The 72,089-nt window shown below is 37.2% G+C and overlaps 2 protein-coding genes across 3 annotated transcripts; both read left to right on the forward strand.

Annotated features, from left to right (window-relative positions):
• The first annotated feature begins 23,816 nt into the window (after nt 1-23,816).
• Nucleotides 23,817-51,923, forward strand: LOC132119299 (AT-rich interactive domain-containing protein 3A-like). The gene is made up of 8 exons (XM_059529140.1): nt 23,817-24,299; nt 25,955-26,237; nt 45,245-45,317; nt 45,813-45,996; nt 47,724-47,971; nt 49,053-49,319; nt 51,403-51,492; nt 51,574-51,923. The coding sequence occupies exons 1-8, from the start codon at nt 23,995-23,997 to the stop codon at nt 51,699-51,701; spliced, it is 1,578 nt and encodes a 525-aa protein (XP_059385123.1). The 5' UTR covers nt 23,817-23,994; the 3' UTR covers nt 51,702-51,923.
• A 4,336-nt stretch (nt 51,924-56,259) lies between these two features.
• Nucleotides 56,260-68,935, forward strand: LOC132119294 (CTD small phosphatase-like protein 2). Of its 2 annotated transcripts, none has more exons than XM_059529133.1 (11): nt 56,260-56,471; nt 62,173-62,284; nt 62,363-62,476; nt 62,896-63,007; nt 63,097-63,214; nt 63,424-63,510; nt 64,340-64,402; nt 64,927-65,006; nt 65,455-65,581; nt 65,690-65,785; nt 68,495-68,935. In XM_059529133.1, the coding sequence occupies exons 1-11, from the start codon at nt 56,370-56,372 to the stop codon at nt 68,558-68,560; spliced, it is 1,077 nt and encodes a 358-aa protein (XP_059385116.1). In that variant the 5' UTR covers nt 56,260-56,369; the 3' UTR covers nt 68,561-68,935. The 2 variants fall into 2 exon arrangements, with proteins under 2 accessions (XP_059385116.1, XP_059385117.1); XM_059529134.1 differs by having other exon boundaries at nt 62,899-63,007.
• Nucleotides 68,936-72,089: the final 3,154 nt, after the last annotated feature.

Genomic DNA, 72,089 nt, shown 5'->3' on the forward strand with positions numbered 1-72,089 from the left:
TGGGGATTGACCCTTTTAGTGTCATGGATATATTGTACATTTTTGTGATCATGATATCTGTACATGGATGGTTGGCTCCCTCCAGCCAGTGCCGCCTTTCTTCAAGAGCCAGTTTGATTGCCAGTAACTCCTGGTTTCCAATGTTGTAGTTTTGCTCTGCTGGGGACAGTTTCCCGGAGTAGTACGTGCAAGGCTGGAGGTGTGGAGGCTCACTGAACAACTGAGAAAGCACGGCTCTGACTCCGGTGGTGGAGGCATCCACTTCCACCACAAAGGGAAGTTGGGATCTGGGTGACGCAGGATGGGAGCCATGCTAATGGCTTGCTTGAGTTCCTGGAAGGCTTTATGGGCACTGGAGCTCCAGGACAGGGACTTGGGCTTTCCTCTGAGCTGTTGGTCAAGGGAGCTGTATGCCAACTGAAATCCTTGATAAAATGTCAATAGAAATGGGCAAATCCTAAGAATCTCTGAAGCTCCTTTAAAGACCGGGGAATAAGCCACTCCTGGACAGCAGTTACCTTCCGCTGGTCCATTTGGATTCCCTCGTGGCTGATGACGTAGCTGAGGACATGTACTGTGGGGCAATGGGACTCTCACTTCTCCAGTTTGAGGTACAGCTAATGTTGTCGGAGCTTGCGGAGGACCTGCTTCACGAGAATATCGTCAATGTAAATGATCACAGACTTGTGGTGGAACTCCCAGAACACCTCATTCATGAACCCCTGGAAGACGGATGGGGAATTGGCAAGGCCATACGGCATACTGAGGTACTCGTAGTGGCCAGACGTGGGTTATGAAAGCCGTCTTCATCGCCTTACCGGATTCAGAAGAGGATGTATGCACTCCACAGATCCAACTTGGAGAAGATGCAGGCCCCACAGAGTTCCTTGAGAGTGTCAGGGATCAGGGAAGTGGATATGGGAGTTTAACTGTTTGGGAGTTCAATGCTCGGTAGTCAGTACATGGCTGCAAGCCCTGTCCTTCTTTCCCACAAGAAGAAACTTGAGGCTGCTGTTGAGCTGGATGGACAGATTAATCCTTATTTAAGAGCCTCCTGGATGTACTCCTCCAAAGCCTTGCGTTCTGGTATGGACAAGTATACACTAACCTTGGGTAGTTTAGCCTCAGGCAGCAGATAGATTGCACAGTCCCATGGCTGATGAGGTGGTAAATGGGTGGCTGCCTGCTTGCTGAAAACATCCTGGAACACCACATAATCAGATGGGATGGAGGGAGTTACACTAGGCTCAGGACTCTCGATGCACATGGAAGTGACCTGGCAGACTGGGGAGTGGTACCGTGGATGTGGAAGTGCAGTGAGACAGTGTTGATGGCAGAATTCGCTCCAGCGAATCACCTCACAGGAGTGTTGGATGAGCCAGGGGCATCGCAGGATAACATCCAGAGGTGGAAAGAGTACAAAAATATTCTACTCAAGTAAAAGTACCATTACATTAATGAAATTTTACTTAAGTACAAGTAAAAGTACCAGTCTAAAAATCTACTCAAGTAAAAGTAAAAAGTAGCTCATTTAAAATTTACTCAGAGTAAAAATTACTTAGTTACATTTTAACAGTGGGAGGGAGTCAAAAATGGGACAGGCCAAGGGTGTCAAACTCAGTTCCTGGAGGGCCACAGTCCTGCACAGTTTAGATTAAACCCTAATTAAACACACCTGATCCAGCTAATCTAATCATTTAGGTTTATTTGAAAACTACATGATATGTGTGCTGGAGCAGGGTTAGAACTAAACTCTGCAGGGCTACGGCCCTCCAGGAACTGAGTTTGACACCCCTGGGATAGGTCTATTAATCTCAAACTAGTTGTTTTTAATTAAAGGAATCAGTTATTTAGAATAATAAAACATTTGGGCTGTTACCAGGCAAATCAGTATCAACAAACTCATCTTTTAATGCAGAGGAAATGCAGAAGATTCATTGGAAGTGGCATTTAGATGTATTACAATGTTTAGTGCAGGACAAGAATGAATTTAACCTGCAGTTACAAATGCATGAATAATGTTTTGATATACAAAGCATAAAATGTTGAATACTCATTTGAAATGATAAGAAATTAATTATTTAAAAAAAACCAAAAGATACTTTAAATGTGAAATTAAAATGGCCAGTATGTGTCAGCAAGTCACTGTTAATAAGTGAGTCATTGCGATTGAACCGAATCATTTAAACGGTTGATTCATTCAGGAACGAAACACTGTCACGTTGCTCAGAGACGCAAAACTGTGGTGTCTAAAAATATGGTGTCTAAAACGTCTATAAAGTCTCTTAATTAACTTGTTTACTGAACTGTTATATATATGTATGTATATATTCATGATGATTTTTGGAGGAAAAGACGACCTTCTTTGTGTGATTTTGATTTAATATATGAAATTATATAAATATGTGAATTTTCTGCCCCTATATCTTCAATTTTGTGATCATTCTAAATGCATTTTAGGAGACTGAATCACAAAGTGAAAGAACGCACTATAAATGCGCGCGCACATCATTAAAACAAAAATTATGATATTATCGCAGACGATATATATAGCACATTCCTCACCATTGTCTTTTTGGCTAATTTGTGCAAAACCTCTTGCTAACATGTCAAAGCTTCATTTTAACCACCAATGCAACGATGCAATTATTTAGCTTACCACTACATTCTTGCGAATGGTTGATGTCTTGTGGAGATTTTATAAGCTGCTAGTTTGGTCTTCCTAGGCAAGTACAGCTTACACTGCATATTAGGGCATACATATGGCCAGGGGTTCACTTCATTTCCTTCGAGTTCAACTTCAGAATATGACGGGGTTTCGTTTTCAGCGGTGTCTGCACCACTAACGCCTGTTTTGTCCGTCTGCATCTTTCTTGTGATTTTAGCGCCAGTTTGCCCTCCTGCCCATTATTTACTGCCGTAGTTTCCAGGGAGCGATTTTTTTTTTTACTCAGTAATTAATGTGTTTTAAAATGTAGCGAAGTACAATACTTTAAACAAAATATACTTAAGTAAAAGTAAAATTACAGATTAAAAAAATTACTTTAAAAAGTATTAGTACACAAAAAAGCTACTCAATTACAGTAACGCGAGTAAATGTAATTCATTACTTTCCACCTCTGATAACATCCACTGTAGTTCCCTGCTGTACCAGAAACTTGATCTCCTTTTCATGAAAGTGCCCGATGGAGGAGCCCGAATCAAACAGGGCTGAGACTGCAACACAACAAGAGGGAGTAATTAGTTGGACTGAAATGGTTGAGAGTGAGGAAGCATAGGAAGCAGGCATAGCCATGTGAATGGCTGAGGCAGATTGAGGGTTGGGTGCTGGCATGAAGGAAATCCGAAATATGATGACCAGCTCCTGCAGTAAATCTGCAGGAACAGGAGACCAGGATACATAGAGGTGTCTTCTATTGGTCCAGTCTTCTGTCACAAATCAGGCAGAGAGAGAGTGGTGGTTACAGTGATCACAGAGTTTGTTGAAGGACTTGGATATGGATAGAATGGCAGGTGGGAATCACGATAACCGTATCAGTCCAATGACTTCGATAAGCGGTGGAGAATGGCACTAGTTGATGTAACTAGAGACAGGAACCAGGAGACAGGGAGGACGACAAGGGAGAAACACAGGAGGATCATCAAAGATTCTGGAGATAGAGCAAACACAGCTTAGAGAATGATTAAGTCAGGGTACTGTTAGGGTTACTGAACAGTAGACCGGACACCAAAGTACTGCAGTGAAGGTGGTTTTATACTGGGTAGGATTATTGAGTGCAGGTGATCAGTACTCCGACGACTGGAATCGGGTGTGATTGGAACCAGGTCACAGTGATGATGGCAGTGGATTTGAAGGTGATGATTCCCTGTCACTCAAGTAGTGAGTTACTAACTTTAGATCATACATAGCCTATATAATTACCTTATTAAATGTATCTATGTTGTTCTTTAAAGTTAAACTTAGCCTGTTACCTTAATCAATAACAATACTATATTCTGTTACCAATCTTTTATTTTCATCATCAACAAATGCCATCTCTATACTGCAAAGGTTTAAAGGGTTAGTTCACCCAGATAGCAAATGTATGTAATTAATAACTTACCCTGATGTCGTTCCAAACCTGTAAGACCTCTGTTTATCTTCGGGACACAGTTTAAGATATTTTAGATTTAGTCCGAGAGCTCTCAGTCCCTCCATTGAAGCTGTGTGTACGGTCTACTTTCCATGTCCAGAAAGGTAAGAAAAACATCATCAAAGTAGTCCATGTGACATCAGAGGGTCAGTTAGAATTTGTTGAAGCATCGAAAATACTGTAGGCAATAAAAATGTCTGTTGTGAGAGTTCAAAACAAAGCAGTCTGGATATCCGGTTCACGAACGAATCATTCAGTTCACCAAATCGAACTGAATCATTTTAAACGGTTCGCATCTCTAATACGCATTAATCCACAAATGACTTAAGCTGTTAACTTTTTTTTAATGTGGCTGACACTCCCTCTGAGTTAAAATAAACCAATATCCCGGAGTAATTCATGTACTCAAACAGTACACTGACTGAACTGCTGTGAAGAGAGAACTGAAGATGAACACAGAGCCGAGCCAGATAGCGAACAATAGACTGACTCGCTCACGAGTCAAGAATTGGTTGCATCGGTTTTTGGATCACTAGTAGTTTTCTTTCGGACAGTTCGATTCAATAAACCGGTTGAAGAAAACGGTTCACCGGTTCTTTTGCGCTCGATGTAATGGCGTCATTTGCGATGATTGCCCTTGATTCAAGCCTTCGGTTTACCCGCGCTCATAACACTAGCACAGAATCAGTTCAGAATCAATCACCAAAAGAATCAGTTCAGTTCAGGCGCTCTGTGTGTCAGTCTGCTTCACGCTGAATCACACATGCGCAGTATCATCAGCTCCTCGGTTCACGAATCGGACACGTCCGACAGAAACGGTTCTTGACTCGAGAACGAGTCAGTCTTTTGTTCGTTATCTGGCTCGGCTCGGTGTTCATCTTCAGTTCTGTCTTCACAGCAGTTCAGTCAGTGTACTGTTTGAGTAAATTAATTACTCCGGGATAATGGTTTGTTTGAACTCAGAGGGAGTGTCAGCCACATTAAACAAGTTAACAGCTTAAGTCATTTGTGGATTAATGCGTATTGGAGATGCGAACCGTTTAAAACGATTCAGTGATGATTCGTTCGCGAACCGGATATCCAGACTGCTTTGTTTTGAACTCTCTCACACAACAGACATGGAAGAGAAGACAATGATGAATAAAGTCGTAGTTTTTGCTATTTTTGGAACAAAATGTATTTTCGATGCTTCAAAAAATTCTAACTGACCCTCTGATGTCACATGGACTACTTTGATGATGTTTTTCTTACCTTTCTGGACATGGACAGTAGACCGTACACACAGCTTCAATGGAGGAACTGAGAGCTCTCGGACTAAATCTAAAATATCTTAAACTGTGTTCCAAAGATAAACAGAGGTCTTACGGGTTTGGAACAACATGAGGGTAAGTTATTAATTACATAATTTTGCTATCTGGGTGAACTAACCCTTTAATAGTAGAAGCATCTGACATTGTGCTTATGTTTATATACAGACTTTTCAGTGCAGTTAAGTTTCAATATCTTAAAATATATATGGATCTTGACCGGTAGCCAGAGGGGTGAGTATTGGTGTAATGTGCTCACATTTTCCAGTGCCAGTCAATAATCTGGCTGCCGAATTTTGCACCAATTGCAATCGATCCAAAGATGATTTAGGCAAACCCAGATAGAGTGAGTAGCAGTAATCCAGTCTTGCAGTTACAAATGCATTAATTACAGTTTGAAGTTCCTTTATGGAAAGCATCTTCTTGATTCTAGCAATTGGTCTTAATTCAAAGAAACTGCTTTTCACAACAGCACTGATCTGCTTAACAAAAGACAATGTGGGATTAAAAGCAACACTAAGGTTTCAAACACAGTCACGAACATTTGATGACCAAGATGCTTAACAATCCCAGAAGATGCAACTGTTGGACCAAAAACCATTATTCCAGTTTTATCATTATTTAACTGTAAAATATTTTATTTCATTCATGTCCTGAAGACATGAAAACAGATTAGAATTAAATTTTTGAATTAAACAGGAAAATAGAGCTGAGTGTCATCTGCATATAGATGATATGATAAATTATGTTTGTGAATAATATGACCGAGTAGAACCATAAGGAAAAAAAAAGAGGAGTCAGAATATAGCCCTGTAGAACACCATAGGAGATTTGAGTCTGAGATGAGAAACAATTCCCCAATTTCACGTGAAAAAGTTATGTCCTTAAGGTGGGATGCAAACCCCTTCAGCACATATCCCTGAAACCCAGCTACTTGATCAAGGCTTTTGAAGAAGGATGTCATGATCTATTGCAGGGATACTCAAATCTGGCTCACGAGATCCACTTTCCAGCAGAGTTTGGTTCTAACCCTAATCAAACACACCCGAGCATGCTAATCAATGCCTTCAGGATCATTAGAAAATCACAGATAGGGCAAGTTTGATCAGGGTTGGAGCTAAACTCTGCAGGAAAGTGGATCTCGCAAGCCAGATTTGAGTATCCCTGATCTATTGTATCAGATGCTGCATAAATCAAGCATGATTAAGATACAGATACAGGACAACCCCAGACAGAAAGTCCCCAAATATTTAGCTTGAAAATATTGAATTATGTTTTGTTTTACATCTCTCTGTTTTAATATATTGATTAATTTCTTAATGTAGATATATTAAGTAAACAAGCACCATATTTTGGCATATATACACACACACACAAATCTCCCGTAATTTTTGTCTAATTTTGCTCCACCAACAAAAAATAGTAACAACTGTCATGCCATTCCAACATAGGCCTACACAAAATGATGTACTCCAGCTGCAAAAAAAAAAAGACAAAATTATATATAAAAAAAAAAAAATACATTTCAAAAACAAAGTTGTTAAAAATTATCCTATATTTGATGACAGCTAAGTGACAATTTGACATCTTTTTAAAACAATCAAATGCGCTCCGGGTTAAAAGGTGCATTTAATTTGATTTGCCTTGAAACCACTAGATGAAAAAAATTAATAATTAAATAAATAAATAAATAAATCCTAATCCACAGCACCTTCCAAAACAAATTTTCGCAAAGCCTACATAAATGGAAAATTCTTGAATTTCTTGAAGAAATTAATGATTTCTTTATTATTGTTGTTATTATTATTATTATTAATAAACAATTATTTAGACACTTGACAATGTATGCATGTCATTGCATTATATACGTTATGTCAAACCATAGCATCTGACAAAAGAAAAGAGCTTTCTCTGAACTAACTTCTGTTTTTGCAATGAATTTTAATTAGTTTGCCTCATAGTGTATAGTGATGTATTGTCTTCATTTTGAACAGTATCCATTGTTTCCTTCTCTCTCTCTCTCTCTCTTTCTAAATGCGTGTGTGTGTGTGCGTGTATGCACTTGTACAGCTTTGTAAATGGCACTTTGAATTTTGGACCATCGGAGTGGGGACAAACCTGTAGAATGAGGACATTTTGGCCGGTCCTCACTTTCTGAGACCCCTTTAAATGCTTGTTTGCGGGTCAAGACTTGGTTTTAGGTGTCAGGTTATAATTGGTTAAAGGGTAGGTTTAGGGTAAGAGTTTGGACAAGGCACTTAGTTCTGATGTTTAGGTTTAGGCTGGTAAGGAGCTAGAGATTGTGTAACCCCTCTCTCCCAGGTCCTCGTAGACACACCTCGCACTAGCTCCGAGTGGGCCTTTGAGTTGTGTGTGTATAATGTTTTACTTGTATTTGTTTTAATGAAAAGTGTGCTTCTCACGGTTTGATATTTTAATTTATAAAAAATGTTGTCCAGGTTGATGAAGTGCAAATATAAACTTAAAAGAATCATATTAATACCTTCCTGAAAGTGTTCCGCCCCAGTGACAGCTTTTGTACCTTAGGTTATTAATATTATATGTCCACAAAAATACAGTACTCGCTCTGTCCAGTAGGTGGAGACTCAATACTCTGCAAAAGTTTCTGCACTTTAAACTGAGACGTGCATATTACGCGTTCTCGGAACCGGCCTCTACTTAATACATACAACATTTATATCATACTTAATCGGATGATAAAACCATAATCTATCTCTTAAAATGTACATGTGAATGATGCATATCGAAACTTTTGTGCGCTTTAGGTTGGCCATTACACATAATAAGCATGAAGGTTAATTCAAATGTAATGCTTTTAAAATATACTTACTTTTAGCTTACTATACTTACTATACGTTATATGTTTTATTATACGTTATATGTCTTACTATTTGTTTTTATTTCAACCTAAATTAGAATAGTATTAATATATATGTTATTATTATTATTGGCAAACAACACAGGTTGTTTATTAATGATAATCGAATAGCTCTATGTGTTTGCATGGGAACTCCACCCGCAGCTAGACATTAGTGGTGCCTGTGATAAAAGGGAATGGCCCCTGGCAGGGAACGTCGCCAAATGTATAGATAACATCATATAGCGTATATATGTGTACATATACAGACACGGAACGAGGGGCTAAACTGGCGGTTTTTCATAATGCGTTTCGGTCATCAAGACAAATATACCACCAGAAACAAACACGAGTCTTTAATGCACAGGTTATTTAGAGTGGGACCGTCCTCCACTTATTAGCGTTGAGTTATTTGTAGATGTTGCCTATAGAGTGGGGGAAGGCAGCCCCATTGATTCAGAGGTTTGGAATTTGCATCTGATTGCTGTTTGTCAACCAATGGTTTGACTCCCCGACCGCAGGCACCGCCTCAGAGTAGACGCACATATGATGTTACAGCCAAATTAACCTCTATATCGAAATCAAATGAGGAAGAGAGAGGTGCTTCAGAGACAGCACCAGCCATACTGTTTCTATTGGCTCTCGGAGGTCCGCCACAGTGATTCAAGCGTCGCCAGCTGGCTGTTTTTACAGGCAAATCAGGAATGTTCCTTCCGCTTCCCAAGAAAAAAACGAAACGGAAGTTAAACTGGTAAGTGAAATTATGTGTATTTTCCCCCTCTCAGCCAGCCTACATTCACTTTTTCCTGTTTGTGTAGACTGTATGGGAAATGCATTGCCTCAGGAGGTTTAATGAATTTTCATTTCTGTCATTGCTTGTTTAAAGCTGATCATATTATGATGTGTTAGTGTTGGTGTCAATGTATTTTACAGCCTTCAGAATAAACACTTAAGACAAACAAATATACAGTAACTTCCATAAGACACGCGATGTATATATGCAAATTAGTATAAATACCCGGGTTTATTATTATTATTTTTTTCAACTTGGATGTAGTTTTTGATTATATATATATAAATATTTTGTAGGTCGATTATTTGTGATCTTGCAGATGTGGAAGTTATTTGTTTGTTTATTGATAGATTGATTGCATTAAATTGGCCTTTTTAAGTGTCTATATAAGTGTCCGGTAACTAATATAATGGATATATAATACTTCTCTACTGACACAATGATAACTAAAATAATAATAATAATAATGCTTAGTCAAAAATAATATAATATTATTAATACAATTCTTTTTATGTGAAGTAGTTTGCATTCTAAGTGTGTGCAGATGTTCTTCCTTATTTTAGGTTCTGTCTAACTGTTATATTTAAAACATTACACTTTTCTCACTTCAGAATGAAGTGTTTTTAAAGCTGAATAATTATGCAATAACTATAAATGGAAAAAAGGAAATGTTTAGAACACAAGGTGGTATAATTGGCTATGTTGTGTGATGTTGTTTTCAGCGGGTGCCTTGTATGAATGTTAAACATATGATGGTGCTTAAATAATCAATATTAGAAAAGTGTGACATGAATATCTGTAAATAAAATATTGATCTGTAATTTATGATATTATATTAAATATGTAAGTATGTAATGAATAATATTTAATGCTATATATATGTCTGCCTTTTTATAATGTGAGATATAACTTGAATAATATCGCAATATGCCTTCATATATGGATTTGGATCCCTACAGATCTGTCTCTCCCAAGGAGGAAGGCAAACCTTTTTAAAGAGTGCTATTGTTGAGACTAATTTGATTGAGTTCTCTCCATTCTAATTACCTGTTCAAATCAGCACAAAGCAGATTTCTCCAAACTTAATTAGATATACAGAAAAGCACATTTGTTTGTGTGGTCTACACGTGGCTTCATCACACACTGTACTGAAACACTAGACGCAACAGCTGGAAAAGATATTTAATTCAGTATCTACTAGCACTCAATCTTGGGATATATGGGCAGTTAGGGAGCGTTTACACTACACCATTGTCAACTAAAGCAGAAAACGTTTGATGCGATTTGGGCATGTGTTTACACACTTTTAAAGCTGGGTTTCAAAGTGCAGATTTTTTAACATTATACTGTTATCGTATCCATGTAACCTATTAAAACACAAATTTGTGAAAATGGTGACGTCCTGCACATGCCTATTACATGTTCAGTCTACAGGCGTAAACCCATAGTGTTTCTTTACAATGTGATATCGCCAACTACTGGCCAGGTATGCATAACACCGTGGGTCCAAGTGAGAAAGGATTGTTCTGACGATGTTGTCATCATCTGTTTTTAGTACATCATACCCTTAGAGGGAATATATTTTATTGGAGAACTCTGTGATCAAACACAAAAATTAATTCATCTATGCACAATGTTTGCATTTAAATCAATGTCTATAATGAATCTTGGACAAGACAAGAGGTCCTTAAATGTCTTGTTGACTCCATAGAAAGATAAATGAGAAATGTCATAATTTAGGTGCTCAAAAGCAGAACGGAAGAGAAAGTGCATGTTAAAGTAAGTTGTTTGTTGCATTGCATTTCAAACTTCGGACAAATTGGACTACTTTTTACTATGCTATCTACAGTGTTTTAAATTCTTACTCCGTTTTTTTTCTTCTTCTTTATATTTTCCTTTGGAATAGCGAATACTGTGGCTTGTTTGTCTGCTGTAAGGTGCTATTAAAAATTTCATGTGTTGGTTTACGGGGCCGCCTGCTAAAATGCCCTTTGGCCTGAGAGAGAGAGAGAGCGGATTAGTGTTAAAGACATGTTTGGTGATATATTTCAGGTCTTAAAGACCTAACAAACAGAGTCTGAGAAATGCTATTGTCTCAAACCTGTGCACAGGAAGCGACATCCACAATGCATACGTGCATTTCTAATAATGTGGTTAGTTTTCACTGTACCAGAAGATGTAATTCTATACCAATCCTGTGGCTAGACTAGAGATAATGTAAAGGAGTCTTTTTGTCAGCAGATTTGCATGACATGCAAATAGATAGATTTGATAAAGTATTCAGTAAAACAAACAGAAGGGTCAGCAGCAGAAGAGGAACTTTAATGCTTGTTTGGTGCATGAGAAGTGGGAAAATGACATGGTGCAATCCTTAATTGTGTTTGAATTCTTATTCCTTGTGACGCATTTCTTTATTGTTACAATTAAAGTGTGTATGTGGGCTTTAAACTGATAAGGTGAGATACGAGCAGGAATGAGGCCCTCTGTCCAGTCACACCTGTTGTGATCAGAATGAAGCAGCCGTATCAGCCGTCATCTTTTTCACAAGTTTTCAGGTTGGCAAACCTGGCTCTGAGCTGGCCAAACTGGTTTCAGCTTTGCGTGTTACTAAGTACTGTAGAGCGAGATCAGATATCTAGTGTCGCAGCTCAAGGAGGGAACTGCTCTGTTTTTAGATTAATCCATATGCATGTCTCGGTGTGGCCTTTTTAGCACAGAGCTCTTGGGCAACACTTTACCCAAGTGAAACAGAAAGTACCATCTAAAAGTGAGTTCAATGAGTACAAACTGCTGTTGTCATGGTACCAATACAACAGTTCCACAGTTCTTATTACCAATTTTTTATTACCAAAATTAAAATAAGTTAATAATGCTATTAACACTTATAAGTAATTTAAATATTACCATGTAGCCTTCGAATATTGCTCAATTTTGTAAGTGTTACATTGCACAAGATTTAATCGCCAATCTGTTTTGCCACATCAGATTGTTTTTGTCTCGTCCATTGCTGTGGTTATTACTTTATCAAACATAGCAGATTCAGTCCACATTTTAATACTGTCCTCACTCCTGAAGCTTTGCAGTTTGTACTTGGCAGCTTAAAAACATTAAACTTTTATTCAAATTATGCATGGGCTCATACAGAAACCAAGCACAGAGCGCTCCGTTTATAATCAATTAAAGGCAGGTTGTAGGACCTGCCACGAGAGGGCGCACTACCAAAACAATAACAATCACGTGGTTTGATGATGCTAAGAAGGAGCGTGGAATGATGGGATTTGTTGTCTTCTACCCAACCGCTGACAGCCATCAATCAGACGGAAAGATAAATCATGGATTTAACGCAAGTTCAACGATTTGCGCGAGTAGATTACATACAAAGTCAATGCAAAGACGCGATCAGACGATGGATCAGACGCGTCCTCGCGCAGGTCTAGAGACGGGATGCCCCGCGTTTGGCCTGTATGCCCCATATTACTAATCTTGTTGATCGTTATAATAGCATACGTTTTCTGTAAAGATACAAATCGAAACAACTCACCTGTCGAGTAAAACACAGGCGAGATCTTTCTAGTTGAAGTTTGTCACGAAGCTACTTCCGCATTTGTCCACGAGACTGTCATGTGGTTTCTACGTCAGTAAAGGCGGGTACAAAGGGTAACTAACGTCATTGACAGGCGACTGTGCTGCCCCGTGTCACGGTTTAGAATGGGAATTTTCTCATGATTTACAAGTATTTACAAATCTTACAAATTGTACCTTTAAGCTGTTGAGCGCAAACTCACTGACTGATTCAAAACCCATGTTATAATCTAAAAACCTCTCTGTACTGCACATTGAATCTCTTGTTCACATTGTGTTTATATGGTTTATACTTGTCGTAGTAACATGATTTGCAAGGCGTACAGAGCTCACGCTGAATAAAACTCAAACTAAAAGCCTCTGATTAGCCATTGCATTCATGCGCTCAACAAGCATGTCTGTGATTGGCTACGATCCTCAACGCTGTTGTAAATAGGATAATTTGACACTCACACGAATATGGGAATGTCTGAAAGCAGGTATCGTATTGATCCGGTACTACAGAGGCTGGTATCGTTATAGTATCGACTTATTACCAACACACTACACCTTTGACAACACTAGCTTACAAGTTAATACGTCACATACTTGGAGCTGTAAATGTCCAATTTGGAACTGGATTCTGTGTGCTGCATTGACAAATACACACGGCCTTTAACACATTAGCTGTTTCTATAATAAGGCAGTGTTCATTGTTTCGGGAAATAGAGTGTTGGGAGGAGGATGTCTGGATTCTGTTGAGTGGCTTGGCTTGGGTTCAAACTGTGCCTTTGCCAAAAGCCACGTATTAAAACGTTTATGTGGTTCACTGCTGTTCACCTCAAGCACCTGCTAAAAAAGTGATGATTTCACTGTTTGGGAGTGTGCCATAAGGGAATCCCAGCCAGCTGGTCTTTGCTTTTCTTTCTGCCGAGCTACTTGGTAGCAACTTGGAGAGACATTTTGGTAACAGAAATCGTATGCTTTGTACCTGTGGTCTGGAGCATTTTTGATCATTGTCTAATTTGGTTAACAAACAATTCTGGCGTATTAAGTCTGGCAGTTTGCCATCGTAGTTGCACGCAAACAAAATCAACAAACTGGATTTGCAGAATTACAACATTAATCATCTGGGCTCTTTTGTGGGCCGTGTATTTATTAGACTGTCGTTAACTGAAAAGACTGGGTTCTTTAGATTATAATACAAAGCGAAAACATACCCTCCACTCACAAAACGGTCTTACGTCAAACTACCAACTGACTCGTACAGCCAGTTTATTTCCATCAGGAACGCAAAATTATTACAGGCTGCAAAATTATCAGTCCTAACCTACCCCCTTTGACTGAATATTAAAATCTGCATATGATTTGCATGTCTGGTAGTAAAAGTTGAAAAATGTCAGTGTTGTCTACTTTCGATCCGAGCTCTGTTGTTGATGGGGATAATAAAGCACTAAAGAACAATAACAGCATTACATGAAGAATCTGGAATGCAGAGATGACAATATGGACAGTTATAGACCCGAGCAGTGTTGCTGTACAGTGATTTCAGTCCGAGCTAGAACTATAGTACTACAATGCAATGGACCTTTATGATGCACTAATGATAGATTTTTATATTTTCTATGCAAGTCAGTGGGGTCCATCAACTCTTTGGTTATCCATATTCTTCAAAATATCATCTTTTATGTTCAACGGAAGAGAGAAACTCATACAGGTTTTATTTTTGGGTAATTTAGGGTTCAAATAAGCAGATCTTTCTGAAAGCGGACTGCTGAAAAGTAGTGCATGCAAAGAAACAGAGTGGTAATGAACGGCTGTGTGGAAACAACTATACTGAACACATCACAGATTCAGTTCCTATATGTTACAGGCTCATATAGAGGAAATGCACATTTGTTTTTAATATCATAGTTTAAGGAGCTTTTCAACATGCTGGAAGTTGACTAACAACAACAACATCTGTGGACTTTAGGTTAAAACTGATCTGAATGTAGGCTACAGGAAGATGTATATCTTATGTTGTGTATCTGCTCACCATTTCTTTCAGAATTTTTTCAACATTTTGAATCAACGTCGTGCTGCTGTTCTAATTGTTTTTTTTTTAAAGTGCTATTAATATTCCATGATGTCTTATAGTTCATAAAAGCCGCACTAATAATGATTATAAAAGCATCAGCCTAGTTTTAACATGTCACACCTCAGGAAATGTTAACTAAGTGTTTCATGGCTGTCCTTGTGCGGTAAGGGTGAAAACAGCCTCGGAGAAGAAAATATGAAAAGTGCTGTGGTCACCCGTTTAAAAAATAAATAAATAAATCATATCTGCTGATAAATTGAGTTCAAGATTTTATAGTACTGTAATATAATACAATTAGATGAGTGAGACATGATGATGATGAAACAAAAGGCTGAATTTAATAGAGCACTTGCACAGCTACACAATATTTACTCCATATTCTCAAAACTTGTTTTAAATAATTGCACTTAGCTGCACGCTCAAAAAACAAAACAAAAAAAGCTTTAAAAGCTCAGTCACTGTGGTTATACCTTTTTAAAAGGTTTCAAAGGTTGCACATTATTTAAAAAGGAACTGCCCAAGTAACCGCTTTTGTACTTTGTTTTCTGAGAATGTGTATTGGTAGATTTAGAAACTAAAGGAACAATCATTTTTGTTAATAGTTAATGTCAATAAAACTCTCACGTCTCATGCACCAAACATAAGCCAATCAGTAGACTTGGCACGTATTGTACTACTAGTCACATGACATAAAAGAAAGCATATTATTCATTTCTTTAAATGCTGTCTTTTTAATTCCAACAATGCAGCTTGTTGTATTTTTGCGACTGATTGTAAATAAGTAGCTATTTCTTGACAATATTGGTGAGAGCTGGCTTGAAACGCCTCTTAAAAGGGGGCTGTTTGAGGTCTCCAGGCTTGGATCCTCTTTTAAAAGTAAAAAAGATTTGTGGGAACACGATTGATTGAGATTTTTGCTTTCTTTACATGGCCTACTATTAATATTTGCCTTAAAGGTCAGAGAGACTGTAGTCAACAGTTAGCCAGGTTGTTTAATCCTGAATGATGGTTGATCCAGGAGTAAAAATGCTGCTGTTAGTGTTGCCTCACTGAGGAACTGCTCACAGGAGTACCAGATGTGGTTTCTGCATAAGCAGAATGCATAAGTCTTTTGCATTTGCCGCATGTCTATCAGACTTCCACTGGCTGTTGAAGCACCTTCTTGGTAGTTTGTGTTCACTACCATGAAATCTGGTTTCTTGCATCATATCAGCTCCTTTGAAGCTGTAAATTTGAGGTGTTATGTTACATCCTGTTCTTGAAAAAAGAAAGGGGTGACGATAAGTGCCACCACAGTAAAACATGAAGACAGTTCATTGCTTTTTGAATCACATCATGTCAAACCACAGATATTATAGTTACTTTTTTGCTAGAAGTACAAATGCTTTGTACCTTTATATCTTCTAATTTTAAGGAAGAAACGGTGTATGTATAGTAAATTGTTTGCCTTCTCTCTTTTTTTCTATCTGTTGTTTGTCAAGTCTTCTCAATGGCACAATATCCTCAAGAATACGGGAGGTCAGGGCCAAACATGTGAAATCATGTGTGCACTTCTGTTCTTGTTCAGTTCTGAGGAAGGAAGTGTCATGTATGTGGAGGCCCAGATTTACCCACAGCTCTTACACACGCCGCCATCATCATGTAAACCGTTTAAGAGATTGAAATGAGCAGGGGCGGATCTAGAAAAATATTGATGGGGTGGCGAGAAGGGGGCAGGAATTTTTGAGGGGTGGCAACATATGGCAGACGTATATATACTGAATTTAGTCACAGTTATCACAGTTTGATGATAAATAGTACATGTGCACACTACAAAAGGGCACAGGCTATCATTTACGAACTTAAATCTCATGCAATCAATGTCTTGCATTTGAAACAGTTCAAATAAGGAATAAGTGACCATACCCCATAAGCACCACCACACTCACTAATGCATACAGTATGCATCGACATGTAATTAAGAGCATTATAAAAGGTTCAGTGTTATCAATATGTCAATTTATTATAAGAAACACAAGACTTTAATAGCCAATGACATTTCCAGCTGGGGAGACTCAACTAGTTTTCTACTGTTTAGTATTAATCACCATCTAACTCAACCAGTCAAGAGCTACATTTAGCTTTAGATGTTATAGGAATATGCTCCCTGAAGCATAGGTTTTATTAGCTGACAATAATAATAAATAAATAACCATTATATTGTTTTTGAAAAATTTGGTGTTATTGTTTCGGCAAGTTTAAATTAAAACTATCTATGAAAACTTGTGTGATATTCCTTTAAAATAACGTTTCAGTATATATATTTTTTTAAGTATATTTTACTGTGCAATTTCTTACATAATTTCTTTGAGTTTAGACCAAACTTTTACTTTGGTGAGTTGTAGACAGAGTTTCTGTGTTTTTTTAATAAACTATTATTATTATTAGCTAATAGGCCTACTTGAAGTATAGCATACTCTACTGTGCAATAGTACTAGATTTCTGTTTGAATTTCTTCAAAGTTACACCGAAATTTTATTTTGACAGGTTGTCGTAAAGACATTGCCGTTTCTGTCAGTCTGTGTATAGGATACGAATGAATGACGATAGTTTTATCAAATGAAGTGGTGAAATCCTCTAATAGCGCGCTGGTGTGCACATGTGTAGCCTACATCATGTGTCAATATAGTGAAGAGCTGAAAACACCACACGTGCTTCAGTGTGCGTGTGTGTGTGTGTATGTGTGTGTGTGTGTGTGTGTGTGTGTGTGTGTGTGTGTGTAGTGCACACAGTCCCAGAGACCTGTATAACAACGCCTTCAGGGCCGCTGCTGGCCAAATGGGTGCCCTAAGCAGGACTGTATTGTTGTTCCCCCCTTCCTCAAATATGATGATGAAAAAAAACACCTAGGGGTGAAAAAAGAACTTCAATCAAATAAAAAACTAAATGAATAAATTGTATTATTTACAAATTACAATTGTAGCTCTTACATTTACCTATGGCTATAACTTTATTATGACTCTAATTTATTTTATATCTCAAGCATAAAGAAATCATGCAAAAGGAAATTAAGCAGTTTTACTATGATAAAACCATGGTTTATTTTTGTAAGGGTTGTGATATGCTCGTTTTTGGTTGAAGAAATTATAAAGGGTGTGTCATCTATAGCAACAAGGTGGCCAAAAATGAAAGATTAAGTGAATATTTGAACTAAATGTTTGGTCAGTAGCCTAAACAAGGATTTGATTCTCCTGTAAGTGTAACAGCAGCAGTTACATTCGGCTCCCTTTGCAGGCATTTGTAATAACGTACATAAATTGATTATTTTGTATTTTCCTACATTATGTATTTTAACAGTGTTATTATTAACCAATAATTATTGCCTCATTGTTTTTTATATAATGCATTTTAAGTCATTTTAAAAGCTATTGATGGCTTAGGTCTGTTTTTATAGCAACGACAACATCAAAAAATTAAGGATGATTTGTGGTGTTATTGTAAAAACCATGGGTAATTTTCGTAAGGGAACCTGAAAAAAAAAAAAAAAAAAAAAAAAAACAGGATTGTGCCTGAAAGTGATAAACGGACCTTGTTTTTACCTAAATGATTTTTAATTTATTTTAATATATATTAAAAATGTATAAAATGTGCATTGTAGCTGACACCTAAATGAACACATTACAATTGTTTTATGACTGCAAGTCTTTCTCCTCAAATGCTATTCAAATTTGCGTTTGAGCCCAGGTGAAAAAGTAGCATAATTTACATTTGATTTACAGTTTATTTTAATATCAAACATTCAATTCAATTGTGCATTATAGCTGACACCAGATGAACAATTACAGTTGTTTTTATGACTGTAAGAAAGTCATTCTCCTCAAATGCTACTGACGTTAGAAAAGTGTATAACAATATCACATGTAACTTTAGAGACTGTCCCTAAATGTGAAACTCTCTAACGTCCAACGTCAAGCCAACTTTATGCCGTTTTTTTTTTTTTTTTAGTTTTCTTTTCTCTGCGCCGGATTGCTGATGTCCTTTACCCCGGCATAGATGTTCATCCATCAATTATGAACATTCAGCCGAAAACATGAAGTGCGAGTGGTCGCGAGCGCGGATGGGAGAATGGCGGAAGGTGTTTTTTTTTGAGCAACTGGGATGGTGCCCATAGACAGTAGATGGTGCCCCCTCTGGGAGTAGGTGCCCTACGCAGACTGCGTACTCTGCGTGTAGGGAGCGACGGTACTGGACACCTTTAATATTCACAGACACTAGTCCATATCGAGATTTGATTAAATATACAGCTCTACTTTTAATTTATTCATTAAAAATGGCCGAATTCCGTGACGTTCTGCTTTATACAGCAAGTTCCATTTGTGACTGGATTCAGCGATTCAATCCGCTTTGCAAACACAGACGGGTGAATTTATCAATGAAAGTGTAAAAGTTCTGACACAAAACGAAGTTGTTACTTATCCTCGCGCTTTTTAAAACTGGTTAACGTATCACGTAGTAGACTACACCACTGTAACGTTAGTTATTTATCATCTCAAAGTCTGTGCTTTCATTAAAGTTTCATTTCTTGGTAGATAGATAATCCATTTTTACCTCTTTCCTCCTGTGTCTCACGGTTCCCTCGCTTCACGCGCACTGAGAAAGTATCCAAACAAATCAGTCTCTTGCATACTGTCTCTTGCCGCTCTGGCGTCCTCTCGTCCTCTCGGACATTGGAGATTCGCGCTCGTAAATTTTCAAATTGGCCATAACTTTTAATTCGTTTCTGCCAACTGGGGTGGCAGCAGGGGTGGCAAGGCTTTCTTTTAGAGTGGCATTTGCCACCCCATGCCACCCCGGTAGATCCGCCTCTGGAAATGAGGTTATGCAATTGACTCCCCTTTCTCTGAAACGTTGCAAATACCGATTCAAGAGACACCAGAGGCACTTGAGATTCAAGCTCAGGATCTCTCGCTGTACTTTTTCTGTGTTGCCCAACACGCCATAAAGAAAAACCCCAAACACTATAATTACATCTATCCCTTTATGAAACCTCATTATAATTTATTATACAAATTCAGAACCATATTGGGTTTAAGGTAAGACATGCCAGGTGAATAGGGTAAATAAATTAGCTAATAAATATCTGCATGCTTCCCCGAATGATAGTTTTTCTGTGAAAATGTCATTTTAAATATGTGCTATTTTGCATAAATTTCCAGAAGAGAAAACTGAGCACTGGATTAATCTGGATTTAAAAAATGGATCTTGTTGATGCAGATTTTAGTTTTTTTTTTACTCAAGGGTTTTTGGATTTCTCTTTCCTTTCCATGTTTTTATATATATAAAATACTGTAAACAGCCAGACAAAAAAACTGAATGATATCGATATGAATTTGTTGTAAATGCTGCTGAAGTGGAGATTTCTGGCTTGGTGCAGAAGAAATATCACATTTTGAGAAAAGGGCTTTCAGAATTGTATTGTAATTCAAATACACCGACGCAAATAGAAGGGGCAAGCAAAGCAACACTTAAAGAAGGATTTTGAATGCTTTTTTCCACGAAACAACACTTGATGAAAAGCCAAATAGCCCAAAATCTTAAAATTGACTAAGGGATGCTCGACTGTCTGTAGAGTCTCATCTTAAATAATAATTTGTTTATTAATAAAAAATAATGATAGAATATTTCTCCCATTCGACAAGTCTAACAACAGTTAATTTCTGTTTTGTTTTTATTTATTTGATTTTGCAAATTAAAGTGTGTAAAGATTCATTTTTTCTAGATGTGCACGTTTTTTTTAATAAAACGGTGTTTGTATGTCATGTTTTTCCATTATATGGGTCACCCTGCAGTTTTGTCTGCATTAAAAACCCCATTGATTGACCACTGCACAGAGTGTTCACCATCATTCGTTCACAAAGTCTCAGCTGAGCTAATGTGTCCGTTTTTGTTTCATTTTCAAAGTGAGAATTATCAGACGAAACTGTAATCGGTAAATAATCAGGAAACCTTTAGAAATAATTTTCAGCTAGTTTCAATGATTTAGTAAATGCTTCTTCAGGTCCTGGAGATATTTGAGTCTCGAGCCTGACACCGTGGGAATCAATGATGCACAAAAAGTCCCCTTTAAAACACACATCCCCTTAAAGATTCCACTGTAGACATCATTTAGAAAGCACACAGATTTGAGTCTGCTTTTCCTTATTATGAAAACCGATCCGTCATAACAGTTTGTGTGATTAACAGGTGTCTAGCTTTTAGTCCCCATGAGGAATATTCAGATGTTGGCACGCTGGTGATGTGAACGAACCAAATGTAGTTTGGTTTCTGTGCATCACATTGGATGTTTCCTATAAACTAGATTTGATTGCATATTCATATTAAACCTAGATTTGGCATTATCCAGTTATATTAAACGCTTAGCAACCTGTTTTATGTTCATATTGTGACACTTCTGTGTGATGTAAAGAGTATAATGTGTAAAGGTACTTACCAGGAATGGATAGTCCTGTGAAAAGTGGGCATTGGAGAATGTAACCAAACTGAGTTTATTAATATGTATTTGGCTATTGGCAAGACAAGGAATTTTTTATTTCAGTGGCACAACTTAAGAGGTTTTACGTTTTGATTAAAGATTACTTTATCAAATGTGTTTAGAGATAAACAAAAGCAGCTTCTCCAAAAACAGATCTAACATTGATAATAATCCTGAGATCTCAAAGCTGGAGTAAAAAATGTCACCAGACCAGAACCTCTCGGTTTCATTTCCATTCCTCTGCGTTTGCACATATAAAAGAGGCTGTGCAGTCATGCACTACAGCGACTGGAGATATTAAAGTGTCAACCTTTTCAACTTCTTTGTCTTTATCAGTTTGCACGTTCTACTCGGTCACATGCCTAAAAGAAAAAAAACTAGTTGGTGTTCTTTGTGCATATTCATGATTATCAGTTTCTGGTCAGCCAGGAGTGAGTCATAGATGTTATATTGAATGTATGGTGTAAATGCATGGGTTTCAGATCCCTATGATGAATCTGGATGTAGGCCGGCTTGTCGCTCGTTATCAGTGTGGAATTAGACCTTTAGTGCTGCCTTTGCTTTATCTCCAGTGTTTGCTCAGAATTCACAATCGACAGCGCCCCCATACATCTCTGCTTTAACCCGTACACTTCTGGTGTACGCCAGATATCATCCTTTAAAATATCTTTTCTATTCACTATAAGATAAAAAAAAGAAACTCATACAGGTTTGAAATGGCTTGAGGGTGAGTAAATGACCATTTTAATTTTGGAAAAAACTATACAGTCTACTTACAGAAGGGACTGCATGATAAAACTATTCTAATCATGATTGTGATTTCTGCTCCTCTCAGTTTATTAAGCATAATCGTCTGTGATATTTGCCCACTGGTTATATATCCTAAAAACATTTATCTATAATTTGGTATTTACATTATCTTGTATTGGTAACAAGTTAACATGGTTGCCAGATGTTAAGGTTAAATCCTACAATCAAAGCTTTTTTTTCTTCTTAAATCGATACTGTCCAGTGGTTTACTTGCTCTTCTCAACCTGCCAACCGTGCGCACACACACTCTCTCTGCATTACAAGAAAAGTGCTTATTAACTGAAAACGCCAGCAAACATGTTAAGTTAGTGGTCTCTGAGTTATTCTGCTCAAATAAAAGTACAATACAGCCGATCTAGATGTTATATTAGAAACCCCATCGTATTAGAGTATAATGTTATACATGTACATACATTTAAAATAATAATAATAATTAAAATACAACAATACAACTGGAGAATTGACGTTTAAAACGAATCATCACAGTTTTGTAAAAATGGTCCATATTGAACCTGATCAGTCCAGTTTGATTTAGGAGTAAATTGTTCAATTGATTGAACTGAATCAAAGATTCATTTAAAATATTTGACTAAAATAATCTCATCTTCTATTATTAACTCATTAATGGATTTCAGTGTATACAGGGAATAAAGACTATTTAGATTGTTTTCTCATGCGAAGCTGTTGCTTCGCTTCAGAAGACATTTTGATACAACTAATTAACAATTCTGGGGCTGAAAACAAAAATAAATCTTATTTAATAATCAATTAATTATATATTTTATACACAAACATTTAAATTGCACTTGCAGCTTTTTATGTCAACTTTTAAATGGAGATTGTTTCTACTCAGATTTGATAGAAATATAAACATTTAAATATTTATTCAAACATTAAGACAACTGGTTAAGTTTTAAATATTTAAAATATATATATATATATATATATATATATATATATATATATATATATATATATTCAAACATTATATAAACATTATTCAAACATATATATACACCACATTTAGGGACAATGAATGGCTTTCCTGAGGAAAATGTGACATTATATGCCATCTATTGTTTACAAGCTGTTTGATTCTGTTCTTTCTTTCAACAACTTTTGATATTCATTCATGTTTATTTCTTGCTATAACTAGTAGTAAAGTGGAAGAGATGATCGGTTCATGTGTCACTTGAAATGAGACCACTACAGTGATCCGTCAAACTATATTAAAGCATATCAAAACCACATTTATTGTTTGTAGTTTGTGATCAAATTGACAGAATTTGATGGCTGAGACATTGCTTCATTTTAAAAGTAACAAAGCACAAAGCTTATTGCAATCATTGGATGGCAGGTGCTTCAAATATATAGTGAGGTTCACACATCAGCCGAAAACATCACCGACTAAAAGATTGATCTTGAGATATAAGAATCCATATCAGTTTCAATTAAAATGAGAAATCGATATTGCTAATACAGTGTCCACAAAGCTGACATGTTTAGCTGTTGTAGTTTATCCACGTTGTGCGCACAATAGCTGCTGACAGCCGAGAAATGCTAATTAACTGTTGCGGTTTCGGTCATTGATTTTGGCTTCCAAAACTATTTCAGTCGAAACTGAAAAGTGTTATTTCGACCCAAATATTTTTGGTTGCTGAAATTTCGCTGCAGTGCCAATTTTTAGATATCAAATATTTTAAATTAACATTTTATCATTTTTCTTTCTCAGGTAGGCCCTGTGTGTGGGGGTCATCATCCCCTTATCTGTCTGCTGGTGTCTGTTGAGTAGAAGACCAACACTTCCTGTTTCCTGAAGCCCTGCCTTCTGGATCCGGTTTATAGAAAGTAGTCCGGTCTGTTTTCAGCTGCGGGGGGAAGTGAAGGGGCCTGAATCCTAGCGTGTCCTGTTTGCCAGGCAATGAAGCTGCAGGCGGTGATGGAGAACCTGCACAGACAGCAGAGAGCCAAACTGCTGATGGAGCAGGCGGGGCAATCACATAGCCCCGCCCCCGTAGGGGAGGAGCTGAAAGCAATCTCTGTCTCTGAAACCGAGCAGGCACAGATGGTGGCGCTGGCAGCAATGCGTGCAGTAGCAGCTGGACTTCAGAGAGCCGACAGCCCTATGTCTGAACACAGCAGTGGAGGAGATGATGAGGAGGAGGATGAAGAGGAAGGGGAGGAGCAATACAAGGATATGATGGGGTCTGATGAGGAAGAACAGATGTAAGTTGGCTGTCATATGCAAATGAAAGCAAATAAGTTATTGGCTGCTACTTGAGTTGGATGTTTTTTTTTATGGCATTATGTTGTGCTGAATTTGTGACATTAGCCAGGTTTCCATCTAAAGTTGTGAATTTAACTTATGTGCAAAATTGGAATATTGGACAAAACATTTGCGAACAAGCATCGTTTCCTTCCAACAATTCAAAGAGAACAAAATGGTCACTTCCTGATAAACTGGCACTATAATTTTCCTATATAAATTACTTCCACCTCAGAACGAGCAGACGAAGCCCGATAAATGTGGTTACTGCTTTCGGAGGTGGATGCTGCTGTTTGGGAACGCAGTCATTTAACAGTGCTGAGAGGCAATTATACAGAAACAGACTTTGTCCATATGTGACACTGGAACACAAAACCAGTCTTGTGTCAATTCTTCTAAATTTAGATTTAAATACACTTTATAAAATACACTTTCCATTGATGTATGGTTTGTTAGGATCGGACAATATTTGACTACTATTTGAAAATCTGGAATCTGAGGGTGCAAAAAAATCAAAATACTGAGAAAATCGCCTTTGAATTTGTCCAAATGAATTCTTAGAAATACATATTACTAATAAAAAATTTAGTTTTGATATATTTAAGGTAGGAAATTCACAAAATATCTTCATGGATCATAATCTTTACTTAATATCCTAATGGCATAAATGAAAAATCAATAATTTTGACCCATGCAATGTTTTTTTGGCTATGGCTAAAAATATACCCCAGCGACTTAAGACTGGTTTTGACTTAAGACGGTTAGTCAGGATTTGCCGTCCCCTACTTTTTTGATTCGCTTGGAGAAATTTATTTGCAAAATGCATATCCATCTACAATTATTCGCATTAACACTTTTTCGCACAATTCAAAAACCACTTCAAGTGAGCGTAAAAAAAAGCATTTCCATCACGCAATTCTGATGCGATACTTCAAAATGCACATAAAAGCAGGGTGATGGAAACACAGCTATTGTTGCATATACATGTGTTAAAGGGTTAAAGGGTCATTACAAACACCGGTCAGAAGTTTGGAATATTTACGTTTTTTTTTTTCCGTTGTCACTTATGATCACCAAAGCTGAATTTGAGTAAAAACTATAATACTGTGATATATAATTACAGTATAATAAAATAAATAAAAAATATAAAACTGTTTGTTCATAAATATGTTTATAAATATGTTTTAAAATGTAATTTATTCCTGTGATGCAAAGCTGAATTTTCAGCATCATTTCTCCAGTCTTCAGTGTTACACGATCCTTCAGAAATCATTCAATATGCTGATTCTCTGTTCAAGAAACATTTCTTCTTATTATCAATGTTGGATTATTTTGTGGAAACTATGATGCACTACCATTCAAAAGTTTGGAGTAAGTGTAGAACGGAAAGGAATTAATATTTGTATACAGCAAGGATGCGTTAAATGGATCAAAGGTGACTGTTAAGGCATTTATAACGTTTTGTATTTGTTAATATTTGTATTTCAAATGCTTTCTTTGTATCATTTTGAAAGATCATGTGACACTGAAGTAGCAATGTTTCATTCATTTTAATGAATTGCCTGAATTCATAACCGTCCCTCTGTAACATTTCATCTCATGTGTTCCTGCGCAGAAAAAGGAAATGGGATGAAGATGACTTTGAGGGTGAGATGGAAGATGACTATGAAGATGATCTAGGTGACGAAGGGCTACCGTCGGGCCGTGAGGCCGTCACCCCAGGCAGAGGCATCCTCCTCTTACCCCACCGTCATTTACACCCTCACTCCCAGCTGCTGAAGGCTCGGCCTGGTTCTGAAAGTGAACCGCGGGCATTGCCTCACCCCGCTCATTCATCCCACGGGCCGCTTCATGGACAGGACCACGCAGACTGGACCTATGAGGAGCAGTTCAGACAGGTCAGAAATTAACTTCTACACTAAAGGGCAATATTTCTCTCTTGGATTGCCTTCCAGGGGCATTTTTTTTAGCTTTGTAAGGGTAATATTTACTCAAGTTTCTTTCTTCTGTTGAACACAAAAGAAGATATTTTGAAGAATATTGGTAACCACACAGTTTCCATAGTATGGAAAACAAATAGAATGGAAGTCAGTGGCTACTAGCAACAGTTGAATTATTTACTTATTTAGTGTTCAACAGAAAAAGGACATTTATACAGGGTTTGGAACAATATGAGGGTGAGAAAATGAGGACAATGTTTTCACATCTGGGTGAACTATCCCTTTAAATTTAACCAGTTACTGCAATTAATCACAATACTATAGACCGTTACCAGTCACATTGTTTCCAACATCAACAAAAGCCATCTTTACACTGCAAAGGTGCATCAGACGTTGCATCTGACATGGTGCTTATGTTTATTTACACATGCTGCTCATGTACATTAATTTACACTCAAATTGCATGATGTAAATATGTTTTTATAAAACAGGACCTCATTAGAGGGTGAATCATTATTGCTCTTGATATTGTAATAATGATTGAAGTCAATAAATAGAAAGTCTTTTTCTGGTAATATGCAAATTTCTTTTGACAAATTATAAAATCAAGACATCACATTGGTTATTTCAGTGGCATGCAAAACAAAATATTTTTTTTAAACTAGGAATAAATTATATAAAGAAAGCAACGGTCCATGACTTCAGTCTAATGCGAGTTATGCACTTTTCCTAAAACCCCCGTTATAATCACTGAAGCTGTCTACACTGCAAAATTATTCCTACTTACACATTTTCTGGATTTATACTTTATTATGATTAGAGAATTCATTAATTCATTTTTTTTTTTTTGCCACTTATCATGAATTTTGAAGGAATTATTGTTAACTTTGGTTTTTGCCCCGAGCCCTCATCAGACCCTGGTGGACAGGGTTATTCTAACCTGAAACAGGTCCTGCTACAATGACATTAGTCTAAAAACATATATAGACCGGGTAAACACTCGGATGGTTGCAGGTGTGTAGGATAAATGTTGTGTAAAGAATAGAAATTGTTGTATTCACTAGTCCTATTGCAAATATTTATCTGGAATTGCAGCATATTATTGTACTGACATTGTTTGATATAGCAGCGTTACAGTCTAATGACCTTCTTCAGGGATCGTGCCCGAAGATGTTTGTTGAAGCTAATGTTAATTTAATATTTGCAAGCAATGACCGAGAGCAGGCCTTGAGGAAATAACTTGAATAATGTATCTGGGGCTTAAGCTCTAATGTTTTATGCGGAGTGTGGTTTTTCTTGCTATGATGCCATGTGACTGAAAATAAAGGACGTTTTAAGACACATTTACTGATTATCTCAGAACATGAAGCCAAATGCCGGATCATGAAGAATCCCACACATGCATATTTGTTGATTTCTCAAAATGAACTTTGAATATTGAAGGTCTCTGGCTCCTACACACAGAAAGAGTTCGGTAGCCCTGCTATTTGAGACAATGAAGAGTCTTCGTCTGGAGCTGAGGTGATGACGACAAAACCTGTCAATCAGCTGTGTTATGCACTGCCAGCCAAATAAAAAAACACACTTAAAACAGTTTAATGTGTGTTCCCCTGCTGCATTAAAGAGTTTAAATTAAGATAATAAAATGACAAATCAAACGCAGGTAACGGATCATTTGGCCGGTCTATTGTATTTACACGGCAAGACTGAATGCACAGATCTATTTTGACACATCAGATTTTTTTAGTTTTTTGTCATCAGCAGGTGACAAAGATGGACCTGATACTCTGTAGTTTCTCCTGTACTGGAGAAAGGCTGGTATTGGTATGTTTTTAACATTGAAGTATCAGGTACAGGTACTTTTGAAAACACTAGACCGTAAGATCATTTGTGGCTGATCTATGGAACTGAAAGGCAACATGCAGTAGTACTATTGTGATTATGTTCCATGCCTTTGTAATACTGCTTTCCCATAATGACTGTTTCATGTGCTCCAGAAGTGCTGTGACGTCTGTACCCTTCTTGGGGAATTTTTAAACCAAGATTTCTGATTAAGGAGCATTGCGGGTTATTATTTTTTTGAATTATCAAGTTGGATTTGATCATTTTGTACCCTGCTTTTGAGTACAAGGTCATGTGATTTGCATGTGCTGGGCATGTGATGTGCAGGTGTTTACAACAGAAATGCTATTGGGGCTTTAGCATTCAGTTCCAAGTATGATCTTCATATCAAGTCGTTGCCAGAAGACGTGAGTATTATGGGCAGTTATGCAATCAGGGGTCAAGCCATGCAGCGTTGTCTATACGTTGAGATGTTGCACAATGATTGCGTGGTACTTGATTGGTTGTATAATGAATACTTTACACCCCTGCTTGAGTTCTGAATTTGAGAATGTGAAACTGGAAGATACGCCCAGTTGCAACAACACACTAATGTTTGTAGACATATTTGCTTGTTGCCTCGTGACAATAGTTTGTTTGGTGTAGTTTCTGCTTCCGTACATGTGGAAAGGATTGAGGCCCATGGTTTATTTTGGGCGGGTGGGTGGGGGCAGTGAGGAATGTGCCTGAGGGAAAGTGCTAATCTGGACCCTGCCAGAAAAAAAAAACCGCCATACTCTTTATCGGCCGTCACAGCTGGAACCTTTCCAAACTGAACTCTGGCACACTTTAACAAATAAAACCCATGACTCATTTTTGCGGGTCTTAAAAAGTCTTAATTCACCCTTCCACAAATTCTTAGTCTTAAATCAGAGCAGAAGGTCTTAGGACTGGTTTCACAGTCAGGGGTTAGACTAAGACCGGTTTAGGCCATAGTTCAGTGTCTTTTTATAAACATTCCTAAAAAAAAACCATTATGTGCATTTTGAGACCAAACAGTGGCACTCAAATATATTTTAAGATATGGCAGTGCAAGTTTCTTTCAATTAAAACAGCTCAGACATGTATTTTAGTCTGGGACTAGGCTTAGGCCATGTCTGTGAAACCTGGTGTTAAATTCATAAAGTCATGGCATTAAATGTTGCATGCACTGCAATAAAAAAATCTTCAGTATTTTTGTCCTGTTTTTCAACGGAAATATCCTTAAATTAAGATACATTTGCTTGAGATGCAAAAAAGATGTAAAAAGCTGCGAAGTCCTGGCTTTTTGAGAAATTAAGTTTAAAACCAGAACAGGTATCTGTCGATGGGGAATAAAAACTTTTACTTTGAATTAAGTAGGTTTTTTTTTCTGAGCCCATTGGCAGATATTTGTTCTTTTTAATCACAAACACTTTATTTTGACCAATTTCAAGACGGCAAGATTTCTTATGTCATTTTGCTTCTCAAATATATATGCATCTCTGTTTCAAAATCTTTCGATATTTGTATATCTAGTGAGTAATCTTTAGAAACATGGAAAACAAGACAAATATAAAAAAAAATTCATTGTGATCAGATGGTCCAGTAAAAGCTGTTTTCATATTCTAGTAGTTTGAAACCGAGCTATTCAAACCTTAAGCTATTTATTTATTTTCGTCAAATTAATTAAAACGTAATGGAGATCAGTCGGAAGTTGTATTTATACTTTGATCTTTGAATTGTTGCTATACACATTGTGTTCCTTAAATTTCCTTTATGTAGTCTTAAAAAGGTCTTTAAATATTTAACTTCATAAACCCTGCAGAAACCTAAGTACAAGTCAGCCTGTCCTCCGGCGTTACACAGAACCTGTGAAAGGCTGACAGCTGCTCTTTTTCCTGCAGCAGCTGGGACACGGCCAAAATAAATGCAAAGCCACTGTGTCTCTGATTATGTTTGATACAGATATTAATTAATCGTGTTTTAAGGCATGCTGCCAAATCCTCTAGCATAACTATCTGTTCCTGCCATAAAGTGAATTTGAAAAAAACAACAGATTTATTCACTGGTATCAAAAATGGCATGTCGTAATCATTCACGCAATGAGATGGTTTTAGTACTGTTGTCTGCTGCTGGCCAAGTTTGTGGTTTTAATTCATTGGGATTGATGTGATTTGCCTTTTTTCTATTCTATGTTGTCAAATCTTGTAAGTAAGATACAAGAAAAGTCCGTTGTGGCAGATTTTTTTTCGTATGCAAATTGTGCTCTCGGTGCAGCCAGGTGGTTTCTGTTTCTGTTTAACTAAATCATTTTCTGAGCAGGATTTTATTTGAAGCAGTTATTCATTTGAAAGCCTTTGACCATGCATTCTATTTTAATGTTGCAAGTTGCTACAGTACGTGGAAACCCTAAACACTCCACAGTTGATCGGATTTCAAGGGAGTGTCTCTGATTTCATCATTGTCACTTACTACATCAGTTATAGCACGGCATGGTGATAAAGAGCCAAGAAAGTCAAATCTAAATAGCTCTTCTAGCTTCTTCTAAATATATGCTACAATGTGATGGTTTGTTGCATTAATATAATTCATACTGCATCTGTTTCATTGCTCTGTGGTTTAAGGTGGCACTAGCCTTCCCATGCAACTGGATTTGAGAATTTAATTCATTTTATCATAAACCAACTGGATGCATTGTTATTCTTCAATAAGAGGCTTTCATTATATCAAATATGAAGAGAAAAAAAAATCATTATCTAGCTCTATAAAATGTTACACTTCTTCCTCTCACACTAACTTCCTGAGAAAAAGAGAAGTACCATTCGATGTCCGCTGTAAACCTGAACAGCAGGACAAATGGAGCCCAGATGGACAGTAAAGAAAAGAGCTCTTTAAAAATTAATCACACCCTCTACAGTCGGTTGCCATTTAGTGGTTTTAACATTAAACATTGATTTGCTCACTGCAAACTGAGGGGAGGAGAGCCATTTAAATGCACCAAGCTGAAGTGAAGCTTGGATTTGAATATATGTATTCTTTACATGATTTAGTTGCAGTTTTGATCCATCAGTATATTCCACTAGCTTCAGAGATTTCATGCATTGTCAGAATTGACATGCACTCTTGCTATTTATGCTCTATCATCAGTTGGTTACCATCGTTTGAGCAGTTGCTGAATTCCCATTCAACACTTCTTAATTGGTTTTGGTATCGTCACTTGTGTTTTTGTCCGACAAACAGATGTTAAATCATTGTATAATGTTGCTAATTACATTTTGTTATTGTCACTATTTTTATTGTTTGAACTTCTGTTCAATTTTCATAAACTCTCTTGCTAATTATGTTCCTTATCATCGCTTGACCAGTTGGTGGATTGCTATAAACTCCTGCTAATTATGTTCGGTATGTCACGTTTTTATAGGGCTGCGCAATATTTTATAATTTATTTTTTATATACACCTCATCAGAATTATTGCACTTTCACAAGCACAAATCAAGAGAACATCGACTCACATGGTTTGCTTGTGGATTTGGTTGCAGCAAACTAGTGGTCAAACGATTGATCGCGATTTAATCTCATTCCAAAATAAGTTTTTGATTGCATTTTACATGTATGTGTATATTTATTATGTATATTTAAATACACACATACAGTATATTTTTGGTACAAATATTTACGTTTATATATTCATATTCTTATATTTTATATATTAAAAAGAAATAAAAAATAAAAGTGAAAGTGACGTGACATACAGCCAAGTATTGTGACCCATACTCGGAATTCGTGCTCTGCTTTTAACCCATCCAAAGTGCACACACACTTAAATATATAAATAAATTAATATGTAAACAACCTATTTTTCTTAAATATATCATGCATGCATGTGTTTGTATTTATATATACATAATAAATATACACAGTAAACACACATTATGTAAAGAAAAACGTTTATTTTGGATGCGATTAATCGTGATTAATCGTTTGACAGCAGCAAACAGCGTAAACGATAGCATGAAAGAAAACAGACGGGCTGTTTTACGCTTTTATTTAAGCAGAATATCGCATAAACTCCAGTTTACATGTTTGTCAGGTGTTTTTTTTTTTCAATAATGTAGAAAGATCATGTGCACAAGGTTGCCAGGTTGGGATAATTTCGTATACCATTGAAAATGTATTTAAGAAAAAAACTCTGATTAAGGGATTTGGAAATGGTGATGATGATTAAGATGCGATTTATCGTCCAGTCCTGCGTATTCCAGCTCCCACTCTTTGTTTAAACAAATAACGTTCTCCCGATGTAAAACATATCAGTGCCTGATTTGCCTAATTCACAGATTTGCTTCCACCGCTGACCTATTAACAGTCAACCGTTTACTTATTCCCATCACAGAAAAAAAGTTCTACACAGTGAATAAATGAAGTTGTGTTGTTAATGTAGATGTGACGTCATGTATTCATATTTAGTTTCAGACAGACATCTCCCAAAGGCCTTCTGCCATTCAAACAGGTTTAACTGCACAGATAACTCACTCATGTCCAAGCGGGAGAACGAGCACTTGTAGACAGGAATTGCTGTTATGGAGGCTCGGGCCTCTAGACTCTGGAATATAAACAAAGATGGACGGAAAGCTTAGGCTAGCATCATTTCCATTGTATCACACTTCTCATGAGTCATTCTATGATTTAGGGTACATTTCACATCAGGAAAAAGGTACTGTACAAACAATATGCCTTCTCAGTAAAACAACTATTGGTTTCAGTTTATGTATTGTATCAGCATAACCTATCTGCTATTTTCCAAGCTTAATCATTAAACACCATTTTGATATCATAAAGAAAAACATGTTTTCCTTGGTGATGGGATAAACTGCATGGGTTGACAGGTAACATAGTTGATAATTTTACCATTTTGACTCATTATTTTAATGTCAGAATTTTGTCTGGTCGACTAATGTTATTTGATTCAGGTTAACCTCACATTTGAATATTTATTTGAATCAAAATCATAAAAATATTGTAAACCATAACAATGTGCCCAACATTGTTGATTTGCAATTAATAAACTCCTTGGAAATTGGTCACTGGAGATCAAATATAGAAAACATCAAGAGGGCATTTACCATAATTCATCCACCACAGAAGACCATTTATTTTGTCAAAAGGGTTTGATTAGTAACATGGTTGACAATATTTGTGGACATGAGTAAAATGAAGAATTTTCTTATTTGAAAGAAAATGTAATTTAAAATCCGCCTATTGTTCTAATGCATTTGGATTCTAGAAATAAATGTAAAATAGATACTCCAAATTATGTAATGAATGAAACTTTTTGTCCATCAACCTGGAGTGTCTTTCATCTCTAAGAAGTTTTCTTCCCTGTAATATACTTGTTTCTTTCAACCAAGAGTCAGGGTTTTTTCAGTACATGTGGTTTGAGTTGGTTCTAAATTTAGTATAATCTGTACATTTTATTTATGAATCATGTTTTCTCTGTGAAACCATTCGCCCACACAGATTTTGCACACAAGCGTTTGCATACACAGCGTTTGTGAATGAGACCTGAGGAGAGGGTTGGTGGAAGAATTTGTGATCAGAAGTCAAATGTTTATATATATTGTATATATGTAACATTGTTTTATGAATTGTTTTAGTAATAAAATAACCCTGATAGGAAGTGTACATGGTTCAGCATGCAATAAATTACTTTTACAATACCAAATGTAAGCTCATAGCTGATAGTCCCTCCCTTTTGTTCTCTTTATTTCTGTCAGAGCAAGTATCTCAAATTTAAAGTTAATTTTGTCATCTGTGTTGTTCATTGTCTGTGGAATTTTTTGCTGTTTGTGTGACTTCTGACATGAGAACTTTTAATTTCATGACTGGTGGGTTCAATAAATTGCTTAATTCTGGTGTGATAATTCAATTTAGGTAGTGTTTGGAAAATGTGGCTCCTGTCATAATTAAGGTCCTTCAGGCATTCATGAGTTTGTCAGAAATATTGCTTTAGTTAACACCGTAGGACCAAATAATGTACCATTTTTATGTTACATTTTTAATTCAAGTTTCAGTATTTTTTATTTGTCACATACATGGTTATAAGGAGAGCATATGACCAGCAGTGAAATGTAAGTCCGGTTCGCTCCATGGACAGTGCGATTATTAAACAATACAAACACAATAAAATTATATATAAATATGGTATGGAAAAAGTAAGATAAAAAGAATAAGTACAGTATAGGGCTGGGCGATAAGGACAAAAAGTCATATCCCGATATATTTAGGTTGAATATCGATATACGATATATATCCCGATATTTTTTCCGCAAAGTGTGAGCAAATGTTCAGTCAAAGTCAAAGCCAAATATGACGTCACAAGTAGTTTTATTGAAACCGGCCATTTCAGTGAACAGTTGCAAAATCGAATGAATAAATAGTAAACAGGTTTCTTCACCTGGTTCATAATTAAATGCTCAGCTGTTCAAATAACAATAAAATGTAAAAAAAAAAAAATACTGTATATACTGTAATAGGACAGGAGTACCTTTTTTTAAAATCAAAGCTCCATAAGGTGCACATTTAAATAAAAAAATATCTTAAATATAGCCTATAAAATAAAATAGGCCGATCTTTTTCCGAAATAAATATATTTATATGAGAAAAGTACAATATCAAAAATTTTTAGTTTTACAACTATAAAAGGCTTACTAAAATCCAACAACAGATTTTATTCTCCTTTCTAACAAATCCACAGATGCAAATAATGAACATTACAAAAGAATATGACAAACCCTAGTAACCTAAGGGCAGCATTTATATAAAGAAAGAACAAAATAAAGTATTCAGTTTAAGAACTTTTTTTTTAAACATCAGCTTGAGATTACCTTTTCCTTTTTGTTAACTCAATTTCTTATCTGAACAGCCTCAACCAGTTGCACAAGAAACAGATTATCAACTCAATAAACATTGAACAGTAATGCTGTCTTGAGGTAGACATTAGAAGACAGACAAGCGTATCCTCCTTCGTTTAAAGATTTTGTGCGAGAAACACCAGCCTGTCAACAGCATCCGGCTTCAGAGATGCTCTGTGGCAGGTCACGATATTGCCACTACAGCTGAAAACCCTTTCGGAGGGTGAACTGGTAGCTGGTACCAAGAGATACTTTTTTGCCAGGTGGCTCAGAGATGGAAAGAAAACTTCATGATCCTTCCACCACTTGAGAGGATAAGTGTCACTCTCCACACTTGCGGACTGCTAGTAACTTGACTGTTCATTTTCAATAGCCCCCCTCTTGGTTTGTGCAGTGGTGGTGGCTGTGTGCTTCTTGAAGAAGCTTGTCAGTCTCTTAGCTTTTGGTGCTACTGCTGCTTCTCCATCTGCAGGCTCAGGCACAGTGGGCACACATAGGCAAGGCGGTTGACAGCTGCTCTGATCAGCCAGTAGCGTCTCCACCTCCAAGACAGCTCTGTGCTTTAATGCATCGACTTTTTCACTTGGGATGTAGGTGGCCCTGAACCGAGGATCCACAAATTAAGCCGTCTCCAAAAGTTCAGTAGTGGCTGGGTCAGAATATTTGCTGTTGAGGTTATCAACAATGCTGGTCTTGATCGATTTACAAAGCTCGCTATCGCCCTCTTCACATGCCAGGAGACTTTCATTAAAAAGGTGCAGCACAGGTTTCACATATCATAGAGTAACGTACTCCTCACCTGATAAAGCATCAGTAAAGTCCTGGAGAGGTTTCAGGACCTTTTGGACTGCTTCTAGGACCTCTAAGTCCTGCCAGGTAGGGACAAGGTGCCTGGTTTTTTTGTCATTAGACAGGACTTTGGCCAGTGCTTCTTCCTGCTCCAGGACTCTCTCTATCATCTGCTGCCTGGATCCCCAGCGTGTGGCAGACTCGGTTATGAGTTGGTGACTTGGCAGACCCAGCTGAATCTGGACTTCAGCAAGATTTCTCCTTTTCTTCCAGCTGTACGAAAAACAGCTTACAATTCTTTTGCACAAAGAAATGGCCCGGGTGACACGCTTGTCATTCATGCCATGTCCTGTCAGAATCATAAAAAACTATTAAACAAATGTGCTTATGCGAGAAATTTGACTCTGGTTTCACTTTAACACATTCATACAACTAATCCAAAATCAAGCTTTAGAAATATTCTACATTAATATTATTTTCTCGTTTCATAGTTTATTTTTTTAATCAACACCAGTACTAATCATAAATATCAAATATTATATTTTTTTTTTCTGAATTTTAATCATGTAAGTGATTTTTATGTATTATTATTTTTGTATAATTTATAAATGATGACTATACTGTATGTACATTTACTCGTGTTCCGTTCTTGTTGTTGTTCTTAGTATTTAATATTTATGCTATTTATTAATGCTACTTCATATTTCTACTCCACTAAAAACTCCACAATGTTTAGGCATATGTGTCAACATTAGTTTCTAGTTACTTTGCAGTTTGCTATTTTTAATCCAGAGAAAAAAACTATAGTCTATCATAATAGCTAAATATATGTTACCTTGATGATAACAACAGGCTAACCAGCATTTTAAAGTCATAATTACCTCACCTTTACCAGCTGTAACATTAAAGTGGTAAATACATCAATGCATCACTAATTCTTATCCAATAACGGAAACCTAATAAATATGGTTCTGAAATCTACAATTCTGTATTGTAAATTATTTTACATTTAGCACTTTAAGTTTTGTGTTTTATTAATCTATTTAACCTATATTTAACAATACATACTGCATTTCAACGGACACCTGGCCAAGACAGCAGCATAAAACACAAAGTTGCAGACAGACACACAAAGGAAAATAAGGAAAAACTAACATTTTAATATGTTTTTGATTAAAGTAAAATATCTGAATACTCCTTACATCACTGCACTCACCTATGGGCTAGTTACACAAGATGGCGCCGGTGAGCTTCAGCGACGCGAGTGTGTGCATACTTATTTCCGGTCTTGCGACGCTCGCATTGACTGTAAGGGAAACTTACATACGAAACTTGGCTAGATGTATATAATTAATGATTCAAATTTAACAGCCGATAGTGGTATATCAAAAACATGGGGAAACATCCTCCCCACATTTTGCGTACCTCTGTGTGGAAATTCATCAAGATACAACGCGGAGATTGCGTTATTCTTCTGTTGATTATGCGATCAGCGTCAGGTCAGGTCCACGGGGATTTCTTCTTTCAAACACAAACCACTCAAATATGCAATACTTTTCATTTTCGAAGAGCTGGTTTTGTTCTGACTGTTATGTAAGATCAATGTTTCTGACTGTCAAACAAAACGCACAGAGATTTCTGATAAAGCATGTTTTATTAACTTTATTTGATAACATAATTTATAACTAACAGTACAATTAAACGTAATATAATTATGGTAGGTTTGCCTTAAATAAAAGATCGCTGTTTGCATTCATGTGTGTTTTTATCTACGTTTATTTGTTTTGTGAAAGATCTGCAGCATAAATCATTATCTGTCTATGAGCAGCCATGTATATTGTTATTCTTTTGCATTAATTATCAGATTAAACAGATATTAAAATTAGTCACATATTTTTTTACTATTTCAAATAATAAAATATGTTGTGAAAATAACGATGAAACAGACTGATGTATGTGTACAATTGAGAAATGTATACTTCTGAAGATAAATCGCAGCCCACGTCTCACAAGGTAAATATTTCATTAAAAAAAAATATATAATGCAAACATTTTCGAGAAATAAGTAATTTGTACATTCACATATTTGGTAAGATACAAATACATTATGTAGCTGTGTATACAAACCACGAGTTCAACTTTCATCTCGTGAACAGTAGGGAACATAGTGTAATTCATTCACCAGACCCAAACATACACAAGTTTCAAATCCACTGGCTAGTTAACATTTATAGTATAGTAATAATAGCAGTGTATATCTTATTTGCATTTGAAGTGATATTATAAATCCTGTAAACATATAGAAGGTAATATTTTGACTTCTCCGGTTCTCTGCACTGACGTTTAGCACAACCGGAAATATCTACGCACACACTCGCAAGACCGGAAATCCAAGATGGCGGAGATATGCAACTAGCCCATAGCCAAGTGCAGTCAGTGACCGAAGCACTGCATCCTCATCCACTCATTCAGCTCAACCGCTTTGACGATGTTGCTCCCGTTGTCGGTTGTTATAGCAACCAGATACTTTTCTTGGAGTTTCCAGCTTGCAATTGCGTCCTGCAGGGCCTCAGCTATGTGCTCACCGGTGTGATCCTGGGGGAAATAACTTGTTTGTAGACACGCTGTTTTCATCTCCCAGTCTTGAATGAAGTGAACTGTCACACTCATGTAAGGCTCACACGTCCTGCTCGACCACATATCGCTGGTCAACGCAAAATGGGTCACGTTAGCGAGCCGGTCAGCAAGGCTCTGTCTGATTTCAGTGTACATTTGTGGCAGTGCTTCTCGTGCAAAGTAGTTGCGACTGGGAAGCTCATATCTCGGGTCCATAGTTTTCAGTAGCTTTTGGAATCCACTTGACACTTTTCTTTTCATAAGGCACACTGCGGGAAAATGACGAATCCGAACCATCTCCAAATTAATTCAATTCAATTCAATTCAAGTTTATTTGTATAGCGCTTTTTACAATACAAATCGTTACAAAGCAACTTTACAGAAAATTATGTTTCTACAATATTTAGTAGTAGCTAGTAGTTTGTGCACGTTTGACAGGATTTTAGAAAAATAAAAATAATAATAATAATACAAGACGTAGTCAGCTAGATGATGAACTATCAATATTATTAATTAATAGTAATTATATGATGCAGTCACACATGTAGCAATAATTGTTAGTTCTGTTTGTTGATTCAAGGTTAGGATCATCTGGGGTCCTCTGAGGGTCAGCATCATCTCTTCTCAGGTGTTCTGGATCCAGACTGGAGCTTGTGTAAATCCTAGTTACCACGGGATGTAAATCCCGTGGCAAAACATAGAAACAAGATAGAGACATCATTAGCATAGCTGCTGATCCAACAAAGTAAAATTAGTTTAACCCAAGCTAAAGAATAAAAATGCAGATGCAACTACACTCACAATTTAAGAGATACATTATTCGAATGCTTGGCGAAAGAGATGCGTTTTTAATCTAGATTTAAACAGAGAGAGTGTGTCTGAACCCCGAACATTATCAGGAAGGCTATTCCAGAGTTTGGGAGCCAAATGTGAAAAAGCTCTACCTCCTTTAGTGGACTTTGCTATCCTAGGAACTACCAAAAGTCCAGCGTTTTGTGACCTTAGGGTGCGTGATGGGTTGTAGCGTGGTAGAAGGCTAGTTAGATACGCAGGAGCTAAACCATTTAGGGCCTTATAGGTAAGTAATGATAATTTGTAACAGATACGGAACTTAATAGGTAGCCAGTGCAGAGACTGTAAAATTGGGGTAATATGATCATATTTTCTTGACCTGGTAAGGACTCTAGCTGCTGCATTTTGGACTACCTGTAGCTTCTACCTCCTTCAAGCGATCTCTTCTTCAGTCATACCTTCGCTCATCACGTTATCAACTCCTCTCTTCACTTTGGAACATTTCCCTCAGCATTCAAGCAGGCTCGGGTAAGCCCACTGCTCAAGAAACCATCTCTAAATCCAGCACTTCTTGAAAATTACAGACCGGTATCCCTTCTTCCATTCATTGCAAAGACACTTGAGCGAGCTGTGTTCAACCAGTTTTCTATGTTCCTTGTACAGAACAACCTCCTGGACAGCAACCAATCTGGCTTCAAAAGTGGCCACTCAACTGAGACTGCTCTGCTCTCGGTTACTGAAGCCCTGCGACTAGCAAGAGCAGCTTCAAAATCCTCTGTACTCATCTTACTGGACCTTTCTGCTGCTTTTGACACCGTTAATCACCAGATTCTCCTGTCCACCCTCAGAAAGATGGGCATCTCTGGAACCGCACTCCTGTGGGTTAAGTCCTATCTCTCTGACAGATCCTTCAGTGTGTCTTGGAGGGGTGATGTTTCTAAGTCACAACACCTTGCTACTGGGGTTCCTCAAGGCTCAGTACTTGGACCACTTCTCTTCTCGATCTACATGACATCATTAGGATCTGTCATTCAGAAGCATGGCTTTTCTTATCACTGCTACGCTGATGAAACCCAACTCTACTTCTCATTCCAATCAGATGACCCGACGGTAGCTGCTCACATTTCAGCCTGTCTGAGGGACATCTCTAGCTGGATGAATGACCATCACCTTCAGCTTAACCTTACGAAGACAGAACTCCTGGTGATTCCAGCTAACCCATTGCTTCATCACAACTTCTCTATACAGCTGGGCTCATCAACCATTACTCCTTCGAGGACAGCTAGAAACCTAGGAGTTGTGATGGATCATCAGTAAAGTTTCACTGACCACATTGCTACAACGACCCGGTCCTGCAGGTTTGCCTTATACAACATTAGTAAGATTAGACCCTTCCTGTCAGAGCAAGCAACCCAACTTCTTGTCCAAGCTCTTGTTCTCTCCAGACTGGACTATTGTAATGCTCTCCTGGTGGGCCTTCCTGGATGTACTGTCAAGCCTCTGCAATTGATCCAGAATGCAGCAGCGAGGGTTGTCTTCAATGAGCCAAAAAAAGCTCACGTTACTCCTCTCCTCATCAGGTTACACTGGCTACCAGTAGCTGCTCGCATCAAATTCAAGGTACTGATGCTAGCCTACAAGATGACCACTGGCACGGCACCAACTTACCTAAACTCATTGGCTAAATCTTATGTGCCCTCCAGAAGTTTGCGCTCTGCAAGTGAACGACGCCTTGTGGTGCCATCCCAAAGAAGTTCAAAATCACTCTCAAGGACCTTTTCCTGGACTGTGCCCAGCTGGTGGAATGACCTCCCAATCTCAATTCGTACAGCTGAGTCTTTACTCATTTTCAAGAAACATCTAAAGACTCATCTTTTTCGCCTGCACTTAACCAACTAACACTAGCACTTTTCCTTTTCTTGTCTTTTCATTTTATAAAAAAAAAAACAAAAAAAAAAAACCCTGCCTATGCGTTCTATACTAGACTAACTGAGACTTGTCATGGCACTTGTATACTGTTGTTGTTCTCTTGTTGACCTGACTGCTTCTATTCTTCTCATTTGTATGTCGCTTTGGATAAAAGCGTCTGCTAAATGATTAAATGTTAATGTAATTATAATTGTCCGCAGTATTTGCCCGCTTATTATTTATCCTGAAAACATTGTCTTGCATTGGTAACGAGGCTTCGTAAGCTATAATGGTTGTAGTTGCTAGATATCAAGAGTTTAAATCCCCCCCGTCAGATCTTTTCTCATAAATGATTATATTTTTTTGGAGCAAAATAATCATGATTAAAAGTTATGAATCATTATCATGCAAGGTTTTTCATACTATCTATTGAGTGTATTCGAAAATTTGGACTGACTCACAGCCCACAGTTTTCAGTATGGGTTAAATTAATAAGAAATTTGAATAATATAGCCAGTATTCAGAGTTTCAGGTTTCTGAAGTCAATTTCTTACTCCATGCAGGTGTTTCTGTTGAAGGCGTGCTTTAGCTAAAGACGTTGTGACCCTTTAGTTTCTCTCAGTAATACAGAAACCACATTCTCCTTTGCCCTCAATGCAACACCACCATTCAAATGAAGTCAGATTGAGGTGTCTGAGAACAGGCTCCTCTATGAGATCGATACTGTTGTTATGTGCTTTCATAATTACCCTTCCCCCGTTTGGGCCTCTCGTTTCCGGCCCTTCCCCCCTTTTCTCATTTTGCCTGCCTCTTGAGGTGATTGTCAGGTGTGAAATGTTGCTGCTTCGTTTCGAGGCCAACAGCTCACGTGTCATCAAAACAATGTCAGACCTTCTCAGTGTCAATCCAAGGTATCCAATTCAGCATTCATTCATTCACTCGCTCACTTCTGAAATCCTTTTGAGATGTAAAACCGACCCATAAAAGCATTACACACCTTTATTTTGTTACTTGTAACTAGGGCTGCGTGATTGTTTAAACTGTTAATACTGATTAGTTTGCTTAAAACATTAGTGTTTATCCTGATTGTTGTCATATATAGATTCAGGGATTTTAACTCTTGACAGCTGGCAGTCCCAACCATGAAAGCTTATGATGACTTGTTGCCAATGCAAGATAAATCAAATGCCGAATTAAAATAAAGCATCTCTTGAATAAATAATCAGTGGGCAAAAATCGCAAGAAACCAAAATCGCAATTACGATTAGAAATAGGATTTATCGTGCATCCTTAAGTGTAACGTGATTGTTAGGTATGTTACATGTGTTCGTGTAATTATTTTGGTAGCCCATTTCTTGGGAAACATTCCTGAATTCAAATTAGGACGCAAATGCTTGTTTGTATTCTCCCGTTTAAGTTGTTTATTATGTTGATCTTTGTTTAGCTGTGATGTTGGTCAGTACTTCTCACTTAATTTACCAGCAGTTTACCACCAAATTTTTGACACCACATTTAAGGTCTTAAATGATTTGAAGTGAAACGTTCACATCCAGCTGACTCTGTTCGGGTACATTTCTCCACCCTGTATTTGAGGTAATGTTGGACGTCTTCAAACACATAAACAGATGTGTTTCCACAGCACGAGGGAGGGGGCTTAGGGTGTATACGCAGAATTTAGGGCAAAAGGATCCATAGCTCTATCCATCTGTGAAAGCTAAAGTTCTTAGGGAAAGATGTCAAACAGAAAGTCGGGAACATAATGACTGGTTCCTCTTTACCTGCTGATAGATTTTTTTTTTTTTTATGTGTTTGTCCTTAGGGTTACATGATGAATCATTTTATAGTTCATAGTTCAGTTTCTTCTTCTCACAGTTTATTAAGCATAATCATGTGATATTTGCTCATGGGCTATTTATCCTGAAAACATTTCATTTTTAATTTGTTGTTTGCGTTACCTTTCCATTGGTAACAAACCTTCGCAAATCTTTTTGGATGCCGGATTTCAACTTGAAATCCTTAATCAGAGCTTTTTTCATGAATTGATACATTTTCCTTTCTTTATCATCCAAACCTGGCAACCAAGCGCACGCCCTCTCTGTATATTAGAGAAAAAATGCTGATGAGCTAAAAGCCCTAGCAAACCTGTAAACTGGAGTTTAGTGATCTCTGTTGAGATATTCTGCTCAAACAAAAGTGCAACTATTTCAGAAGTTTTGCATATCATTTTATTATAGCTGTGCACTTTGTTGTGCTTTATTTTCCAGTACTCTGCTGAGGGAAAGGTCATTTCATAAATCATACTTTCTATACTCAGACATAATATACTAGTGTAGTAGTAGACATAAATGTGGCATAAAGCCCCATAACAGTGTTTCACTATTCTGATAAAAACACTCTTTATGAGCCAGTATTTTAATAAAGCAATCTGAAAGGCTTAAGCTGTTGGTTTAAAATTGGACTGACTCCATTGACTCCATGATACATTCTTTTGATAATCAAGGCATTACTTTTGTAATTGGTTCTTTTCAATCTTGAAATGAATCAAACACGGTAACAGTTTTATGAGTTCTCAAAGCATTTTTTGAGACATATGTTACATGCCTTATGATTCTTCCTTAAGAATTACACAGAGGTACTTTAAAATGATATGAAGCTCCCTGCTGGGTGACTGGTTTTGAACAAACAGAATTATGATTAAAATATAAGGGTGGAGCTGAGTACCGTTCAAAACAAAAATAGAGAAGAGGCAGTTCATTTGAGAGATTTATAGTGTGGCACTCCTCAGAAACCCATACATCCTGTAATTAACCCTCATTGGCCCTCAGCGTTACTTTTCCTCTCACTCAGACCCTCCACCTCTGCTGCTAATGAGAGCTCAGGAACCGTGGAGGAGAACAAGAAGGGAAGGAGAAAAAGAATGACCAATTCAACGCTGCCCACTGCTCTGCTTCCAGCCCTGTTTTCCTGGCTGTGCGTGATTTAATAGTGTCTTTTTCGGCACATGAAGCTTTTGTTGTCATTAAGATCCTTCAGACATTCATGCATTTGTTAGAAACATTGCTTTAATTAAAACTAAAGATTTGATTAACACACCATTTTACATTTCATCATCATAAAACTAACAGTTCTTGTCCTCGGGAATACTACGAACTAGCTTGGTTATTACTTACTGCATACGTTTTATACTATGAAATAATGCATTATGCAATGATAAATGTTCCAAAGTATAGTGTGCTGTGTTGTTCTCACTTGGCCTCCCTATATTTGATCACCTCGTCACGTTGCATGTTTAATTCAGCAGGTTAGATTGCATTTCGTGGACATCATTTTGAAAATAATTATAATTATTTATAAATAAAAGATTTATTTATATAGCACCTTTCATACATTAAATGTAAAACTGGTTTAACAGGAGAGAAAAATTTAAATGAATTATAATAATCATTTCATTGTTACTTTTAATTATACTATAATTAAAAAACAATACTAATTTGTTAAAAAATTAAATGTAGTATTATTATTATTATTATTATTAATGTATCATTTATAATGAATAATTAAACATTTAAAATTGAAATGATGGTATAAATGAAAAACAAGTAGAATTTAATTTGTTATTATTATTATTAATTATTGATCATTAAATTGTAGTGGAAAAGAAAGGTCTTGAGTGTTGCATTTTGGTATGTACTATTCTGCACAATGTGTCTTGTATACTCCTTATTTTAGCAAATATAGCAGATCATATTAGTAAGTGTATTATGGTAGCATGCTGTACAAACCGGCCTCGGTGCATAAACAGCTGCAATGCATAACTTCAAATCACCCATTTTTTACACCTTAATTACGCTTTAATGACAGAAACAATATCTTCTAATGAAATAATTACACTTTATTTTTATTATTTGTATTAGTTTATTAGTTTCGAGCACTTGCTAGCTAACAGTTCTGTTTAGCCATGACTTTTTCACAAAACAGCACAGTCTTACATCTTATTGCTTATATAATGCCGTTTCGGATGAGAGATGGCAAAGTGAGTAATGAGAGCACAGTTTCATTCGCTGCTCTTCTTAACCTTCTTTGTCTGTCTGTGTGTTTTTCGTATGCAGCTCTATGAACTGGACAGTGACCCAAAGAGGAAGGAGTTTCTGGATGATCTGTTCAGCTTTATGCAGAAGAGAGGTATGTGTAAAGAAAATCAAAAATATCTTATATCTTATAGAGACCTTGATGACCCAGACCTTTCCATATCAACACCCTGCTCGTCTTTCATATCTCTACAGTCATCTTTATGTGTATTTATATCGAAGCACTGCAGTTTTCTCTCTCCATATCATGCTAAGGCAGGTCTAACATGGGAGTTCGAACACATGCCCCCCATGTCATGTTTCGGCCTTGAAACTGTTGAAGCGTGTCCCTATTAAACTGGCTGCGGAAAATGTTCTCCAACATCTGTTGAACCCTCTCCTGATGAATAAATTAATAACCTGGGAGAGAAATTGTATTAGCTAGGTTTATTTAAAGCACAAATGCATGAGCACAGTAATCTGCTGCCTTGAGAAAAGTAGAAACCCTTTACCATTTTCCCAAACGAAGACTAAAAAAGGAGTTCCTTTCGTTTGTAGAGGATACGTTCAAGTGCTAAGTCACTCAGCGCAGCTGTTGGTTTCCATGCAGGGACTCCAGTGAACAGGATTCCCATCATGGCCAAGCAGGTGCTGGATCTCTATATGCTGTACCAGCTGGTGACAGAGAAGGGGGGGCTGGTGGAGGTCATAAATAAAAAGTTGTGGAGGGAGATCACGAAGGGCCTGAACTTGCCGACCTCCATCACCAGCGCTGCCTTCACTCTCAGAACACAGTACGTACTCACTGACACCTTCACAGGAGAAATCACGTTTACTTGCACATGTACTGTAGAATGGATACACCCACTGCTGTGTTTGGCTAACGTCTTTGCATATGAAATGAGCATAACATGTGGAATGCTTTCAAAAGCTTTCACTGCATCTTTACCATCAGCCGCCAAGATTACCTGATAGTGAGAAGTGTTGATTAAAGCACTATATTTAGAATGAATCGCGTTGCATCAGGTTGCAGCACTGCACTGCAGCCGAACACAGTTGTGTCTAGTGAGCACAAGATGCAAGGATCTCATTGCAACCCGATCTATGTAAATAACTTACTATGGAAGTTAAGCAGTGTAAACCGTCATTTTAATGGGAGTTTGGGCAAGAATACTGAATCAAATCACTGATACACTCGCGCTTATCTCAATTTGACTCCTCCAGCGTTTTGATCGCTTTTTGTATATAAAATAATCACAATATAAAGAACATATTTTTTTCATGCTACTAACAGGAAGAGTGTGAAGTTGGTTTAGCCATTGGCTTGACTGACTAATGCAGAAACAGCAGTGAGCCACATTTACACCATTTATTTATTTTTCACAAAAAAGGGACCGTGTTCATTTAATCAACATTTGTGAATGTAAATGTACCCAAATTAGCCCAAAGGCTAGTTTTCAATGTAGTCCCTTTGCCAGATGTTATTAGGGCCAAAAAAAATGGAAATCTTTAATTAATATTAAACCCACCCCTCTAACTGCTAGTTTGCTTTGAGTGAAACACCGAGAGGAGGAGCGCAAACATAAAACCATGCCCTCTATTCAATATTCAGATTTAGCTGGAAATACATCACTACAATGCAATATATTCGGCTGCTACTTCCGGTTTATGCAGACTTTTAACTAAGTGATGTTTTCCCACCTAAGCAGGTTATACGTATATAAGATATATGAAAATGGTGAAAACAATTTAAGTGCTTGTTTGTACAATAATTCCATTGGTTTTTGAACTATAGCATGTGTATTAGACCAACTTGTCAGACAATAATATGAGAAAGAATTGGCCCCAGTATTGACCCTTGTGGAACACCAGTTGACAGGCACAGTGAATTGAATTTATAATTGAGATGAGATTCAATTAAATGTACTGATTTTTATTTTGAAAAATTAAAATACGTTAAATAAGTAAAAGAATATTATGATTTACAGTTTCAAACGCTTTCTGTAAATCAAGAAATACAGCCCCTACCGCTTCACCTTTACCTTTTCAATAAAATAACGATTAGTAATTTCTGTGGAATGATTTACCCTAAAGCCGAACTGCATCGGATGTAATTGAAAAAGGACTATTATTAAAATGGTCAATAATTTGTTTAGCCACCAGTTTTTCAAAATTGCTGGTTAAATGGGGGTTTCCAAGAGGTGGGGAATCTCCCTTGATCTAATGATCTATAAACTATTTTATACCATCATGCTCATGCACATGGAGTTTCAGATTTCTCAAATTTAGTTTACATTGCAATGTTTCTTGCACCAAAAAGGTCTTTTTCTTTACCTGAAGTAGTATGGCTCTTGTGATTGATGGACAGACATGAGTTGTTCAGAACACAAAATTAATAATTCATATTTTAATCTGGGGAGTTTAAACTAGTAACTAGTATTTTAAAGTAACCACTTATGTGTGTTAATCTCCAAAATATTTTGATTCTTTATTGCATTACCCCTTTAATTGTGCACTGCAGATATATGAAGTATCTGTATCCTTACGAATGTGAGAAGAGGTGTCTCAGCAACCCCAATGAGCTGCAGGCAGCCATCGACAGTAACCGGCGAGAGGGACGCAGGCAGGGCTTCGGGAGCTCGCTCTTCACCTACTCGCCCAACGGGACATCTGCCATGCTCTCCACACCCAAACTCTCCATGCCTCCCATGGGCATCACCCTGCCCAGCAATGGAGCCTCGGTCTCATCCTTACAGAAAAATAAGAAAGGTAAAACCTGCTTGCAGACTCACAAAATATAATGCAGTGGGTCATGGTTACATAATGATGGGTAGAAACTGATTACATGTAACCCAGATTCCAAAAATAAAGTACTGGTAATTAGAATATATTGCATTTTAAAATGCTCATAATCAGATTATAATTTTTTTTTTAAATGGAATACATGATTACATTTTGCACACACAATGGCAGCAAGTTTCTTTCTAAAAAATGTTAGTGTGTCTCATACCGTTTAACTTTGACTCTATTCACAAAATAGAATGGCCGTGTAAATGCCATGTAAGTAAATTTGTAATCCATACTTCTTGAGTTTGGGGACAAAAGGACCTCTCAGTCACTGACAAAATATAGAGATGTATGGTTCTTCATTATATGCTTTCATGTGACTTTTTAATGTTTATTAATGCAGAGATTCCCAGACCTTTTGTCATCCAAACTCTTTTAATATAAAATATTTACTTAAAGACCCATGAGAGTTTAAGTTATGTTTAAATTATTTTAACAACACATGAGCATGTTCACGCTTCTCTGATGTCAGTTAATGACCAAGTTGACATCCAGGTAAAAAAAAAAAAAAAAAAATATATATATATATATATTTATTATTATTATTATTTTATTTTTTTGTCTGATCATTTGTTTTATTTTAATGGTTTTAATTTTCAGAAAATGTATTATTTAAATTTTTCCTGTTTAATATTTAATTAACGATTAGCTTTTCAACTCATTAACCATAGTTTGGGAAATGTAAAGTTGAATGCATTTCTTCTTGTTGACATCAAAGCATAGAATATATTTACTTCTCTCTTTTTTTTCTTTTTTTTTTGGTTAAAAAGTTATCTGAAAGTAATCAAAGTAGTCTGAATACATTACCTTAATTGAGTAATCTAAGATTGTAATTAAGATTATAAAAGACTACATTAACTATCGATCTGTAACGTGATCTAGCCAGTACTGTGGTTCAATCTTATGACATGCAATGACATCTTAGAAAAATGACTCTGATGTTGCCATATGGTTTGGTTAATTTCAACCGTGTTTTGTCCTTCTGTCCTATTGTCTGTTGTAGAGGATGACGGGGTTCAGACCCGTCTGCCTGCGTCTCTGGCCACTCATTCGGTAGCTGCGGCCCGGGCTGCGGCTGCACAGGCGGCCACCATCGCTCAGGTCGCTGCGCTGGAGCAGCTGCGGGACAAGCTGGAGTCCGGAGAGCCCCCAGAGAAGAAGATTGCACTGCCACTGGAGGAACACCAGCGGCTACTGCAGAGAGCCCTTCAACACAACCTGCTGGCCATGACAGCACAGATCCCCATGAACATCCGCATCAACAGCCAAGGTACTGATGCTTTAACATTCGGCCCAACACATGGACCAAACATGTCAATAGTAGGCATGTGCAATCACTTTTTAAAACCAACCACACCAGCAGTTCTCACCAGGGGCGATACAGTCTATCAAGTGTGCGTTTCAATTCACAAGGCTTTTTTGCTTCATGGAAAACAAATCTGTTATTTGCCATTCAATGGCATGCTTATTAAATAATACTACTAATAATAAGGGTTTAAGACAGTTTTCTGGTTCATTGGACTCTAATGAACATTTTCTCATGTGGTGTTTACATAAGATGTGTTCTTGTATTTAAAAAAAAAAGCTAGCTTTTGAAGTGAGATCTAAATACACTGTTTTAAAAATTACAATTAAAAAAAAAAAAAAACTTGGTACATTGTCCAAAAGTGTATATGTATGTTGTACAGTCATGCTTATTCATAAACGTACGTTGAAACATACTGTACTGTAAAATCAGGCACAGTTAGACTACAAAGAGTTGATTTCATTTACATTTTTACTTATCCTTTCCCATAAACACCAACCTGAGAACAAAAGAAAAAACCTTTTATAAAATGTTTGATGTTTCAGGGAAACCTGTGTGTGGAATGAAATCATCATCATTCACTGGAACCAGTTAATTTTGTATGAAAGGTTGTGAAGATATTACCACAGCCAGACTAAATTACTAGCATGTGGTAAGTGCGCTTTACAGATCAGTGGTTGTCAGGTGGAGATGTCAACAGCCTTCTCGAGGATGAGTCATTCCAGCTCTCATGATCCCACAGTGTAATATTCTAATGAACGAGGCCACTAAAGGCTGTTTAGAAGTGCTCTGATTAGATCTTATCAGAACTGTAGAATTGCATTGATCTATCTACTTTAAAGAATGCTGGCATGAAGGGTCTGATTCATTAGCAGACTGAAGGTGTTGACCACAACGACAAAAAGATAAAGGCCAATATTTCTGCCGTGTGGGAAATCCCTGCCTCATCAACACAACCATGACTTCCTTTTCTTGGTTAGAGGTGTTAAATACTACAAGTTTCACCTTGTGTATTTTATCGGAAGATGAAGAAGGGACTGAATAGATTTGCCTTGCCGCTGCATGTGAACTCTTTTCATTTGTTTAGCCTGCTTCTATCTATCAACTTGAAATAGCTCAGGCAGTGCCCCCTGCTGGAATCATTCTGCCAACAGAATGTTATTAGTAGCTTTGTGAGTGCCATTATTAAGAATTCTCATAGGGATGGCTCACCCAAAACAATTAAACGTCTGTCATCATTTATTCATTCTTGGGTTGTTTCAAACCTGTGTGAGATTCATTCATCTGCTGAACATAGAAGATGATATTTTAGAAAATGTAGGAAACCAAACAGTTGCGGGACCCATCTGCCTGCATCTCTGGTCACGCATTCGTAAAAGGGTCTCATTCATAAAAGTATTTTTGCAGCATTTTTTTTTTTTTTTACGTTTTGTGTACAGGTAGAAACATTGTCAAAATAGTCCCAGTTCACACGGATCCAAATGTAGTTGGTTATATCATGACTTCGTGAAGAAATTCTGGATGCATATAGACTGAACACGTAATATGCATGCCTGTTTTCACAGTCTTTATAGTATAGAAAGAGACGATAATAGTATTGTAAAATTTTGAAATCTGTTTTCAACAGTTAATGCTCCCAAAAAGCAATTATCATGAATGAATCCCCAAACGTTGTAAACCGTTTCATGTAAACAGCCCGTTAATCTTCCCAACCTGGCAACCATGAGCATGCACGCTCTTTACATTACAGAAAAAGCGCTGATGAACATGTAAGCGGGAGCTTAGCGAACTTGAGATATCATGCTCAAATAAAAGTGTAATACAGCCAGTTTGTTTATGTGGTGGTTTACAATACGATTGCAATTTATTTTTAGAGCAAAATATTAATGATTAACCATTTAAACATTATTGTGCAGCCCTAATATACAGGTAGTCTTAATGTTGTGGCTGATCATTCAATTCGAATCAAGTGAGAATCCCTCTTGCTGCTTTGAGGCGAGGTGTGCAACTACTTTTTCGTTTTGTGTTTTGTTTTTCTGTCTATCAGAGAGCAGGCAAGACTCGGCCATGAGCCTGACCACCAATGGCCTAAACAGCATCAGCATGTCGTTGGAGCTCAATGGAGTCGTCTACACCGGTGAGGAGCCATCACCACGTAGATTAGATTCAAGTTCTCCTTGTTTTGACTGTGACTAATCTTCCTGTTTTCTCACAATAGGTGTTCTCTTCGCCCAGGCCGTGGCGTCGACCTCATCAGGGGCATCCAACAAATCTTCCTCGGGCAACAGCGGGCCACAATCTGTCCAGCACACACCTACCTCATCCTCAAACAACCAATCGCCTTAGCACCTCAGACTCTCTCCGTCAGTGCAAAACCAAAGCCAAGCAACCTCACTTACTACAGAAGATATGCCAAAAAAACCAGTGCAGGAATAACTGAATCGTTCTCAACTTGAAGTACACTAGCTCAGGTCTCTTATTTACACTCTCCTTTGTTCAGGAGTCAAAAGAAATCTAAAATAACGACGGAGTTTATTATAAAGATGATGATATAATGTATATGCTAAACCTGTGAATAATTTATTTCTCTTTCTGTGAGCACACTGTCTGGCGTTAACAAGGCTGTAGGATTCTGCTTTTTAGGGTTTAATAATCTCTGACTGACAAAAGCTTTTCATTAATAGGCGAACCCATAGCAATAGTATTATTGAGGGTATGAACTAATAATATATTGTTGTAGATTTGATTTTCTCTCTGTATGTATCTGCAGTGCCTTGTGAAGGTTAGCACAGTTTGAATGCGAACAAGAACACAATATAAACTGCGTAAGTGTCGGACGTTTACTGTTGTTTGTCACAAGTGTTCAGCTGTTTGGTTTCCAATCTTAGAGCTTGATATCAGTCAGTTAAGAATCATTTTTAAAGGGATGGTTCACCCAAAAATAAAAACTCATTTACTCAACATTAAGATGTTTCAAACCTGTATGAGATTTTGAAGAATTTAACCAAACAGTTTCTGGTCATCATTGACTTTTATGACAGTTATGAAAGTCAATGGGGACCAACAACATTCTTCTAAATATCTTCTTTTGTGTTCAGCAGAAGAACAAAAATTCATACAGGTTTGGAACAACAGAAGTTAAATTTTTGGGAGAACTGTCCCTTTAAGGAGCTGATTTAGACATGCATTTGTAGATGTGTATTCTTGCATGCATACCCTGTTTTCATGTTTCTTGTTTATTTAATGTTTGCATCTTCATGACTCTGGAGGCCACGTTCTCCGTGAGCCTCGCAAAGGTCGCGTAGGTATTGCAGGTATTGAATCCACAAACCATTTTTTTTCACCCATAGTTGTTGTAAAGGTTATGAGGAAATAGTTCAGAGGCTGTTTTTTTTTACCTGCGTTTGTGTAGAATTTTTGCCAAGCTTTCTCTCAGATCAGCAGTTTGGCTGAAAATCATTACAGTTTGATCCAAAAGCATGACAGTATCATAGGTTTATTTTGAAGGTTTGAACAATTTCTTGACTAACTGAAGATCTCTAGCTTGTCACTTCATCAGGAGTTTTAGTGTAATATAATGCAGTTTTGAGGGGTCCAACGGTGCAGCCCTCGCTTCTTCATCAAGCAGGGCAGTTTCTGCTTATGTATTGTGCTCGGTGTCTGTATTTTTTGTCAACCGCGCAAACCAGAGGAAATTACAATGGGAAGTTTTGAAAGTGTCTTGAGAAAAATGAAGTTTTCTTCTATGCCAAGCTCTTCTAGCATTACACTGTATGCAAGGTCAAATAGGGGTGAATCATTTTCGACACAAACAGGGTTGTATAATAGCTACCGTCTTCACTCATATGAAGTTGAATGATTATTCGGTGTTTCATAGGCGAGAGATGCTCCAGGCTTTCTGGAAATGGGGTTTCTTGAAACTTAAAGCCTTATTTTTAATCCAAATGAGCTTGCAGGTACAACTTGAGTAACTTGAAGTTAAATGCAGGTACAACTTGAGTAACTTGAAGTTAAATGCAGGTACAACTTGAGTAACTTGAAGTTAAATGCAGGTACAACTTGAGTAACTTGAAGTTAAATGCAGGTACAACTTGAGTAACTTGAAGTTAAATGCAGGTACAACTTGAGTAACTTGAAGTTAAATGCAGGTACAACTTGAGTAACTTGAAGTTAAATGCCTTGATCCTTTATTTGGGCTCAAACCTGTAGCCTTTGCTTTTGCAGCCGAGATCCTTAACTGTCATGCTAGCAACTCTTGAAGCATCGCATATAACACTTACCAGGACCACAGTTGCTGTACAGTCTAGAAAATGTTACCATTTCTGTCTGTATTCTACAATATTATAGTTTTTTTTCTGTTTATATAAGGACACCTCATTATAACACACACTCAAAAGTCATTACTGCCAGAATCTCTACCTCAAAAACTCATTTATCAGCTAAGAATCGTTTGCAAGCCTTGCCAGTTTGTCACTTCTCACATGGATCTACCGGCTGTGAGGTAGAACAGTATATATATATATATATATATATACATTATAATGTATTAGCCATGATATCCAGCACCTCTTTGCTTGTAACTGTAAAAACAGCACATTTTTCTTCAATACACATCTTAAAGAGAATTTGTTCTCTTTTTTTTTTATCTGCCAGCCTGCATTTTAGAATCAAATCGCTCAACTTTTAAGTGACACATTCATATAAGAGTTGATCTTTAATTGTCTAGTGTTGTTTTGTTTGTTTGTTTTTTGTTCTGGGAAACAATACTGTTACCACAAGGAGTAAGACAGATACACGTAACACCCATTTGAAGCTGTTAGTATCCATAATAGGGATGTCAAGTCGGTTTTAACTCTGATGTATGCCTTAGCATATGCTAACTTTAATACTGCATGCTAACTTTATTGCAAGGACAACCAAAATTGCTGTACAATAAACCTTCTTTATTATTCTTTGATATTTCTTTGCCTGCTTTTGTCTGTGCAGATCTTAATGTTACACTAAAAATCAAGTCATTCACTTTTCCGACACATAGACAGCTGTGAAATCTAGGTTTTACGTTATAAGGCATTTGTTGTCTTCTCAGGAGATACACTTCTACCTCTAGTTATACAGACATGTTCATCGTAGAGCTGCGGTCACAGTGCATGTAACATTTATTTTACCCTTTTATATTAGTAATTCTAAATTTTTCCCTCGGCACAATGACTAAAGGATTATTAATTGAAGGTATATGCATTTTTTTCTAAATTTTTTCTCTAATTATCCCTTTCTTATGTGAGTGCTTTTGAGTTTTGGCTTGCTTGGGTTGAATCTGAAATTACTCCTAGGTGGTTTTGGTTAGGGTGCTTTGTGTACCGCTGTGCACCAATTCAACTTTTTTAAACTTTTCGATTGCATAGTGTCAACCTCTTGACCGCTTCTATTAGGGGTGAAGGACAAAGACAATCCTAACCTTTCTAATCGCCGTTTGTGTTTAATTAACTTTATTTTGAAAAATAATATATCGATCTGTAACTGGGGTGGGGGGTGTATGGGATCCAAAGAATGTCACATAAGTGCTGTGATGGGAAGAGTATTAAGGATTCAAAATTCTCTATAACCTATATTTTGGGAAATCATCACACATCAGTCTCTCAGTCTGAATGCTGGTAACCCAAACAATGACACAAGAACACCTCGACATACGTTCATAACAAGTGTAGTTATTAGATGGAATTTTTTTTATTTTTAACCTAAGTTATTTGCTTTTTATATGTCGGGATGTAAAGGTCATTCCGGAGCTTCAGTTTGTGTGTTAGTTTTCTGTTTATGATTTTTTTTTTTTTTAAGTAAGTTCATGTTGTTTCAGAGTTTGCAAAATGTATTCTTGACGTTTACATTTTAGAATTGACAAGCATCAGGTTTTTCAGTGTTTGATTTTTTTTTTTTTCTTTAAATGGAGATCTTCAGCTGTAAACAGACATTGAATACAATAAAATGTAATTCTGATGAAATGTTGTCAGTATGGTTCTAGATTCATTTCAGTTTAAGATTTTAGTAAAACTCTATTGTAACCACACGTCAACACAATAGTGTTTTCTGTTCAAAAAGTAAACTTTAGAGGCTTTTTTATTAAAAACAAAATGAAACCGCTATATTAAAATGGGCGTTAAAAAGTAATGATTTTTGTATTGTAACTGTCTGCAATTAGATATGCAAAAAATACATAAAATTTTACATAGAATTTTGTCATAATTGCAAACTTTTTGCTGAAATATTAAGAAAACACTTAGTATATGTAAATGAGCATGCACTAATATGGCCAACAGTTATAGGAACAGTATATCAACGGAAAAAAAAATTATCTATATATAACTATATAATTTTTGGAATAGTTAATGGAATAGTTAATTATCAAGTACCCATATCTGGGATTGTTCACTGAAAATTTAAAGAAAAAAGGTCAACTGTGTTCCATATTCTTTTAAGAAAGTTGAGCATTTAATATGGTAATCATGGCTGAATGACTGTTCATCTCTACAAAGCTGTCCAGCTGAAAACGTTGCATTGCTTAGAGGAAAATAGATCCAGTTTCTGGGCATTTTATCACAAACCTAGCATTGTCACGTGTTGTAGTCTATTATAGACCTTCCACTAAAAAAAATTAATACCATACAAAGACTAGTTGTTTTTCTCCCTAATTTGACATTAATAACTTACTTTGCAGTCAAACAATGCTTTGCCATTGTTGGTGCTTTAATAACTGTAAACACACCGTCAATGTGACTTCTGCGTCACGTTACTGCGTCACGTCACGCTCCGCCCTCCGCATCGGGCGCGTGTTCTGATTGGCTAAAGCTGGGTTGTGTTTTTTTTTCATCAGTCTCTGCCTGGTTTAAATGAAAGTCAGTGTGGAAACTACCGAATTTATGGAGATTAACCCGACGCTTGAACTAACATTACTACATCATTCCTGAGAGGTTAAAGTCCCTATGTCCGCTGTAGACGTCTTTTAATCGGGGTTCAAGCAAAATGAGACTTCGGTCGAGAAATATTTTAAATGTAAACCCGACGACACTGTCCCGCCGCCGTCGAGCCGCTCCGGAGACACCGGGACCGCAGCTCCAGACACAGGTCAGACTTACTGTCATGAACACTACATATGGAAAAGCAAACAAAGCTTGTGTGTGTTTGGTGTGATTGAGCATATGATTCCGTGTTGTGATGATCTGATTCTGAAAGGCCGTGTTAGCATGATGCTAACCGATTTAAAGCAAGAGATCCGGTGAGCGGAATTAAAAAAATTTTTATGTAAATGTTAATAAAAAATAATTATTCTTCACTAATTATATGAATATGAATAACAATAATTTGCAATTAAAGGGTTAGTTAACCCAAAAATCTAAATTATGTCATTAATAACTCACCCTCATGTCGTTCCAAACCTGTAAGACCTCTGTTTATCTTCGGAACACAGTTTAAGATATTTTAGATTTAGTCCTAGAGCTCTCAGTTCCTCCATTGAAGCTGTGTGTACGGTCTACTGTCCATGTCCAGAAAGGTAATAAAAACATAATCAAAGTAGTCCATGTGACATCAGAGGGTCAGTTAGAATTTGTTGAAGCATCGAAATACATTTTGGTCCAAAAATAGCAAAAACGCCGACTTTATTCATTATTGTCTTCTCTTCCATGTCTGTTGTGAGCGCGTCCACTGCAGTGTATGATATCCGGTTCACGAACGAATCATTTGATGTAACCGGATCTTTTTGAACCAGTTCACCAAATTGAACTGAGTCGTTTGAAACGGTTCACGTCTCCAATACGCATTAATCCACAAATGACTTAAGCTGTTAACTTGTTTAATGTGGCTGACACTTCCTCTGAGTTAAAATAAACCAATATCCCGGAGTAATTCATGCACTCAAACAGTACACTGACTGAACTGCTGTGAAGAGAGAACTGAAGATGAACACAGAGCCGAGCCAGATAATGACTCGTTCACGAGTCAAGAACCGGTTGCATCGGTTTTCGGATCACCAGTAGTTCTTTTGGACAGTTCGATTCAATAAACCGGTTGAAGAAAACGGTTCACCGGTTCTTTTGCGCTCGATGTAATGGCGTCATTTGCGATGATTGCCCTTGATTTAGGGCTGGACGATTAATCGAAAAATAATCAAAACCGAAATTCATAACCTCTAACCGACGTCATTTTCCCATGTCGGTTATTTCGGTTTTTTAATCCTGTTAACACTTCCCCCTTAAAAGCATACTAGCGCGTGTGTAGCCACATGACTCTGCTCTCCAGTCAGTGGCATAAAAGCAAAGCGGTCTGAGCGGTGAGCTTTGCGTCTTCACTAAACTTTGTCAGTTGTATTTGTTTTATGGTTTGGACATTCAAGCGATTAGATGAACGGATGTGTATTCTTATATCGAGCTACCATGTTCGCGCAGCTGCATTGTGGCACGAACACTCATATAAACAGTAACGTTAGCTATGAAGATCGCGCGCACAGAGGAACACAGAAACTAGTTGTCAGCGTTGTCCTGTGATTTATCACTAAAGTAGCTTAGAATCTCAAAACTTATTATAGCATGTTTGTGTGCAGCGCACATGAAGCAGCACAAGCGCGTGCACAGAGAGCAGCGGTCGGCTTTCGCGCTGCGGGTTCCCGGTTTGTGTCCATTCTTGGACTGTTCTGTGTATTTTAACTGTAGAAAAGGTTGTTACGAGTCGAAACTACGATACAGAAAACTACATCAGTATATCATCATAAACGCAGCCGTTTTTGTCTTACGTGAACGTAAACAGATGAGAAAGAAAACACACATGTACAGTATTTTTGCTTAAAGAGACAACAGCCTAGTAAACGCGCTGCCTGTCATTAATGTTAATCAAAGAACAAAAGAAAATCATTCACTGATCTTTACTTGATTCATCTTTTTTTATTTATAAAAAGAAAACAATGCAGTGTTTTTAAAGTTTTAATTACAGTTTCTGTATACCTGAAATTTAGTTTAGTTGTATTTATTTATGATATTGCTAACTGATTTGTTTGTTCCTTTCTAATAACTGCTGATAGTCAATCATATTTACAGTACAAACCTTGTCAGTGAACTATGAGGGCAAAAAAAACAAAACCAAAAACCAAATAATCGTTCAATAATCGTAATCGAGGCAAAATGTTCAATTAATCGAGGTTTTGATTTTAGGCCATAATCGTCCAGCCCTACCTTGATTCAAGCCTTCGGTTTACTTGGGATCATAACACTAACACAGAATCAGTTCAGAATCAATCACCAAAAGAATCAGTTCAGTTCAGGCGCTCTGTGTGTCAGTCTGCTTCACGCTGATTCACACATGCGCAGTATCATCAGCTCCTCGGTTCACGAATCGGACACGTCCGACAGAAACGGTTCTTGACTCGAGAACGAGTCAGTCTTTTGTTCGTTATCTGGCTCGGCTCGGTGTTCATCTTCAGTTCTCTCTTCACAGCAGTTCAGTCAGTGTACTGTTTGAGTAAATGAATTACTCCGGGATATTGGTTTGTTTTAACTCAGAGGGAGTGTCAGCCACATTAAACAAGTTAACAGCTTAAGTCATTTGTGGATTAATGCGTATTGGAGACACGAACCGTTTAAAACGATTCAGTTTGATTTGGTGAACTGGTTCAAGAAGATCCGGTTACATCGCATGATTCGTTCACGAACCAGATATCACTACACTGCAGTGAATGCGCTCACAACAGACATGGAAGAGAAGACAATGATGAATAAAGTCGTAGTTTTTGCTATTTTTGGACCAAAATGTATTTTGATGCTTCAAAAAATTCTAACTGACCCTCTGATGTCACATGGACTACTTTGATGATGTTTTTCTTACCTTTCTGGACATGGACAGTAGACCTTACACACAGCTTCAATGGAGGGACTGAGAGCTCTCGGACTAAATCTAAAATATCTTAAACTGTGTTCCGAAGATAAACGGAGGTCTCACTGGTTTGGAATATATGTGTGTGTGTGTGTGTGTGAAACCAGTTTGTGAATTGTGTAATAATATTTGTGTTTAACAATATAATAGTGTTAACAGTTTTAGTGTAAAATATATTTTAGTATAGCGTAAAAAAGGGGGGGGGGGTGTCAAACTCAATTTGAGTTTAGATTCAACCTTAATTAAACGCACCTGGTCCAACTAATCAAGTCCTTCAAGCTTATTGAAAAGTTACATGGTATGTGTGTTGGAGAAGGATTGGAACAAAGCTCCAGGAACTGAGTTTGACACCCCTGGTGTAAAACATTTATGCCCGGTTTCACAGACGGGGCTTAAAGGAGTTATGTGGAGGTTTTTACTTAAAAAAAATCTTTAAGATAGAGTTTTCATTTGTACATGTATGAGCCAACCATGATGTAAAAAAAAAAAAGAATGACACCTCGACTGTCCACCACGGTTGCCTCTATCAGCTTGTAGGCTCAATTGTGTGTGGAGGAGTCGGGCCCGAATTGGCACGAAAATTCACAAAATGTGACGCCATGCGCGTTCTCATCTACTTGGGCATACAACCGTACGGCACGCCAGCCATTATAGTAAGCAGCGGCAATAGTGTTTTCAAATGGACTCTGCGGATGGAAAGAAGCGACCAGCCTACAGCACAATTCAGACACCCACGGACACTCCTCGTAAGTAAAAAAAAAAAAAAGAAGAGCGTGCGCACTGAGAACGAGCATGAGACTGGCTGCAGTTCCTCTAATGGCCACTGGTGTCAGTAACGGTTAGAAATTTCAGAACCTACGCAATGCTCCTTTAATTTAAGCCAGAACAAAGCCATAGTTCAGTTAGGATTTTAAAGTAATTTTTATAAACCTGGCTTAGTAAAAACATTATTGGTGTGTATCTTGAGACAAAATGAGGGCAATGACATTTTCAAGATCAATCAGTGCAAGTTTCTTTCAGTTGAAACAGCTCAGATTTACATTTTAGTCGGGGACTAGACCTAAGCCTTGTCTGTGAAACCGGCGGAGCGTGTCATAGTGTAACATATTGTAATAAAACATTGGTATTATTCAGGAAATATACTAAAATATATATTTTTTAAAGTCTTTTCTGGAAGAATTTTAGAATTTTATCACTGATTAAACTTAAAGATTGTTTATGATTTTTATCAGCACTTTTGTTTCTTGTATGTTTTTCTATAATGATTTGTTTTATTAAGAAAATGTTATTATTGTAAATGATGTATTGAAATGATATTGTTATTGTTGCCATAAATCTAGTCATTGTTGTGGATCTAGAGTTAAAACTAGGGCTGGTAATTTAACATGTTAATTAGATTAATCATGGAGAAAAATAACGCGTTAAAATTATTAATGCATTTAACGCACTTGCCCCGCCCCAGATCTATGTGGATCATCTGCCATTTCATACAGTCGATTGACTAATGAGGCAGGGCAACAACTTACTGCGTGATGGAGCCTGGAAAATGTCCCTAAAATTCAAGATATGGGGCAAAATTCCCCTGTTTGAAATTTTCTCATATTTACATCAGATTAGGGCTGCACAATGTGTCGTTTAAGCATCAATATCGCGATGTACGAATTCACGATAGTCACATTGCAGGATGTGCGATGTAGGCTGTCGTAGTTGATCCGTTATTCATTTACTGTACGGGCCAGCTGCTCCCTGGCCCTTGACGAATGTGATTCGCGGATTAATTGCACAGCTTAACTATCACAGAGTGAAAGTTTATAATTTGCATGTTTTTAAGTCCTGTCAGTTTGACAGGGCAGAGAGAGAGAGAGCGCGAGAGAGAGCGTGAGAGAGGGAGAGAGATAGAGAGCGCGCGCGCACGAGAGAGATAGAGCGCGAGAGAGAGCGTGAGAGAGGGAGAGAGATAGAGAGAGCGCGCGCGCGCGAGAGAGATAGAGCGCGAGAGAGAGAGAGAGCGAGCGCCGTCTTCAAACAACACGAGCGCTGTCTTGCTCTCTCTCCCTCGCACATATTAATCAATTGACACAATGGTGTCGATGTTTAAATCATTTAAAATGAGAATGTAAGTGTGCTCACCCCATTTTTGTTTGTAAGAAAAAATTAGATTAAATTTCATATTGCAATATATATCGCAGAAAAATCAAATATCGCAATGTCATTTTTTCCCAATATCGTGCAGCCCTACATCAGATATATGACATCAAAGTACCGCGAGAGTGATTCAAAAGCACAAGGAGTCGTCCGCTCTCTAGAGCTCTTACGGTACTTTGATGTCACACACCGATCGGTCTGATGGTGATGATCCACTTCAACTTGAACAAGCCTAATGATTCAGTGAACCATTCATAAAGAACCATTTACTTCACTCCTGAATGAATCAGCCATTTGAACGAATCAAACGAATGAATAAATGACTCGATGACTTAATCATTAAGACACTTACCACAACCTACTGGCAGTTTTAGTTTATTATTTAGAGTGTCATTTCATTAAAGAAATAATTTCATATTTTCATAGTAGTAATAATAAAATTAAGTTTATAAGTTCACCCAACTAAAAATGACAATTCTGTCATCATTTACTCACATGGTCCAAAAGAGTATATGTAATACATTTGATCAAACAAAATATTTCTTGCTGAACCTACTTTTTGTAATCTCTGATGCTTTGCACAACTATGACTTTAAATTATCTTTTCAGAGTAATTTCTCCGAATTTGTTGTGCGATTAATTAATCAGCACATCATGTAACTAATTAGATTAAAAATTAAAAATGTAATTGCTTACCAGCCCTAGTCAAAACATAAATAAATAAATGAATAACTGCTTGTCGTCTTTGCTTTTGCTTTAGGATGAAGTAAAAGTTGTTGAAGACTGCCTCAGTCTGGACGCTGATGAAGTCCCAACAGCAGCCAAACGTCCACGAAGAAGGAGAAAAGCTTTACCTACTGTTGACAGAAAAGGTACATTAATTAATTTGACAAATGTTATTTAAGAGTTTATTAATGATGATATGGTTGTTGATATTGTTGTGTTTTTAGAGTCAGATTTCAAGACCCCAGTCAGTCACCTTCGGGAAAGACGTTCCTCACTGAATCCTGCTGCTCGAAGCCTCTACTCTCCTGCAGCGCACTTCCTCACGCCCCCAAGAGACAGTCAGTATATATATATATATATATATATATATATAGGTTTTCTTTTTATTATATAATAAAAAGGAAAAACCTTGCTACGTGTACTGCGTTAAGATGACTGAGACTTGTTATAGCATTTGTACATAATTGCACTTTTGTTGTTTTTGATTGCTACCATTGTTCTCATTTGTAAGTTGCTTTGGATAAAAGCATCTGCTAAATGACTAAATTAAAATGTCAATTAGAAGGGTTATATTGACCTGTTAAGATTTTGCTTACATTTACATTGTAAATATATTTGTTTGCTATTTTATTCAATTTTTTCAGAGGTAAATCAGTAACAATTGCATTTTTAACAATATTTCAAGTGTAATTTGATTTCATGGATTTCATGTGATTTTGGATTTCATGTGCATATGTAACAGCTGTTGCTTATTTAGAAGGTGAGCAGCCAAACTCCGGTCCCATGTTCAGTCCCGAACACTGTGTGTTCGGTTACAGTGCTGGAAGCCCTCTTTCAGAGGATGAAGAGAATGATGAAGTGTTCAGCCCGTGAGTCTCTTCTATAAATGATTTCCTTTTTGTGCTCTTCAGAGTGATTGAGGAGGTTTAATTTGAAATCTTTCTGATTTCTCCCATAGTTTCACGTTTATTAAGAACATTCCAAATCGTTCCCAACAGTCCAGGCCCGTCTCAGCAGTGCGGGACATTCCACCGAAGACGAGGAGCACACCTGCTGCTACCTTGGTGCTTGATTTGGTAAGTGACCTTGTTAAATACTTTGGTCAACTCAGAATGAATTTACACGCAGTTTGGTGACTTGAAATGAATGGCAGGGTCATTAATGCTGCCCCATTGAGAGATGCGTCATGTAAATGAAGTTGACTAGTGTTGACCATGTTCTCACTGATTGGATTGAGGTTTAGAGGTGACTTGTTTGTGATATTCTTGTTTTTGTACTCTTCTAGGATGAAACCCTCGTGTTCAGTTCACTCAATGTGATCCATGATGCAGAATACACCTTCAATACCCACTTTCAAGATCACAAGTACATGGTTGGTAAAACTAGTAGTTAATGTTGAAAATTAATCATGCTGAAAAAAAAAATTTCAAGATGAGTTTGTTTCTTCATGGGAACAAATTTGGGGAAATGTTGCATCACATCACTTGCTCGTCAATGGATCCTCTGCAGTGGATGGGTGCCATCAGAATTAGTTCAAACAGCTGATAAAAACATCACAATAATCCACATGTCTCCACTCAGTCAATGAATGTCTTGTGACACGAAAAGCTGCATGTTTATAAGAAGCAAATCCATCATTAAAGTGTTTCAACTGTAAATCATCACTTTTTGTTTGTCCATATTCCATAATATTGCTTTCAATAATGAAAAAGTCCATCCCCTGTTGTTCTTTCACATCTGAGTCCACCCACGTTTGTTTAGAACTGGACTGTTTTCACTTGAATATGGTGCATATTTCTCTCCTGATTCAGGTAAGACATTTTCACCGGAGGAAGCAATATTATGGATAGAGAACTCATATTTTAGCTGGAAGCAATGGTTTGAAGTTAAAAATGTTCTTATGATACAAAAACAGCATTTCACTTCAGAAGACATTAATTGATGGACTGGAGTGGTGTGGATTACTTGTGGATTATTGTGATGCTTTTATTAGCTGTTTGGCCTCTCAGTCTGACGGCACCCATTCACTTCTGATGTTCTGAGGGTGAATAAACTTTAAGCAATTTTTAATTTCTGTATGTAAAATTCCATTAAGCTTCTCATACATGTATTTGTTGGAATGGTGGTTAACGTCCTGCAGCTGTCACGGAAAAAGTTTGCAGTTGTGTTGCTTTTGTGATTCATCAAACATCTTTTCACAGGTCTATGTGATCATCAGACCATATGTCAAAGAGTTTCTGCAAGCCATGACCAAACATTTTGAGGTAAACAATGTGAACATTACATTAAAACATTAAAAGCCAGTTCGCACCAAGATTAATATTTGATGTGCTATGGATCTTAATTTAATTGGACAGTTTACGTGTCTGATATGGACCTTTGCATGCCAGCAGTGCAACAGATTGAAATGCATCAATGCTACCATTAGGATTTGGGCTTTTGGTCACATGCCTAGAGCTGCTTTTGTTACATAAAGCATAAAATAGTGTTATTTGATAAACAACACATCAAAAATAACTCTGAATGGCTGTTTGAAAACATATACAGTAAATTACATTTATTCTCCATGAAAAGAGGGTCGTAAACTGAAAGGTGTTTCCACTTTTAGTGCCACCTATTGTCAGAAAAAGTTTTCTATTCTTTTCTTTCTTTTTTTCACTCGAATGGTATGCAAAATCCAGAACAAATTTTTGTGCTGAACATTTGTGTTGGTGTAAATGGCCCTTAATTGTTGCCAGTGACTAATTCTATTAATAAACCAGTTCTGATTTTTGTTTTTCTATTCCAGATGTTTGTTTACACCTCTGCAAAAAAGGAATATGCAGAAAAGATTGTAGATATATTGGACCCTAATAAAAAGCTGTTTAGGTGAGACATGTTGAAATGTTCCTGGAGATGATTCTCAGCTGGGCATCTGCAAATCTCTCATTGCCTTCATAACATTTTTATTAACCTAAGAGCCAAATGATGGTCGAATTCAATGGTTCCCAACACTGGTCCTAGAGGCACCCCAACACTGCACATTTTGCATATCTTCTTTCTCTGACACAAATGTGCAGTGTTGGGGTACCTCCAGGATCAGGGTTGGGAACCACTGGTCTAACTGACTACGAAACATCATCTGATCAAAAATGTCACACGTGTTTCAGGGTTCTTGATCTAAAATTAAAACCATTAAAAAAATTGTTACTTGAAATCCAACACTTCTCATTTTAATTTAGTGCTACTAAAATGTGCTAAAATAAATCTTGCAGGTCACAAACTTCGCTTTGAAGGAAGAATGAAACTGTAATTCTGTGGCGTTCTTGTTTTAAAGGCATCGTTTGTATCAGGAAGATTGCGCCTGTGTGCTTGGACACTACATAAAAGACTTGACTGTTCTGGAGAGAGACCTGTCAAAGACGGTCATCCTGGACAACGCCCCCCACACCTTCCCATATCACGTATGCTTGTCCTTACCTTTTCTATGTAAAAAAAGGGTTTATTAAACATCAAGTCTAACCAGCATATCAGTGACATGATCTTACTGGATCTGTGTTTGTTCTTTCTAGCTGATGAATATGATTCCCATAAAGAGCTGGATCGGAGATCAAGAGGACCGTGAGCTGCAAAAGCTCATTCCGTACATGGAGAAACTAGTGCATGCGGTGAGTGTTTTTAGTCATTAACATCTATGCCATTCTTATTCTTTTTATATATATATATATATATATATATATCTCAGGATTGCGCATAATTCAATATATCTCAAGACTTGAATTTCGGTGTGGGGATTGCACATAATTCTACTTATTCCCGCAGTTTCCACTTTTGTAACGTGGGAGATTCACGCCTATATTTTAGCGTAAAAGTCACAATGGACAGATGACGGAATGAATCATTTGCACGTGCTTTTGAGTCTTAAAATTTTAAACATTCAAGTGCCCAATTCAGTACTTGCGTGCTCTTTTTGAGACCCCTTTCTTTGAGCTTTCACCCAAAGCGGGCGCGCACAGAGCCACACCTGAGATGCGTGACTACAGAAGGAAGTTGTGTTGCGCTTTATTACACATAAACGACCAAATACATTCAAAATTGCCAAAATGCCCGTCTTGATGAGTATCTATGTAAACAGTCGGTTAATACTAAACACTGAGCAAGTTTACATGCACGTTCTTAAAGGAACACTCCACTTTTTTTGAAAATAGGATAATTTTTCATCATGGGTGCAGCAGGCGCAGTAATATTACGCAGCGCCTAAAACATGGTCCCGCTGGAATGAGAGTATAGTTCCTGGCCATATAGGCCTAGAAAATCGTAACCTTTTCATTTTCCATCAGCCTTGGTACACGATGTAACTACAGAAGAGTCAAGTTTTGGATAGGAAAAATGTTGAAACTCTTTGGTCATTTTTGAGCAAGATGCTAACGGTCTAATCAGATTCAATGATCTATGCTAAGCTAAGCTAAAAGTGCTACCACCAAACCCAGAGATCGGCTGGATTCGAAAACTGTAAAACTCAACTGTTTAACTCTACGGGAGTTGTAAAATCAGCCTATTTAAAAGAAAAAAGTGTAGTTCATTTAAACAGATTATGCTTAAGCCGAAAACGCACTTGGTCATCTAAACGCAGTAACCCGTTTTCTTTTATCGTAGTAAGGTCATAAACGGCGTCAGCATAAACTGGTCGACATGTAGTTTTTTGCTTCTTACTCTGATTTTGCATGGCATGTAAATGCAAGAACCCGCTTTCTGTGGGCTTATTGAAGTGCGCATGTGTGTTACATGACAGATTTAAGGGAAATTATAAAATGGGTTCTCATCTTGTTCAGCAGAAGTAGAAGTGGTTCAGTCACATGCTGCATTTATAACTGCATGAGAGGATAATATACGAGCTGCACGTTTCCTGACATGTTACAAGCTTAATTTAACATCACAATATAGAGCATCACAGTCCCGCCCACAGCCGGTGCCGGAAGTAAAAATTCTATACAACTTCTGCATTGACAGTTGGCGTATAAGCCATAAAAACGTAACTATACATGGTAGACTTAAAACCAGCTACGGCTGTACTAAGCGATAGTATATGCTCATGTAAACGCCAAAGGTTCATGGGGCACTAACCTTGTTTTGAGATAAATGCCTTTTATTCGCGATGTCTTGGCTAAGTACTTCATTACCCACAATCCTGAACAATCCCACAGTGATGCATCTGATTGGTGGAACTCGTCTGGTTAAACCCCGCGAAGGTCCGTGAAGACTGAAGATCATTAATAAAAAAAAATTAAATAAAATAAAAACCTGTGTTGCGTTTTTGCACGGTAGACTTATCAGTGCAATCATGATCTCCTTGGCTGCCATGAGAGTTTTGCAGGGAAGTTGGTAACGTTAGTGAGCATTATCGTCCACTTTAGCTAGGCTACTGTAGCCTTTATATGGTATGAGTCATATCAAGCATTTTATAATGCCACTGTCAAAACAATATTTAGCCTAGGCATACCTTTTTGTGCATTTACTGAACATTTGTGTAATAATTCATGGCAACGACATGTGTTGACGACTGAGCGGTGATTGCAGTCGGGTACAAAGCACTGCACCATGTTGCTGACGTTATCGTTAACCATTTTCACACACGCACACAATATAAAATACACGATGATAAATATAAAAATCAATACACAATACCTATATAAAACACTATTTATTTACACGATTAATACTGAAAGAACTGCTATTACTGCACATTCACTATATAAAATAAAATTCACCGGAGGAAAAAGTTCGCGCGGGCGGCCGTCGCTCCAAAGGCTCGTTCGCGGTTGTGGCTTCAGTCGAATTCAGTGAGGCGCGGTGGTTTATGGGATAAGTAGTTCCTGCGCTCGAAATGAAAATATGTACACAGTATTGTACCTTTGACTTTTTTTGGATTTTCTCTTAATTTTTTCACTCAAAATGATATGTTATATGCTTATGAGTTCAGCCGTAGCTGGTTATCCTCACACATGCTCTAAAACTCTTTAGATACGGATTTTTCCGAAAGTCAATGGGAGAAATGAATGGGAAATTTACTTCCTGCACCAAAGCTCTCTCGGGCTGTGGGCAGGACTGTGATGCTCTATTGACAAATGTATGTAATACTCTTGAGTCAGATACGCAAATGATTATATGTTGACATCACTACATGGAAATTACCTGATTTATTAATGAAGTCATGTTAACGCAGCTTACTTGTGTTATGAATGTGAATGTTAACAGTTGAGAAACAAAACTTGTGTGTAACAGATCTGTGCATGGGTCTTAAAGAGACAGCAACCTAAATAAACCTGAAAAAATAGTAATTTTTAGTAATGATTAACTTGTTTTTTGATTGTTTCTAGGATGACATCAGAAATGTTTTAAAGAAGAGAACCGATCACTTTCACAGGCTGCTTTCTGAAGACTAAACCCTAACCCTGAATTAAGTGTAAATAAATGTAGAGCTATCCTTGTAAATGCAGTGAGATTCCCAGACATCATACTACATACAAGGCTGAAAGTGTAGTATGGTTGTATACACTTCCATAATAAAAGTTTATTTGTTAGAGAATAGTCTTAACAGGTCAGCTGGTGTTCTGACCCGTTTTGATGAATAGGACTAGAATCTTGCCTTTAATTTATTGATGAACCTTGAGATGTTTGTACAGGTTTGTGCCATTGAAAGAGTGTTTGCACATTTCAGACTGATACATTAGTTTCAATATGTTTTGTACTCTATTGTGAAGCAATACCAATGCCAAAGTTCAGTTACCAATAAAAAAAAAAAAAAAACATGATCTTTTTTTCTTTGGTCTGTAACTTGGTCTGTTTGTGTGTCAGACTAGGATAACACTTGAAATCATTTAGTTTGCTAAAAAAAATGTGTGCTATGTTTTTTAATGAAAATCACGCCATGCACTAAAAAAAAAAATCAATGTTCCTAATTTTTTTGTTCTAACAAAAATATCTAAACATTTTTCAATCGAGATACATCACCTTGGAATGCAATTTGAACAGTTATGGATAATTCTGGCAATGTTCACTTTAAACAAAACAAAACAAACAAAAAAAAACAGGTGCATAAGCTCATATCAAAGAGACCTATAACCAATCAGATCCAAAAACAAGATGCAAACCTCTGCTAGTTGAAATATACATTAGAATATAATCTAGCGTGATGTGAGATTTACAAGCTTTTCTTAACGGCAGGTTGGAAACACCAAATTAGGTCAATGATTTTCAGCACAAGGGTTAAATCTGTTAAAAATGTGTTCAACTTGTGTACGAATTCATTTGAGTTAAACTAAATCAAATTAGTATAACATGGTCACAATTTAACTAAAACGAAAGGAAGAATTTAATAGGTTGTGAGAATAGATTTTTAATTTCTGAACACTATCTAGTTACTTATCCCTAAAGGGTATATAATGGGCTATTATTGAAGTGTACACATTTTGCAAGAGTTCCTATTAATAGCTTTTGTACCTTTTTCATTAATATTTGGTAACGTATATCTGTTCTTAAACCCCCAAGCTCAGCACTGACCATTAGTTTTAAAAAAGAATCTCAATTTCTGAAGTTTTTTGACATGATTAATGCTTCAGTTGACTGACGAAAGGTTAAGAGGACTGACTGCCACAGGAGCTGCTGAAACAGTTCTGCTCTGCCATCATTAAATCCATCCTCTGCACTTCAGTTACTGTCTGGTTGAGCTCAGTTACCAGATCTGACCTCAGAAGACTACAGAGGGTAGTCCGGACTGCTGAGCGAATCATCGGTACAACCCTCCCATCTATTCAAGAACTGTACTCATCCAGAGTGAGCAAAAGGGCTTACAAAATCACTCTCACATCACATCCAGCGCACTATATCCTTGAACTGTTGCCGTCTGGTCGACGTGTAAGGTACATGCACTCGCTCCAAGGAAGGTATCCGGTGCTGGGTGAAGTTTACCTGCTTGTTCAGTCTTTTCAGTGTGTAGAGTAATTCAATCAAGGTTAAACTCAAATCTCACTCTATTTTATTATTTAATCTGACTCCATTTTATTATGTCCTCAAATTTAGGTTGAAATGCAAATAGGTTGTAATTACAGAGTAAAACAGAATAAAATCAAATGTAACAATTTAATTATCAGTCAGGTAAATATGCATTCTGCCAATTACATATCCAATTCAAACATATCAAATCATATCAATATAAAACAAAATTCTCAAAGGTGAATCTAAAAGTAAAATATGCATATGACCTCAGAAAATACATAGTATAAAGCAGTGGCGGCTCCAAACAATTTTGATTGATGGGGGGGTCCTGGTCATTTCAAGGGGGGTCTCATGAAAACCAACAAAAAATACAATGGACACATCTAATAACTGCATTTTACTGCTACTAAACAAAAAAACAACACAGCATATCAATTACTTTGCTTTTAATTAATTAACCAATTGCAGTTTGCAAACAATATGCTCAAACTTTAAAGGGTTGGTTCACCCTCGTGTCGTTCCAAACCTGTAAGACCTCTGTTTATCTTCTGAACACAGTTAAAGATATTTTAGATTGAGTCCGAGAGCTCTCAGTTCCTCCATTGAAGCTGTGTGTACGGTCTACTGTCCATGTCCAGAAAGGTAATAAAAACATCATCAAAGTAGTCCATGTGACATTAGAGGGTCAGTTAAAATATTTTGAAGCATCGAAATACATTTTGGTCCAAAAATAGCAAAAACTACGACTTTATTCAGCATTGTCTTCTCTTCCGGGTCTGTTGTGAGTACGTTCAAGTGTAGTGATATCAAGTTCGCGAATGAATCACTTGATGTAACCGGATCTTTTTGAACGAGTTCACCAAATCGAACGGAATCGTTTTAAACTGTTTGCGTCTCCAATATGCATTAATCCACAAATGACTTAAGATGTTAACTTTTTTAACGTGGCTGACACTCCCTCTGAGCAAGGCCGTGCAGAGACCTTTGGAGGGGCAGGTGCTCAAAGTATAAAAGGGGCACAGGGAACAAAGCTTTAAATGGCGCTGTTCAAAATACCAATACAGCAATATATTGTGATGCATTCCTTGCTGATTCGCGTATAGATATGGATGATTATGTATTGACACAGCAGCAAATGCTTTGATGCAGTTTTGAAAAAGAAACAATAGAGAAGACAATTTTAAGTTTAAAATAATAATAGCTCTGGGATTAGAAACTGAAATGTCTTAAATTGTCCCAACCTGTTGGCTTTTTCTTCTCTGTTCTACAGAAAAATTAACAACAGCGGTTATGGTAAAAACTATAGAAAACACTTGTGCCTCTACATTTTCCTCTTTCTCACCAGGCTCTGTCTCATGGCTTGCTGTTTCCTGCTCTCTTTCTGTCACTTGTGCCTCTACATGTCCCTCTTTTTCTTCCTCTATCTCCATCTCCTCATTTGATCTATTACCTTCCACTCTCTGTCCATCTAGGAACAAGGCACAATTTACTATTGCCGCGTTTCCACCGAAATTACCCGGAACATTTGTACCAGGAACTTTTTTTCCAGGAACTTTTTTCCCCCCAGACCTGTTGCTTTCTGCGTTTCCACCGCGGTGTGAAGTACCGGGAAGATTAGGCAAATAGTCTGGTGACGTAGGTCTGCGCGCGTTTCTCAATACAAAGTACGCTGATTTTGTACGTACATCCTCCTCGGTAGTTCAGACTTTGTGCATTCGACTCGGGAGTGTGATGTCCGCGATGAAGCAAATCTGGTAATTCTGCCAACAGCAGCGTACTTGATAACATCAGTCAGCTGACCATGACTGCAATTTTCCTCTCTGTATATTTACAATAAAACTAAATAAGATTTCAAATACCACTGCCTCCTGTCGTTTTCATTTAAACATAACGAGTGAGGCTGCTTCTCGGTGGATAGATGATCACTGAACTCCCGCTGATCACGTGGAGCTCACGTCTCAGAGATGGGCGAAACAC

The sequence above is a fragment of the Carassius carassius genome, chromosome 38 (assembly GCF_963082965.1).
Source record: "Carassius carassius chromosome 38, fCarCar2.1, whole genome shotgun sequence".
In the NCBI taxonomy this organism is placed as follows: Eukaryota; Metazoa; Chordata; class Actinopteri; order Cypriniformes; family Cyprinidae; genus Carassius; species Carassius carassius.

Bases quoted from the DNA above. Each gene is read 5' to 3' on its own strand.
- LOC132119294 (XM_059529133.1), top strand. From the start codon at position 56,370: ATGAGACTTCGGTCGAGAAATATTTTAAATGTAAACCCGACGACACTG. The intron at 56,472-62,172 runs GTCAGACTTACT...CTTTTGCTTTAG, and splicing joins GACCGCAGCTCCAGACACAG to GATGAAGTAAAAGTTGTTGA. The intron at 65,786-68,494 runs GTGAGTGTTTTT...GATTGTTTCTAG, and splicing joins TGGAGAAACTAGTGCATGCG to GATGACATCAGAAATGTTTT.
- LOC132119299 (XM_059529140.1), top strand. From the start codon at position 23,995: ATGAAGCTGCAGGCGGTGATGGAGAACCTGCACAGACAGCAGAGAGCC. The intron at 24,300-25,954 runs GTAAGTTGGCTG...GTTCCTGCGCAG, and splicing joins TCTGATGAGGAAGAACAGAT to AAAAAGGAAATGGGATGAAG. The intron at 51,493-51,573 runs GTGAGGAGCCAT...TTCTCACAATAG, and splicing joins CAATGGAGTCGTCTACACCG to GTGTTCTCTTCGCCCAGGCC.